Source organism: Kogia breviceps, chromosome 16 (assembly GCF_026419965.1).
Source record: "Kogia breviceps isolate mKogBre1 chromosome 16, mKogBre1 haplotype 1, whole genome shotgun sequence".
Lineage (NCBI taxonomy): Eukaryota > Metazoa > Chordata > Mammalia > Artiodactyla > Physeteridae > Kogia > Kogia breviceps.
In genome coordinates, this window is record NC_081325.1 from 59,356,152 (window position 1) to 59,428,240 (window position 72,089).

Here is a 72,089-nt window from a genome sequence, read left to right on the forward strand (position 1 = left end):
TGTTAGGAAGTTTCCATTTACATTTGATTGAGTTGTAGATTTTGTTACAGTTTCAATTAGTGAAGCCTAGAAGGGCTATCACTGATGTGCATCATCATTTTAATTTGTTTATTCTGTCTTGAATGATTGAAGGGTATTTCCTCCCACTACTTACTTACATGCACTCCACTCAAGTATTTAAGTGCTTCCAAACAATTGTTTAATATTCATGTAGTTAATGCCTTTTCTGAGAGCTTTCAATATTATTTTTTCCTTGACTCTGTTATAAGAAGTAAAAATACCAAATTTTACAATGTCTGTTCTGATTTTTATCTTCTCTCAAGTATTTCTGGCTGTTCTTTTTCCCTTTGGCACTACTGAATGTAACATAATAAAACTGGGGATTTAAGGAGTATTCATTTATCATGTGTGCTTTCCCATTTATTGTTTTATAATAGATAACATCAGTTTATGAACTCATGAATTTTTTATACAGAGATTAATATCTTTTTTGCTATGCTGAGTAGTTGAATCTGATGAATGTTGATTTTATTATTATACAACATAGGAAAATAGAGTCTGTTTATTTTTATTTAATTTATGAGATAATTTTCATTTTTATACACTGAGGCTTATCATAACTTTTGGATATATATCTTAAAGAACATCTACAGTGTGTTTAAAATTTGACCTAGTATCAGAAAAAATTTGACTTCTAAAAATATGTATTTATGGGGCAGAGTCAAGATGGCAGTGTGGAAAGATGCAAAGTTCGCATCTCCCCACAACCAGGGCATCTACTGGACTCCGGTGGGGACCCTGACACCCAAGGAGATGGGAAGAACCCCCCAAGTGAACTGGTAGGATGTGAGGGTACTGAGAGGGGAGAACAAGTGGAGGCCTGAGAGGACTGGCACCCCTGAGGGATGGCTGAGAGGGGGGAGGGGTTCCTACACCTGGAGGGACCCTCGTGGGCTCAGATCAGCAGGGAGCAGGCCCAGCGTTTCCCCTGCCCAATCGGCCAGGGAAGTTTGCCCGGCTCTCGGGCCAGGTCCTACGCCCCCAGAGGTCCCCTCCAGGCTGGGTTTGTCTTGGGGGCTTATGAGGGAGGCTGGGGATATCAGGAGAGGCAGGTGGGAGGGGACCTCTGGGACGGGAGAAGCAGGAGAGGAGTGCAGGGCATTTGTCCTGCCCACTTGAGCCCAGGAAGCCTGCTGGGCTCCCAGGTGGGGATGCCCCACCCTCTGAGACCAAGGGAGGCATGCCTGGGCCCCTTCTGTTCTGCTGAACTTAAGCTCTACTACCCACAAACCACCCCCCTTCCCCCCGCCTTTTCCAGTCTTGTGGGTCCTAAGCATAGGCCCCGTCCACTGCCCAAACCTCACCCCTGCTTAGGCCCCACCCTCCACAGCAAAGGCCTTTTCCACCTTTTTTTTTTTTTCTTCTCCTCCTCTTTTTTACTATTGTGGTTCTATTTTACATTCTGGTTGTTGTTTCCTCTATATTTTTATTTTTATTTTTTTTCTAATATAGCTGTTAGTTTCCTAGTCTAATTTTATTTTTTACTTAGTTATTGTTCTCTTTTCTTTTCTTTTCTTTTTTTTTTTCTGGCCCACATGGCTAGCAGGGACCTTGGTTCACGAGCTGGTGATTGGGCCGAAGCTCCTGCGGTGGGAACTCCTAGTCCAAACCACTGGACTTACAGAGAGCCTCAGATCCCAGTGAATATTTATCAGAGTGAGGTCTCCTGGAGGTCCTGACCTCAGCACCAAGACCCAACTCTACCCAACAGCCTACAAACTGCAGTGTTGGAAGCCTCAGGCCAAACAACCAGTAAGACAGGGACACAATCCCACTTATAAAAAAAGGAAAAAAACCGAGATAGCCAAAAAAATATGTCACAGATGAAGGAGCAAGGTAAAAACCTACACGACCAAATAAATGAAGAGGAACTAGGCAATCTACCTGAAAAACAATTTAGAGTAATGATAATAAAGATGATCCAGAATCTCAGAAATAGAATGAAGGCACAGATTGACAAAATACAAGAAATGTTTAACAAAGATCTAGAAGAACTAAAGAACGAACAAACAGAGATGAATAACACAATGACTGAAATGAAAAATACCCTAGAAGGAAGCAATAACAGAATAACTGAGGCAGAAGAAAGAATAAGTGAGCTGGAAGACAAAATGGTGGAAATAATTGCCGAGAAGCAGAATAAAGAAAAAAGGACGAAAAGAATTGAAGACAACCTCAGAGACCTCTAGGACAACATTAAACATACCAACATTCGAAGTACAGGGGTCCCAGAAGAAGAAGAGAAAAAGAAAGGGTCTGAGAAAATATTTGAAGATATTATAGGGGAAAACTTCCCTAACATGGGAAAGGAAATAGTCACCCAAGTCCAGGAAGCACAGAGTCCCATACAGGATAAACGCTAGGAGAAACACACCAAGACAAATATTAATCAAACTAACAAAAATTAAATTCAAAGAAAAAATATTAAAAGCCACATGGGAAAAACAAAAAATAACATACAAAGGAATCCCCATAAGGTTATCAGCTGATTTTTCAGCAGAAACTCTGCAGGCCAGAAGGGAGTGGCGGAATATACTTAAAGTGGTGAAAGAGAAAAACCTACAACCAAGATTACTCTTCCCAGCGAGGATCTCATTCAGACTCTCGATGGAGAAATCAAAAGCTTTTCAGACAAGCAAAAGCTAAGAGAATTCAGCACCACCAAAACAGCTTTACAACAAATGCTAAAGAAACTTCTCTAGGCAGGAAACAAAAGAGAAGAAAATGATCCCTCCCCAAACCCCCAAACAATTAAGAAAATAGTAATAGGAACATACACATTGATAATGACCTTGAATGTAAATGGATTAAATACCCCAACCAAAAGACACAGACTGGCTGAATGGATACAAAAACAAGACTCATATATATGCTGTCTACAAGAGACCCATTTCAGACCTAGGGACACATACAGACTGAAAGCGAAGGGATGGAAAAAGATATCCCATGCAAATGGAAATCAAAAGAAAGCTGGAGTAGCAATACTTGTATCAGATAAAATAAACTATAAAATAAAGACTGTTACAAGAGCTAAGGAAGGACACTACTTAATGATCAAGGGAATCAATCCAAGAAGATTTAACAATTATAAATGTTTACGTACCCAACATAGGAGCACCTCAAGACATAAGGCAAATGCTAACAACCATGAAAGGGGAAATCGGCAGTAACACAATAATAGTAGGGAACTTTAACACCCCACTTACACCAATGGACAGATCATCCAAACAGAAAATAAACAAGGAAACACAAGCTTTAAATGACACAACAGACAAGATAGATTTAATTGATATTTATAGAACATTCCACCTGAAAGTGGCAGAATACATTATCTTCTAAAGTGCACATGGAACATTCTCCAGAATAGATCACATCTTGGGCCACAAATCAAGCCTCAGAAAATTTAAGAAAACTGAAATCATATCAAGCACCTTTTCTGACCACAATGCTATGGGATTGGAAGTCAGTTACAGGAAAAAAACTGTAAAAACCACAAATACATGGAGGCAAAACAGTGTGCTACTAAATAACCAAGAGATCACTGAAGAAATCAAAGAAGAATAAAAAAATACATAGAAACAAATGACAACAAAAACACAATGTCCCAAAACCTATGGGATGCAGCAAAAGCAATTCTAAGAGGGAAGTTTATATCAATTCAATCTCACCTCAAGCAACAAGAAAAATCTCAAATGAACACTCTAACCCTACACCTAAAGCAACTAGAGACAGAAGAACAAAGAAAACCCAAAGTCAGTAGAAGGAAAGAAATCATAAAGATCAGAGCAGAAATAACTGAAATAGAAATGAAGAAAACAATAGCAAAAATCAGTAAAACTAAAAGCTGGTTCTTTGAGAACATAAACAAAACTGATAGACCCTTAGCAAGACTCATCAAGAAAAAAGGGAGAGGACCCAAATCAATAAAATTAGAAATTAAAAAGGAGAAATCACAACTGACACTGCAGAAATACAAAGGATTATAAGAGACTACCACAAACAACTAAATGGCAATAAAATGGAAACCACGAAGAAATGGGTAAATTCTTGGAAAGAATTTTCCAAGACTAAACCAGGAAGATTAGAAAATAAAAACAGACCTATCACAAGTAATGAAATTGAAACTGTAATTAAAAATCTTCCAACAAACCAAAGTCCAGGACCAGATGGCTTCACAGGAGAATTCTATCAAACAGTTAGGGAAGAGCTAACACTGATACTTCTCAAACTCTTCCAAAAAATTTCAGAGGGAGGAACACTCCCAAATTCATCCTACAAAGCCACCATCACCCTGATACCAAAACCAGAAAAAGATAACACAAAAAAAGAAAATTATAGACCAATATCATGGATGAACATAGATGCAAAAATCCTCAACAAAATACTACCAAAAAGAATCCAACAACATATTAAATGGATCATACCCCGCAATCAAGTGGGATTTATCCCAGGGATGCAAGGATTCTTCAATGTATGCAAATCAATCAATGTGCACATTATATTAAAAAATTAAGGAATAATAACCACATGATCATCTCAAAAGATGCAGAAAAAGCTTTTAACAAAATTCAACACAATTTTATGATAAAAAGTCACCAGAAAAAGGGGCATAGTGGAAACTACCTGAACATAATAAAGGTCATATATGAAAAACCCACAGCAAACATCATACTCAATGGTGAAAAACTGAAAGCATTTCCACTAACATCAGGAACAAGACAAGGATGCCCACTCTTGCCACTCTTATTCAACATAGTTTTGGAAGTTCCAGCCATGGCAATCAGAGAAGAAAAACAAATAAAAGGAATACAAATTGGAAAAGAAGAAGTAAAACTGTCACTGTTTGCAGGTAACATGATATTATACGTAGAAAATCCTAAGGATGCCACCAGAAAACTACTAGAACTAAGCAATGAATTTGGTAAGGTAAGGTAAGGTTACAGGATACAAAATTAATGCCCAGAAATCTTTGGTATTCCTACACACTAACAACGAAAAATCAGAAAGGGAAATTAAGGAAACAATCCCATTTACCACTGCAACAAAAAGAATAAAATACCTAGGTACAAACCTACCTAAGAAGGCGAAAGACTTGTACTCAGAAAACTATGAAACACTGATGAAAGAAATCAAAGATGACAAAACCAGATGGAGAAATACACCATGTTCTTGGAAGAATCAATAGAGTGAAAATGACTATACTACCCAAAGCAATCTACAGATTCAATGCAATCCCTATCAAACTACCAATGGCATTCTTCACAGAATTAGAACAAAAATTTTACAATTTGTATGGAAACACAAAAGACCCCATACAGCCAAAGCAATCTTGAGAAAGAAAAATGGAGCTGTGGGTATCAGGCTCCCTGACTTCAGACTATACTACAAAGCTATAGTAATCAAGACAGTGTGGTACTGGCACAAAAACAGAAACATAGATCAATGGTATAGGAAAAGCCAAGAGATAAACCCACACACATATGGTAACCTAATTTATGACAAAGGAGGCAAGAGCATACAATGGAGAAAAGAACTCTTCAATAAGTGCTACTGGGAAAACTGGACAGCTACATGTAAAAGAATGAAATTAGAACACTCCCTAACACCACATACAAAAATAAACTCCAAATGGATTAAAGACCTAAATGTAAGGCCAGACACCATAAAACTCTTAGAGGAAAAGATAGGAAAAACACTCTTTGACATAAAGCACAGCAAGATCTTTTCTGACTCACCTCCTAGAGTAATGGAAATAAAAACAAAAATGAACAAATGGGACCTAATGAAACTTCAAAGCTTTTGCACAGCAAAGGAAACCATAAACAAAACAAAAAGATAACCCTCAGAATGGGAGAAAATATTTTCAAACGAAGCAGCTGACAAAGGATTAATATCCAAAATATATAAACAGCTCATGCAGCTCAATATTCAAAAAACAAACAACCCAATCCAAAAATGGGCAGAAGACCTAAATAGACATTTTACCAAAGGAGACACAGAGATGGGCAAGAGGCACATGAAAAGATGCTCAACATCACTAATTATTAGAGAAATGCAAATCAAACTACAATGAAGTATCACCTCACACCGGTCAGAATGGCCATCATCAAAAAATCTAGAAACAATAAATGCTGGACAGGGTGTAGTGAAAAAGGAACCCTCCTGCACTATTGGTAGGAATGTAAATTGATACAGTTACTATGGAGAACAGTATGGAGATTCCTTAAAAACTAAAAATAAAACTACCATATGACCCAGCAATCCCACTGCTGGGCATATACCCTGAGAAAAGCATAATTCAAAAAGAGACATGCACCACGATGTTCATTGCAGCACTATTTACAATAGCAAGGACATGGAACCAACCTAAATGTCCATCGACAGATGAATGGATAAAGAAGATGTGGCACATATATACAATGGAATATTACTCAGCCATAAAAAGAAACGAAACTGAGTTATTTGTCATGAGGTGGATGGACCTAGCGTCTGTCATACAGAGAGAAGTAAGTCAGAAAGAGAAAAACAAATACTGTATGCTCACACATATATATGGAATCTAAAAAAAAAAAAAGTACTGATGAACCTAGTGGCAGGGCAGGAATAAAGAAGTAGGTGTAGAGAATGGGCTTGAGGACACGGCAGGTGGGGACTGGGAAGCTGGGGCGAAGTGAGAATAGTGTCGACATATATACACTATGGAATGTAAAATAGTTTGCTAGTGGAAAGCAGCCGCATAGCACAGGGAGATCAGCTCGGTGCTTTGCGATGACCTAGCGACGTGGGATAGGGAGGGTGGAAGGGAGGCTCAAGAGGGAGAGGATATGGGGACATGTGTATGCATACGGCTGATTCACTTTGTTGTACAATAGAAACTAACACAGTATTGTGAAGCAATTATACTCCAATAAAGATCTATTAAAAGATATATTTATGAATATATGATAGGTGTTTAGTAAAATATAAAAGGCCTTATAAAAATCAGACAGTATTAATAAACTAATTATTTTTAAATGTTTCAAAACCTGAAGTACACATTGATCAACTCTTTAACTCCTTTAACTCTGCCTGTATTATTTATTTGTATTTTAATATTTTTGATATATTTTGCAGTTGAAAACAAACCACATGCTATCAGAAGCAAAAAAAATGGGCAGACAACTAAATCTCTCATACTCAAATGCTTTTAGTCTGACATTAAAAAGTAGTTGCCAAGTTTATTATGTTAGATATTTGTAGCACTAGGATAATTAATAATGTGACTTTCCCTGCATTGATAGGGTGATAACACATTTGAGTTTTCTCAGTGTAACAGTCTTTTCTCAGAATATTGGTTGCTAGGGCTGCTGTGATATACTCTGCTTTGGCTCTGAAATAAGCTCTATAATCTAGTTTCCAAGAAGATGAATAGAATCCAACACTCCTTGTCATTTTTGATTCATCAATAGATAGATTGATCTAATATTTATTTGGCACTATTTTCCACAGTGTAGAGTCCCACTCACATCCCCAGTAAGAAGTAACCAAGCAGAGGAAGACAAATTAACTCTTTCAGGTATTAAATTTTCAAGCCAACCAACTTCCACTTCCAAAAGTAAATGCATCTTGTGAGACAACTGTAATAAATTATAGCCTGAATTATATTGTTAGGGTCAAATGTTGCAAAATTCAAAGGTATTAAAAGAATATTCGGTTGATTAAGAGAAATGGTGTCAGGTTCTAGAGAGTAGATATCCTACATATTATATCACACGTTACAATATATGAAACAAAAAAAAAAACCCATATACAAATGAATACTTTAGATGTTCACCCACATTGAAATAAGAAATTTAAAAAAAAACTTCATTATTTAGGACACCTGTTGGGGAATTACAGTTTGAAATAATATTTTAAAATATTTGGTACACAATGAGTACTATGTGTCAAGTGTGTCAAGTACTATGTGTCAAGTACTATGTGTCTAAGCATTTAAATACATTATTTAGTTTATAGTTGGAATAAATATTTACCTTATTCCTAACAATAACAACTATTTGCTTATCTTGCATCCCAATGAAAAACATAATTCCTGCCTGTGAATTGAGACATATTTACTGTTTGCATTTTCATAAGAAAACATAAGTAGAAAATAATGTAAGAAATGAATGAAGTATAAAGCTAGAAATATACTTGACAAAACATCATTAGTTTTACTAATAACTGGTTCATATTACAAATGCCTTTAAGTTTTGTAGCTTGAGGGAATAATTGCTAGTTTTGTTGTTGTCAGATACAGTAAAAACTTAGAAAAAGATATGTGTGCATAAATGTACTTATTTGTTTAATTGTGAATTAAGTTCTCTTTTTTGTTCTCTTTCACTATCTTCAGAAAAATCTTTTTTCATGATTGATGATGATTTATTTTCTGAAATTTTTAATATTTTAAATGTTATAATAGGTGTTACCTTATTCTTCTACATTATCTAATGTTAAGTTTCTATAAATTGTTTTATCTGAAAGGAAAGTATACAAGATTTTAGGAGGGAAATGGAATAGTGCATATACAAAAAAAAATAAAGAATTTAATGCATTATGTCTGAAAATTATCTGGTGAGGCTTCTCAAACAAGAGGTAAATTCATGGAGTTTTTTTTTTTAGTGAAAGTCAGTCTCTATCCAATGTGTTGGCAAAGCAGACAAGTACAATCTGATAAGAGCATGAGTAGAAAGTCTGTATAAAATGAAGTCTGTTGTGTTACCAAACAAAGATCCTCTGACATTCCAGGATGGTATACTGACTCTTCGTATACATAAATATGTATGCAAAGTGAATCTTGTTATTGCTAAAAGTCTCAACTACCCTAAATCACTTATAAGCATAAAACAATATATTTCATTTATATTTGAAAAATTTAAAGGATTATAGACATAGCTATTCTTCATAGAAATGCATTCTTTATAAAACATTGTTATTTTGAACTAAATCCAAGGATATCTGTAATAGGATGAATTCATGTATCCCTGGAATAGTAGATTACAGAGACTTCAATGTAGTCATATTCAAAATTTCACTTCACTGGAATAACAAAACATACAATTAACTTATCAAGCAAGTAAATAAAAATGCCATTTTGTATTTTTCTCTATAAACAAAGCAACTTTAATGCCCTCCCTCTATTTTTATTCAATCATGTAATGCGTATAGTACATTGAATCAGAAATTGGTACAAATTAACAAACTGTCTCTCGCAAGCCTTTTACACATAAGCAAATATATGTTTCTTTAATAAACCTTTAGACAGTGTCCTGGGCTGATTTTAGAATCCATATATGTAATAAGTAAAATACTTGTTAGTATCTATACTTCTGCATTTTCCTTCATATTAATAGGTAAGTATTGCCAGGGGATGTTGTAAAGGTCAAGTTACCCTATGCCCTGGCGTACTACCCATTTTGTAGCACCCCATAATTATCTGGTTCTCAGTTTACTGCCATCATTATGATATAAAAGGAAAGCAAACTACAGTACGAGGGAATCTGTCACTGCCAATAACAAAACAGTATGTGGTGGAACAGTTCAAATAAAGAAACTGCAATACAATTCATCCTTAGCCTTGCTTATTTTGACTTTTGTTAGTGATATACAAGATATTTACAACAGAATACATTTTACTATCAAGGTTGCAGAGATTGCATGGGTCTATATTTGCTTAAACTTTTTAATTTAAAACCCTGTTAATAATAGAGCAGACACTGCGCTTATGATATATTTATCTTTTTTTCCTATTATTGCCTGAAAAGAAAAAAAAAAAAGCTATGATGTACACTTAATGTTAGACAAAACACTGAGAGTTGTATGACTGTGTTTTTAAAAAGGAAAACTGGTTATATGGAGTTTCTCTGTGAGCCTATTCATTTACTGTCAGAAATAGGGCACTTTATAGGAAGAACTTTTCACATACAAATTTCTCATAAAAAATGTGTTACAATAAAATAAGTTCAGGTCCTCTTGAGATTAGTCTTTTCATTTACTTATTTTTTCTTATAGACAATTTGCTTTGAAAGTCAAGCATCTGAAAACACTCAAATTTAACATATCACCCTCTAGAAATCATGATAAAATGTTTTAAATGTCATGTAATGATATCTCATAGAGAAGGGATTGCTCCCTCAAGCAATATTTATTAGATGCCTTCCAAGTACTCACTGTATTTCACACGTAATGTAAAGATGAAGAGTAACCCTTAGACCTTGAGATCACCTGGCATAAAGCAGGGAAAAATACTCTTTTTCTTGTCTTGTTGAGATATAATTTGCCTACAACAAATTTAAGTAAACAATTTATTAAGTAACCACCAGATTGATCAAGTTATAGAACATTCTGATCAGTCAGAAAATTTCTTCTTATCCTTTTCCTGTCAATCCTCTTCTCGGACCCTGTAGGAAACCACTGTTCTTATTCCTTCCACCACAGCTTAGAGTTGCCTGTTCTAGAACTTGGAATAAATGGAATGTGAAAATATATGTTCTTTTTTTTTTTTGTATCTTCTTTCACTTTTTTTATTGTCATGTGGCATTTAACTATATGGATATGCTATAATCTGTTTATCTAAGACTGCTCATTTCAAATCACTACGGTGAATATTGATAGGCAGGGCTAAACAGAACATTTATAAGACAAGGAGGAGACTTGGCACAAGTAGAGGTTATGCAAGCAAGAAGATGTACCTGCCCCCATTGTTTCCCAGGGACTGAGGGAGATATATACTTTTAATTTAATTTAATTTAATTATTATTATTTTTTTTTGTGGTGCACGGGCCTCTCACTGCTGTGGCCTCTCCCGTTGCGAAGCACAGGCTCCGGACGCGCAGGCTCAGCGGCCATGGCTCACGGGCCCAGCCGCTCTGCGGCATGTGGGATCCTCCCGGACCGGGGCATGAACCCGCGTCCCCTGCATCGGCAGGCGGACTCTCAACCACTGCGCCACCAGGGAAGCCTTATACTTTTAATTTTGACTAGAGGAAGCGAATGCATAAATCTGGAGGGAAGTTTGATGCCTGAGCAAAATTTAGTCTCATGTTTAATATGACTCTTAGATTTTAAAAATGACTAATAATTTTGTGTAATATTTTTATATGTTCTTTTAAATTATCTTGACACTATTTATGCACTGGATCAAGGAAAATGCGTTTATGGCTATTCTACGCTGATAAAATGTATATACAATAACTTTTTACTCTTGTCTCTTTTGTTTACAATGACTTATAAATTAAAAATATCTCCAGACATGGGACTTCCCTGGCAGTCCAGTGGTTAAGACACCATGCTTCTACTGCAGGGGGCACGGGTTCAATCCCTGGTCAGGGAATTAAGATCCTGCATGCCATGCAGTGCGGGCAAAAAAATTTTTTTAAATAAAATATAGAAAAAAGCATCGCGGTTTGACAACTACAAAACTCTATACATACAATTGTGACCAGCTGCTGAATTTAACCTATGTACATTATGAAGCAATTGCAGACAAGTATTTCTGATTCTGTAATTCATTCTGCATAGAGACTTAAAATCCTAATTTTTGAATTTTGGCAAATGTAATGTATCTTCTGCATAGATTAATATGATGACGTGATTTTTCTTTTTTATCCTGTTACTATGGTGAATTCCATCAATTGATTTTCAATTTGAAGTAGTCTCGCATCCTTGGAAAAAATCCATTTTTGCTTGGTATATTATTCTTTTTATATGTTGATGAATTTTACTTACTAAAATTTTAAAGAAATTTTGTGTCTATATTCATGAAGGATATTTCTCTGTAGTTTTCTGTTCTTTATGGTCTTTGTCTGATTTTGGTTTCAGGGTAATACTATCTTCATAAAATGAGCAAGGAATAGTTTTCTTCTCTTTTTTTTCTGGAAGAAATAGTATATCATTTATGTAATTCTTCAGATGGTTGTTAGAATTCTTCAGTAACACTATCTGAACCTGGGAATATTTTTTAAAATTAAAAATTCAATTTCTTCATAGACATAACCAATTACAGAATGCTTACTAATTCAAGTGGTATATGTTTGCCAAGACTTGAAAATAGTTTACTCATGCTGATATTGTTTAGGGAGGAATAATTTGCCTTTTAAAATGGATTTTGTGATTTAAAGCTAGGACATCAAAAGGAAATATAATGTTTTATTTGGCATTTCCAGTTTCATCAGAATCATGTAGTGTGTGTCTCTGCATGTGCTAATGGAACGTATTAGGTCACAGACATTTTAATAAATGTGGAAAAGACTCATAATTTATTGTTAGACAACCTAAGATCTAAAATGGAAGGTAATAAATACCTATTTTTTCTGCTGTCATACAGATTATCTTGGTTGTAAATTATCTAGATTAGAGCTCTTATTTACTGTCCCATTATGTTATTTTACTACATACCAGGGATTTTTAAAAATCAGTATAATTTAACAAAAATTCTTATCTATCAGATGTGAATTTCTCTAAGAAGACTTCCTTAAGCCAAACTCTTGGCTAGAATACATTTGTGTGGTTCCACAGAATTTCTCACTTATCACAGCACTTATCAACCTATATTATAATGACCTGTTAACTGTGGGGACTGGTCTCATGATCTTGAGGGTGTGTACTGTATGACCTTCAACAACTGAGCTGTCTTATATAGTAGCTAGTAGCCACATGAGTCTACTTAAATTAAAATTAATTAAAATAAATAATTAATAAAATTAAATAACATTAAAATTTTAGTTTCTTAATCATACCAGCCACATTTCAAGTGCTCAGTATGCACATGTGACCAGGGGCTATTGGACAGTGCAGATATAGAACATTTCCACTATCTCATAAAGTTCCATTGAAAGGTGATTCTCTAGAATATAGGTTCTGTGAAAACAAGGAAAAGGAATTTTGCCTGTTTTGTATCACAATTAAAGTCCCAGATATGTGGTATGCACTTAATAAACATTTGTATATTGATATCACCAAACCTCCCCCTCCCAAAACCCCCTAAATTTAGTAAGTAAATTAATGGAGTTGACAACATACTACTGTTTTTTTCCAGGAAGACTGCCTAATATATTTTTTGCTGTTACATGTTTTAAAGGTATACTGGTGTCTTTTAAACTGTACAGGCTTTTAGAAATACCATAACATAGGTATGCACCTGTCACATATATATTTATTGATATGATAAAGGAAGGTATTATAATCCTAACAAATGTCTATATACTTTAGAATACTTATCAACTTTATTATATTAGTATAAATTAAATAAATATTTAAGTTAAAATGATGATGCAAAAGTTTAGAAGAGCTTAGAACTATATTGAGTTCTGTTATATTTGCAATTGTCCTATATTTTTAAATCATCAATTTAAGCCATTCATACTGAATATAACTTGCTAGTGTCTAATAAAAAGGCCCACGTTCATTCAGTTATGTAGTAAGACATGAAAGATTTGATGGGGAGAAGAAATCATTTCTAATTCATGCAAAGTATAAGGTTGCTGGAATATCTAGTTGCTTCTATTTGAAAAAGAGTTACATTCCTCAATGTCACAGTCCTAGAAGATATCTGAAGAATACTAATAATACACCATTTACACTGTAGTCACTATGTCTTGTGATAATATTAAAAAGAGAACATTAATATAACCTTCAGATTATTTTGTGATTCTATAGACTATGAATATATATGCATGATTCTACTGTGTTATTCATTAATTCTTTTAGCAAATATTTATTGAGCACATATTATATACTAGACACTATTCTAGGGACTGGTAATATACATGGAAAAGAAGTAGAAAAAACATAAATAAATCATGTTAAGTAGTGATATGAGTTATGGGAAAAATTCAGCAAAGTCAGAGACATAGGGAGGGCCTGTGGTAGGGAGATTTTTTTTCTTTACACGAGGTGGTGAAAGCAGGCCTCCCTCAATAAATGATATTTAAGCAATAAACTTGAAGAGAGGGAATGAACCAGGAAATATCTAGAAAATAGTTCTCCAGTAAACGGTGTAACACATTTAAAGCCCCTGTGGTAGAAACATACTTGGCATGTTTAAGGGCTGCAAGAAGTGGAATGAGCAAGGTGAAGATTGAGGCTAAAAGTAGTGAGTGGGGGTGTGGGTAGTGAGAAGGAATGAGAGAAGGAGGGGTTAAGGGGGCTTAAGCAACTGGATGAATGAAGCTCCCATTAACGAATGTGGGAAAACCTGAAGATGAAGCAGGTTTGAGATCTCTGAATAAGGAGTTCCAAATTAGATTTATTAAGGTTGAGATGTTGTCAGATGTTGCCACTGTAGCGGTTGAGATGATTATTGTACATAGATTCCAGAATACAACAGAGAATTGTGGACTGGAGATAAAAAGTTAACACTCATTATTGTAGAGTTGGAATTTAAAGTTTTTAAAATGGATGCAATCACCAGAGGAGGAAAGATAGAAAGAACAGAGATGTCCAGGGATTGGATCATGGTTCAGAAACCATTGTTTAGAGATAAACTAAAAACCTGGAGAGGACTCAAAGCTGAAAGATGTGAAAAGGCCACTCAGTAGGGATTAGTGGCTTTGTTACAGGACTGGCAGTCCCTGCGAACCTGTGGAAGCAAGCCAGAAGACAAAGTACCTTGAAATACGTCTCCCCCACCCTCCAGTCGCCTTCTATCTCATGTCATCTGTTGATCCCCGTAGGAAACCAGGAGGGCAGGAAGCTGAGTTGAAGCAGTCCCTAGAAGATAAATTTCTAGGACAGATCAAGGGGAAATAAGATAATAATAGATCAGTAGAGGGAAAGGGAGACTATCTGGCACACATGGAATGGAGAGTCAGTTGGATTTAAATAGGGTTGGTGATAATTCTAGAAAGTGTGGTGGAGGAAGAGAGGACAAGGAAATTGAAGATATACATAAGAAAGTCATAATAATAATAACGGAATATGCACTCCGGTAAGGAGGAAAGTAGGAAAAGGAGAGAGAAATAGTTAACAATAGGATCAATAGATTATAGGTCCTGGGATATTTGAAGAACTGCTGGAGTCAGGTTACTATAGAAAGTGGTCAGGAAAGAAAGGAGGTGGTGATAAGAGAGGGTGATGCTCACCCTTGTTGCAGTTATTGTTGGGGTCATTGTACGATGACGGAAGTGTGTGGCTGAGGAAGATTAAAGAACAAATAATTAGAGGAATTAGTCTGCGTATGGAGATAAAGATGAATTCATCTTGTCAAGAACCTGAAATGATCTAAAATCTTTCTCATGTTAGTGTGGAAACCAAGAGTGGTGGCATCTGATCAAGAAGTAGCTAATTATGGGGACATCTTTACTAATTAATGTGGTGTATTCCTATAATTCTTTTAACAATTAGCTCATATTAGCAAAATGAAGAAAAGAAAAACTAAGGTCAAACTGTTTAGGTGTATTTTCCAGAAGATATTGGTATTATTTTGGTCATATTTTGATTTTGCTTAGGAATATCTGTTAGATCAGAAGTATTTCTCACTACTTAGTGACTATTTTGTATATGATTCTTTTGAATAATAAACATCACGACTTACTAACTCTGCCTTTTGAGGAAATAAGCTGATGTACTTGTCTTTGAAAAGAAGGGAGAGTCAGGAATAGACTAATTTCTTATGGGTAGAAATTAAGAAACCACTAAAAGAGTGGGAGACTTGGGCAGGCAAGCTATCTGTTTCCTCAATGTTCTGAGTCTTGAAAAGACACTTTTAATTTTCTCAGAATAAGCCTAGGGAAATCCCAAGAGCAATGAAGTCATGTCACGGACCAGGAGAGCTCACCAAGATCCTGTCACCAGCCATATCCATCTTCAAGAACAGAAGCCCAGACGTTGAGAATATATACTTTGGGAACAGGGACAGGAATATGGGAACATAGACCATGTAAACTGCCATGGAAGAAAGGGAAGGTAGGATCATGGTGGGGTGGGTAGTTGCTGCCATGCCTAATTATGTTCACAAACACAAGAAATATTTTTCTAATTTTGAGTTTTTTAAAATTGTGTATTTTGACAAAAAAGATTTGGATAAATTAGTCTGCCTCAGGCAACTTGCTGCTGGTTCTCCGTTCCTGTTAGATATTATTGGAGGGAAGGAGCACATTGGGGAGGGAGGAGGGTTTGGAGCACTACTGATTGTACTTTTATTGCCTGTAGATACCAAGTTGGAGTAGATGACAGCTGCATTTATACATTTCCTCTGTGATTGCTCTCTTTCTTTCCCTTTCCTTTAATTCAACCCCAAGCAAAAATGTGTTGTCGTTTATTGACTAGGAGAGTAAGTTTAGTAACCTCAGAACAATGTCTATTCCACTCTTGCTGAAATATTTTGGGGTATTAAACACATTGACAAAAGAAGGAAACATGATTAGATTTGATCATATGTCTTTTTTTGTAAAATTAATATTTTCTTTATATCACCCAGTTTTACTTTTTGTTATAGTACTTATCATTCTCTGAGTTTGTACTCTTAAGTTATAATGTACTTGCTTCTAGTCTTTTTCTTCCCAAATAAAAATGACTGAAAGGACCTTATTTGCCTTGTTTAGCCCTGTATGCTTAGATCTTGGAATGAAACCAGGCAGAGAATGAATGAATGAATGATGAATGAGTGCTACATTTTCAAATTTTTGATCCAGAAATGCAGTCAGGCAGCATATTCACTAGGAAAAACTTCTTTCAAGAAATACTGTTCGCAGAGGTTTAGTTCTTTCCTGGCTCATGTTTTAAGGAAATAACTCTACTACAAACTCAATTCAACTAAACATAAGCCTTTGAAGTACTTCTACATGAAACCTCATCCACATATACCTGTAAAATGCAAAGATGGAAACCACAGAGTTTAAAATGGTGCTACATTATAAAAGAAATTCAATAAAATAAAATAATTTATATATATATTTTATATACATATATTCATCTACAGTTTAGATATTTTTTCTAAAAATAATTGGAGAATGTTTACATTCCTTCATCAATTATTTTGAAAGGAAAACAATTATTAATATTGAATGCTCCAACTATTTCATTCTGTTGCTGCCAGAAATAAAAGAGCAAGCTCGATTTCAATATAACAATTCACATTCTGAATGCTTTATTAGCCAAATTCTGTGATAGTTATTTATTCCAGTGTTTCCTCCAAAAGGTATATAACTCCATTAGTTTTTGGATCATACCAAAGGATTACTCAAGATGATCTTGCTTTAAATGAAGATGGGTATTATGATTCTAAATATAATGATTCAGTGATTTTTAATGCACAAAAGCAGAATAGAGTCCAATACACTTACTAATCTATGTCACAAGTGACAAGATTATCACCAAAAATTACCCAGAAAGTATAATCATAAATTATATAATGTCCATTAACATTGGTTTGAAAGGACATTCTAATAGGAGAACAGATTCACATAGTGATGAAACCAGCAGTTCCTTAAAATTTTAATATGAGGTAGATCTACTTCATTTTAAAGTAATAATTTTTTTAAATAATCAATTAAATGAGATAAAAATATTTGTGTTTTCTTTTTGGAAAAGCTACACTGTGAAAAATTTGATAGAGCAAATAATTTCCTTTGAGAAAAATGGCCTATTATGTAGAATATTAAAGATAAAATTAGATTTCATTTATCCACCCTCATTTTGAGAACTCTATTGTCAAGTGTTATAATATCTCTTGGTTTGACATTTGTTCTCAGCTTCAAAAAATAGCAAATAGTTGAAGACATTTTTTGATATCACTGGTCACTGGAAAAAGTCACTGCTTAGTCACTGAACTTAGAAAGTTCTGGAAATGTAAATAAATTGAACATAACCATCTGTATTTGCTAACATAAACTGAGGCAGAATCTCATTACAGAAAAATGTTTAATTGAATGTCATTTAATATTTTAAAATCATAAAGACAAATTGTTATATTTTCATTGGATCTATAGGAAATTATACAAGTTTATTGCAATAATAACTTATTTTATCCAGTCAAACTGGATTTTCCTTGCAAATTCTTCCTCTATTTTAACCCTCATGAAAATCTGTCCCAAATTTCAATATGTATGCACATATGTGCATACACAGTCATATAAATGTCGATATGTCTTATGTCCTGTTTCCTGCCACTATCTTCACTTTGGTCCAAATTTGTTCTTACCTGGATTACTGTTTCTTTCTGTCTTTCACAACTTCATTTACAGGCTTGTCTGATTCTCCTTACATAGAACAGAGTCAGTACCACCCAATCACCTTACTCAACTGAACTAAATCCTATTATGGCTTTCAAATGCCATTTTGAAATCTACACTTATTCCCCTGGCTCTTACGGCTCTATATAGCATTCCCTGTCTTTTGTATTTGCGTGTGGAATCTCACAAAAATTGTTTCTGGCTAAGGATTTGATTAACCTCAAAAGGAACAAGGCAATGGTTGTATCAGGTAACTTTTCATTCAGAAATGCCTGTCCTTTTAGAATGAATCAACTGCCTGTTAAAATTTTGGGTATGATATAAGCTGGAGGCAAAACCCTTGTGAGTTTGGGGTTTTAAGTCAATGGTATAATACATTTTAAATCAATGGAATAATATGATGCTCTTTCCCTATTGCCTGACTACATTGGTACAGTACCCAAACCGTGAAGGTAGGAGTGGTACTCTCAGGATTATAAACAGTGACACACTTTCCAAAATTTTTCAACTTTCCCCAAATGGCATAAGGCTATGTATTTAAAAGTATTTGCGTGAAGGGAGGAAAACAGTTTCCGCCAAGAGCCACAATAATGTCTTATCAAATTGGAAGCAGGCACTTCCAATGACCTCATCTTTATTTTATATCTTTGTTTTATAGTTTTCATCAGTAATTTGTCTTATTTTACTACACAAAGAGGCAATGAATAGTGTTGCTATTTTGGCTGGGATGAAGAACTCTAATTAGGAAAGTGTACCACGTTTGTACCATGTAAGCACGGTACATGTAAGCATGAAGGAACACACATGGAACTCAAGCTATCTGTTGAGACACATCCTACTTTTTTTTAAGTCAATTGATAAAAGTTAATGGGCTGGTTCTGACCAGTCCATCAAAGACAGAGTCTTGGGCTTCCCCGGTGGCGCAGTGGTTGAGAGTTCGCCTGTTGATGCAGGGGACATGAGTTCGTGCCCCGGTCTGGGAAGATCCCACATGCCGCGGAGCGGCTGGGCCCGTGAGCCATGGCTGCTGAGCCTTTGCGCCTGGAGCCTGTGCTCCACAACGGGAGAGGCCACAACAGTAAGAATCCCGCGTACCACAAAAAAAAAAAAAAAAAAAAAAAAAAGAGTCTTCAGGAATGAAAGCTTTGAGTTTCTGCAAGAGGAAAACAACACTGCTAAGTTGAATTTCTGGCTGAGGGTAAAAAGAAAAAGAGGAAGTATATTGCTTATTTTCTTTAAAAAAAATAAATTTAGTTAGTTAGTTTATTTATTTTTGGCTGTGTTGAGTCTGCGCTGCTGAACGCGGGCTTTCTCTAGTTTGCAGTGAGCAGAGGCTACTCTTCGTTGCGGTGCGCGGGCTTCTCATTGCGTTAGCTTCTCTTGCTGCGGAGCACGGGCTCTAGGCATGTGGGCTTCAGTAGTGGTGGCGCACAGGCTCTAGAGTGTACACTCAGTAGTCGTGGTGCTCGGGTTTAGTTCCTCCGCAGCATGTGGGATCTTCCTGGACCAGGGTTTGAACCTGGGTCCCCAGGGGGATTCTTAACCACTGCACCACCAGGGAAGTCCCATATTGTTTATTTTCTGATGTTATGATCAGTTCACAATAAGTGAGGACTCTAGTAACTACATGCACGTCTTCCTTCCTTATTGGGTATGCATACTTGTATGCATATTATTTAAACTTCCCTTTCATGTACTTCTACTTTTTATATAAAGTATGTGTAGTGGTTAATTTTATAATTTAGTCCAAGAATTACAAAATAAGATAGAATTTTGCCAGAAAGAGAGATGAGATGAATACCATCAAAGATGAATATAACTACCGCTTAGATACATTTTGTTTATATGACTGATAGTTCACTTATGTTTGATGAGAGGATTTATTTGAAAGCTTACCTGGGGGAAAAAGGAATGATTCAGAATACTGACTATCCAAAGGTGAACTGAAGATTGCTTCATCTGACTCTTTCAAACTTCTTGTAACATGCTTTACTGAGGCAAGGAAGCCAAGAATAGACACATTTTATGGATTCCCTTGATACTCAGGTTTTGTACGAGGCCTAGCTTCTGCTGAGCAGATGTGCACGTAGGACAGCAGAGAAACATATTTTGAAGTTAAGGCTGCACTTCCGCTGCCAGAAGAAACATCACAGCCTATGTTTTTTCTCATTTTGTGGAAGCCAAAGTCCCTCTATGGGACACCTAGCTTAATGAATTTTGAGAGTGCAGGATACCTTTAAGAAGGCTTGGATGAAAACAGATAAGGTTTGTTTCTAAAGCCATTGTGTGCGGTGCCATTACCCAGAGTTCTCAACTTCTTTATCATTGAAGAAAGAGCAGCAGCTACCATAGGCCAGTTGCATGGTGACAATGCAGAATTGCTGAAAGCAACTTATATTATCTTTTTTTTTTTTTTTTTTTTTTTTTTGGTGGTACGCGGGCCTCTCACTGTTGTGGCCTCTCCCATTGCGGAGCGTAGGCTCCAGACGCGCAGGCTCAGCAGCCATGGCTCACGGGCCCAGCCGCTCCGCGGCATGTGGGATCTTCCCGGACCGGGGCACGAACCCGCGTCCCCTGCATCGGCAGGCGGACTCTCAACCACTGCGCCACCAGGGAAGCCCTATATTATCTTAAAGTGTATGTAAAACTTTTCTTCAATTTATCATGTTAATAAAAAAAATTGTATCAATCGGGGTTTTTCAGAGAAACAGAACCAATAGAATAGGTAGATAAATGGATTGACAGCTAAAATATAAATTTATATATTGTATTATATATAAACATGTTAATATAATATATGTGATATATCTTAATCTTATATATGTGTGTGCATATACATATACAAAGGAATTGGTTCACATAATTGTGGCAAGTATTGGGGTTGGCAAGTATGAAATCCATAAGGCAGGCCGGGATCTCAAGAAGGATTTCTATGCTGAAGCTAGAGGCAGAATTTCTTCTTTCCTCAGAAACCTCTGTTTTTGATCTTTAGGCCTTAAATGGATTGAATGAAGCCCACCCACCCACATTACCCACAGTAATCTACATTATTTAAAGTAAACTGATTTTAGGTGTTAATCACATCTACAAAATAACTTCATAGCAACGTCTAGACTCTGATGTCAGGTTGTTGACCAAACAACCTGACACCATAGCTCCTAAAGCCATCACCCTGGGAGTTAGGACTTCAATTTAGGAATTTGGGGTGGGGGGACACACAAACATTCAGTACATAACAGTTCTCATTTCCTCTATATTATTTCGCCACCACGTAAAAACATGTACACACTTCAAGGACCTGCACTTCTATGTTTTCATAGAATTTTGTATCTCTCATTGGTGTTACTTTTTATCGAAATGGATGTTATATAGTTTTTCACTGTACTTACAATTGAATAAAGAGATGAGCTGCTTTCCAGAAGTCATCTACATATATATATAATCAATCTATGATTATCAATAGATATGAGGCATATATCTATTTAATGAAATTAAAATATTCAAGTATATTTCTCTGCTCTTATTACTATTTAGTAATATTGCTATTTATATTTCATCACAAACTTGCTCTTTAGATCCTTGACTATAAGAGTTTTATATAGATTCCCTCATGGAAGATTAAGACTGATCATATCTTAGTCAGTTCAGTTCTGTCAATGTCTTACTGAATGATTATGGAGACAAAAACTTAAAAGCATATTGAGAAATACTCTTCTCTTTTAATAAAATCAAGTAATTCTACAAGTGCACAGGTTTCCTAGGGCTGCTAAATGTATGTCCATAAATACAGACTGCCTACTTCAATCCTCCATGGTGATCCAATTGCTTTGAGTAGTCTTAATTGTAATCACTAAATAAACAATGTTTCCCATTTATTGGGGTCATGGACAGACTGATTTCTCTTATAACTAGAATACTTTTGGTGATGGATATTATGTAGTGACTAATTTTGGACCATCATTCTTTAAATTGGCCCTGATTTTCAGTGTTTCTTTAATGTAGGAACACAAAGAAGGCTAAAATTTTTCTAATAGTGTATTCCGAATAATAAAACAAGATGCCTACCTCAGCAGTCTTGCCCTATAAACGTGATCCTCTTTGAGAGTTTTCCCCACTCCTGATCATTTTAAACTTTGATTGTTTCATACAGGTCTATTTCTCACTAGGTGGCTTATTTTTCATTAGGTTTTTAAACATTTAAGGTGTGCTCAATACAGAAATGTAAATATTGTTACTTTATCTTTTTTTTTATTCTGCATAGGGAAATAAAAATAAAGTGAATCATAAAATATTTGTCACTTGGTTTTAATCATTAATACAAATTAATACCTACTTCATTTAATTAGAAGAATGCATTCTAAACTAAAACATACATGGGTTTAATTATCCGTATTTCCATAGTGAGGTAACAATATTCCTTAGGAAATTCCCTATACAGTGCTTTACAGATTTCTAAACGATGTTTAATTACTCATTTCATTCCATTTCCTGTTCCGTCTGCCCTTCTGGATTACACGGTTATATTTGGGGTATTCAGAGTCTTTGCCAAGAATTAAATCCAACCTTTCTTACTTCCTCTAATTAAACCATAGGCACAGAATTGATAAAATTTCTTCATATTTATGAATACGGGACTGAGTAGCACTTGACGTTTAGGTATCCTTTTGTGCTGTTTTTGTTCTTTGAGGTTTGAATATCAAATATCATTTTTAATTAATATTTGCTGATTATTGTAACTTAAGGAAATTGAGGTAACAGAAATATTTGTTAAAAGTAACTGAATATTTTCTTTGCAATACTTTTGGACTAAATCCACATTTGAATGTAGTTTAAATCTTCCCTTTCTCAGCTCATTCAGAAACCATGAGAGTTGTGAATATTTAGTATATAATTCAAAGTTTCTGCTGCATTTTGATACAAAAAGGGAGATTAACAAAGTCAAATTCTTTGTTTTAGGGAGAAAATGAAGGCTACTGAGAAATGCTTCTAAATGGTGCATAACTGTTTTATGAATCAGGCAGAATGAGTTGGTGTAGGGTTATAAAACAATTAATGTTATTCATTGGGCCTGGAGTAGTTAAGTAAGAGTTCAGTGCTAATAGCATTTCATCATTGGAAGTCACAGAGAACAGGAACCTATTTATCACTGAGCTCTAACTGCAAGTACAATTTATGGCTGGAAGTTTGTGTTTCTGTTATGTTGACAGAACAAATAAAATGTGTAAAGAATTAATTTTCTGGAAGTCAGGTCAACAATGAAGACATTTAAAAAGGATAGGATAAAACAAAAAACAGGGAAGAAATTGCTTCAATGCTGAGTCACACTGGTGAGCTGTATTATCAAATAAAGTTAATCAATTCAGTAGTAATTTAAACATTTCTTCTAATTTTCAATGAATAAAATATAATGTAAGTCACTGGAGATTAAAAAAGGCTTTTAATTTTATATTCATTGGTTTATAGCAAACAGCATATAAACACTGACTTCATTTATAGTATGCAGTTTGCTTGAGTAAATTACCAGAAGCATCAAAAGAAACTGAAGCACACCCAGCATTAAATGGATACAGCAGACACTACTAATTATGAGAACATTTTAATATTTAGGATACTTCATTATTCACTGGGCAGAGAATATAAGCAACCAGTCACATTACACATTTTTATGGCAGTACTGAAAACATTTAAATATTAAAATCAGAAATTAAAACAACATTTTAGAAGAAAAAAAATTGAGAGAAAAACATAATACATATTACCTCATTGCATAATGGTGCAAAGTTTATGACCTGAACTATGAAGTAATTGTGTATTCACTGCCTGCCTAGATGTGACAGGGTGAAAAGCTTGAGCTTACAGTGGTAAAAGAGATTTTTGGAGCAAGAGAAAAATGTGTTAAATGCTGCCAAATCTAGATTTCAAGTCCCTATAACTAGATTTTATGTTATACAGTAGTCTAATCTGACAAAGTGATAATAGACTTCAGCGAGAGAAGAACCAAATTATACTGGCTCTGAATAGAAAATCTCATTTGAAGACGCAACTACTCTCATGTTTAGCTAGAGTATTACACTTTAATGAGAAACAGGCACTCAGATGCCAATCAGCAAGTCTAGACACTATTTCAATATTGTGTGACCAGATGAGAACTCTAAATTCGATTCTCATGTTCTGAGAATTAATATTCAACATTCATGGTGTAACAGACCTCTGTACATTTTCCTTGTCCTGCTCTGAAGGAGAATAGGAATATTTCTGCCTCTGTTCTTTCACACTTTTACCCACAGATGCTTTGATACTGATATATTTCTAATCATGGAATTCACTTGCTTAAACTCCATCAGTGGATTCCAATTACTCTCAGGATACAGCTAAAAATCCTTAACATTATCCACAAAGTCTTCCATTGTCAGTTCCCACTTAACTTTCCAGTTTTATCTTCCATCTGTACAGTGACAGTACTGAAAATACTTAACCTTGGTAAAGCACAGGCATGGAACTCCCAGGAGAGACTCCAGCTAATGGGCCCATGCTGTGTCAGGCATTATCTCTTAAGTTTTTGGATCTTGGGTGGTTGGAGGATTTCTACGTGACACTAGGAGTACATGAGGGGCTCAGGGGTAAAGACCCTTTATTGCTCTTTCCTCAGCCACCCTCCTTCTAATCACACTAATACTTCCTCTGACATATAAAGGTGTTAAACTCCTTCCAATCATTGAGATCTTCATATCTGGTGTTTCCTCTTCCTGAAAAATCTCTTCTCCCCCCTAACATTTTCATCTGGCTAAGTATTAAACATCTTCCAGGTCTCAAAGTGTTACTTGATCTTCATCACAGACTGGATTAAGTTTTTCCGGTTATTTTCCTCAGATACTATCCTGTACTTTGCTTGCACAAAATAAACTGATCTTATTAGATATTATTTCAATAATTACTTACTTGGCATCATTCTCTGACTCTAAAGCAATGGTTTTTGTATAGTGGAGCTATAATCACCTGGGTTCATAGTCAAAAATGCCAATACTTGGAGTCCACTCTACAACTAATGTATCAGGTTCTTTTTGCTATCAATGCTATCAAGCATTGATAGTTTAGCAAGATCCTTGGTGATTCTTATGCAAGTTACAATTTAAGAACCACTCTGTTGAAGACAGCACTTAAGAACACTTTGCTCACTTAGCACAGAGCACAGAGCGTAGCATACAACTGGCACTTGAAATTTTGTTGAATGAAGAATGTACATCAAAATTAGTTCACTTACATGAGTTCAGTTTCAAGTGTCAGCTTGTGAACTTATATGATATGCAATAAGCTGGGAATTGAGTTAAAGCTTGGAAATAATAAAAATTTTATGCCACATTTCAATAATCATTGATGCTGAATCCTTTAACAGGAGAGCTTTTCCTGCTTCAAGGCAGCTGTGGGGTAGATGCCATATTAGAAGCTCTAAATTACTGTTCAGTATTAAATCTATCACTTCCCGCATGTTTTTTCTTCCTTGCTTCCTCCTTCTCCTCTTTATCTTTTTCCTTCACCTTTTATTTGTTTATCTCTATTTATATGTTACCTTTTCATACCTTATTAACTCCTCAACTTATACGTTAGACTTCTCTGGTTCCCACTGGTACCCACGCAGATGGTTTCAATCTTTTGTAGCTCTCAAACCTAAGAAAATAAGGTAAATAATGTGTGTGGAAAAAAGCATTGAAAATATAAAGTGCTATATCAATGATGATCGCTGTTTTGATACATAAATCAGAGGACTACATTTTTAGTACTAGTGATGACCTTTTTATACTTACAAGCTTATACATGTCAAATAAGACAGCATCAATTCCCAGATCAATTAAATTAGGAGTAACAAGATCTGTATTTGCATGTCATTATATTTTGAGGCTCAGTTACGTTTTGAGGTTCCTTTAAGTTACTGTACGAAGGTTTTATAAAACATTATTTTGACACATATAGTCAGAGTCCTGTGCAGGTAAACCCCAAAATAGTTTACTGTGTAAGATTACCATTCAATAAACCCATATGAAGTACCTATGTATCTCTGAGTGAAAGACTGGAGTTTTTCTACTTCTGGGAATGTTAATGTTAAGATAATGGAATCTTAGATTATGAAGAACCTTAAAGACCTTCTCGGCTAAATGAGAATTGCACAGGTAAATATGAAGAACTTAGGGAATTGGTGAGCTCAGTGATTTGTTCAACTAAGAAGAAGCAGACGGCTTCCCTGGTGGTGCAGTGATTGAGAGTCCGCCTGTTAATGCAGGGGACACGGGTTCGTGCCCCGGTCCGGGAAGATCCCACATGCCGCGGAGCGGCTGGGCCCGTGAGCCACGGCCGCTGAGCCTGCGCGTCCGGACCCTGTGCTCCACAGCGGGAGAGGCTGCAACGTGAGAGGCCTGCGTACCGCAAAAAAACCCACAAAAAAACAAAAAGAAGAAGCAGCAGAAATGAGATGAGAAGTCATAACCCCTGACTCCCAGTAAAATTTCCATTTCACCACATGTTATTTTCTGATTACTAGAGTCTGCCAAATGACAACATCTTTTCAAACAATAGGTTAGCTTGAATATAGTATATATTTCAGTTTTCAAAGCTACAAATTTAACAAACATAAACTATCTCATTTTCACAGAGAGGAAAGTTGCCAGTAAAATATGATATAAATCTTGTTACAAATTAGAGACATATGCTCTCTTGTAAAAAGTCCTTTTCCTCTTGACAAAAGTCAAGCCTTTAGGATCATTAGCACTTTCTGGAGCTTATTTGAAAACAGGTATTTGTCAATCAAATTCATAAAGATATGCCCTTAACTGCTGTGCATGTATATTGGAATACACTTTCATTTTTATTGTTGTAAGGATTTATCCTTGCCCAAAACTGATATACGCCCTTAAGGTGATGATTTTTACATGTTTTATTAAGAACCCTTACAAATAGAAAACAATTCTTCTCCTGTTCTAGAGGAGTAGTCCAAGATGGAGAAGATATATTAAATCACTGAGCCTCCAATTAGAGAACTTTACATTAGATGATAGTCAAAATGATAAGAATATTCCAGAAAAGGTCAAAATTTTGAATACACTTTCCTTCTACAATATTTTCTGTTTAAATTCTTTAGTTCAATTAAACGTTACCTATGAAACATGATTTTATTATGATATTTTGACTGATAGAAAAAGAAAATCCATCCCTACAAGCTATGAGGTTACAGTGTAAATTTTATATCACCATGCTAGGACTGACTGGAGAATAGTCTCTCCATTTTATTGCCTCACATTTTATATGTTAATTATATGCGCTATATTATTAAAAGAAGGACATGGATATTAATTTTGAATGAATGTGAGTTGTTTTAGAAATTTTTAAAATACAACATACACTTATCCAAATGCTTCAGTGTGGTGGTGATAGAAATAATCAAAAAGAATCTCTAATCACATTTATTAATATAAACTTTTAGTGCCTAGCCATATGACATCAAGGGCTGCAATGGTTTATATCTGTGTTTATTTACTTTCAGGATGTTAATGCTAGCTCCTTCACTTAATGGACACTAGATTAAGTCACCTGATTTGAACTTGACTCTGTCATAGCTGTTGTGAAATTCAGCTTGAAAACAAATCATATATTATCTCTGAGGTTAATGAAATCTTTAATTAATTCCTATCCTTGGTTTTACTCATTTCTTACAGTGTCTAATCTAGTGAGTGATAAAGTAGTTTTGAGACTCATGATGTCAAGAGAAGGGCACCCATCATTAATTAATACCTGTCATAACTTAATGTACTACTGGAGACTGCCAAGTGTGAGAAAGCTCATGTTATAAGAAATCATAAAATGGACAATTATGCCTTCATCTGGAAGTTGTTCTTGGCTTTCCAGAATACATGAACAGAGGTTTCTGAAGACGGTTCCTAAATCTTCATTACTTCTTTTTATACTAGTCAAAGAGTGAAAATTTGACTTTTGAACTTCACCATTTACTTATCAAAATTAACTTTTTCTTTAAAATGAGAGTAATACAGCACATGATTTTCAAACATTACATTTTGTTAACACTTTGAAAACAATTTAAAATTACATGTTTTTATGTTGCTTGAACTAATGTGACCATTGCCAAATTAGACTAGAATTAGATTGTTTTTACATTTGATCTCTGTATTAATGATAAACCAATAATAAGATAGCCTCTATTGATTTTCCCCTTGGAAAATTTTATAATGATTTAACAAAAATGTTTAGTATAAATACGGAGATAAATCTTTATTGTAATATATATTCTAATATTATGTAACATATAAAATATAATGTAATATAATATAATATGATATGATATATGTAGTGGGTTTGTCAACAACATATCTTATGAGTTTCACAAAAACTGCTGTACCACAGTAGGTATAAAAATACTCCAAAATAGTTTCCTATAAAAAATAAAAATTAAAAACTTTGTAGATGTCTCTTCCTGTGCAATTTTTTTTTTGCTAATTTTCACTTTTAAGTTAATCACTTTAAATCAAGATAGCAACAATGGTGATTATTGCATGGTGATGGAAAAGCTGTATTTTATAAGTGACAAAGCTTACTTTCACAAAGCCGACTGGTTCCTTACATTGCAAACAAAGCTATTTTTTAAAATGCAAATTTAACAATATCATTAAATTTATAAAACCTGTTTTACTTCTCATTATTCATAGGCCCAAAACACACACCTTCAAGTTGGTCTTTGAGATCCAGTATTTCTAGTCCTTGTAAAATATCCTACTTTTATCTCCCATTTTTCCTTTCCCATCTTGCCATGCTCAGGTCTCACTGCCTTGGTGTGGGTTCTTGAAACATTCCATGCTCTTCTCCTGCAGTAAGGACTTTCATGTATATTTTTCTCCTTCTAGAAATTCTCTGTGCAGAGCTCTGCTTCCCCAACATTGAACTTTATCTACTTAACTTCTAAAAATTCTTTATATTACAGCTAAGTCACTTTTGCAGTAAACCTTCCCTCATCTTCCAAACTAGTGCTTTATATGCTTTTAAAGCAGTAATTTATAGTTTTGTTTTTATAACAATTATCTGTATTTTGTGATTTTTAATTACTTGGATGACTATTTGTCTTCTGCCACTAGGCTGTGAACTGTCAAAGGGTAGAATGTCTCATTTTTTCTAACCTTTTTATTAGCAAAGCCTGAACATAGCAGGCACTAAATAAGTTCAGTCTAAATGAATGAATGAATGGGTAGTGGACACCTTAGAAAATACTAATTTATTTTATATTGAGATATTAAAAAGATTCTAAATAATACAGTATCTTTGGATGTCTCTAGTATCTATAAAAATGAGGCCCTCGCACACAAAATTACACCAAATTTAAACTGGTTTTGAGATCAAAATCTCATTAACTAAACTAAAATAAATTCACATCCTGCACATGTATCTGTTAGATTATATCTATGTTTGCCTAGCCCAAGCATACTGGAATAGTTACTTTCTATTCCTAGTTGTTTTTTGTTGTTGTTGACGGGGAATATTTATTTACCCAGTCATTTCTGATGACAGAGACTTGAAACTATTAGTAAATTCTTGAACATGACATTCTGACTGTCAGAATATGAATTCACTGAAATTTCCATTCCTGACTTTCTACTTTATATAGGAAGAAGATTAGTGTTGGAATAGTTTTCACTTACTCTCAACTGAAATAAATGAGTTAATAAAGCTGAGGATCTCAGAATCCCCTGAGGAGAGAATTTTCAACTGCATGTTTTTTGTTGTTTTTTTTTTGTTTTTGGTACGCGGGCCTCTCACTGTTGTGGCCTCTCCCGTTGCGGAGCGCAGGCTCCGGATGCACAGGCTCAGCGGCCATGGCTCACGGGCCCAGCTGCTCTGCGGTATGTGGGATCTTCCCGGACCGGGGCACGAACTCATGTCCCCTGCATCGGCAGGAGGATTCTCAACCACTGTGCCACCAGGGAAGCCCTCAACTGCATGTTTTTAAGCATCACTCTCCTGAGGGAATTTTGAAATGCAAAACACCCCTTCAGTGATGTGCCCTATCCAGCCTCTAAACGTCTAAGAGGATCACTGCAAAAGTGCAGCATTGCTGCTTGCTGGAGCTGCATCAGACTTCTTATGTGTTTTATGGTTGCAAAAATGTTGAAAACTATTGACTTAGCTAGGAGAGCTAGGCTATAAGAGAAAGGTAAAGCATTATGGGAAACTCAGTATTTTCAGCTAGATATTTAATAAGCAGCCTTTCTCTTCCTATTCCACTACCACTGTCATGGGTAAACCTTTAGATGACTAATAACGAGGATTTATCCCTATCTCTCAAGCTTCCATGACAACCAAAATTTCTTTATTTTCAAATTTAATTTAAAACTACTTATTTTAGTTTTCTCTGATTTTAGAGAACAATGAAAATTATATTTAGTAAAAGGGAAAATAAGGTTTTAAAACTCAAGAAAATAAGGAGTTGTCTATAGCTTTTATTTCAATCTTAGACAAACCTACACCGAGGTAAACCCTGCTCAGAATCTGTGTTTGTCTTTTCAGCTGAAGAGCTTTAAACTGGAGATGCAAGTGATAGATGGGTAAAACCATTACATATTTATAGCATGCTGATTGGAACTAATTACAGAAGCACATAAATGTGGAATTTATTTTCAATAGAGCTGGCATCAAATTTATAGTACCATTTGCATTCAGTTAACTCTACAAGGAATCTTTCTCCATTTTTAACTTTGAGACAATAAAATATTTTTTTCCTCAACCAATTGCTAAATGGCAGCCTTGAATTCCAAATTCAACTTTGATGTTCCAATGACGTGAGAAACCAAGAAAGTAAATTAATTTTTCTAACCAGGAAGACAGACAGAAAAACTAATGTTTACCTTAGAGTTTTGACATGTACACAATAAGAAGTTTCAATGTCTTTTATTTTACAGGGTGCCTAATACACATTAGACTTCTTCACAAACATGCTGGCTCTTTTTCTATTTAGTCATTCTACGTTTGCACTTTCCCATCCTCTTGAAATTATACTTCTTCTCATGATTATTTTCAGTGAAATGTGAGTAGAAGTGATTTGTCTCATTTCTAGGTGGACTATTTAAAATCCAGAGGATGTTTTCTAACATTTTTTCCTCCTGTGGCAATATTTCTAAGAGCAGCTACTTTGCGGAGGATAACAATGACACACATCAGAGACTCTTTTAAATAACTCTTTTAAATATGTGAATTGAATAAGGAATTAAGAAAGAAAAATAAAGACAAACAAAGGCAACCTTTTTTTTTTTTTAAACTTTAAGCCACTAAGTGTTTGGGCGTCTTTGTTATCACTTAATCTTGCCTGACTGATTCATACCCCTTTCAACTTTGGTCAAACCAAGATAAAACATGGCTGAAAACATAAAATTTTGCTCAAAAATCCCCCCAAACATGCTTGCATAAAACACTCATTTTTTCACCATTCCAGAAGGTGATTTTAGTTCTTGTTTTTAAATTGGATTATAGAAACCTTTGAAGGCTACTTTTAACAGAACTTGGGGCTTATGTTGCATTTTTAAGTAAAACTTGTCAATAATCATTGTATTTCTGTATATAGGTATAGTGTGTAATTAAGGAGGTCATAATATAACTTTCAAAATTCCATACATTTATGTTTTATTGTTTGATGACTTTTTGTGATCAGTGTAGCATATTTTCATCTCACACATCTCATTCATATTTCAGTCTAACACCACTAGTGTCTACATAATTCTCTTAGGTTTACTAATAAAACCTACTGAATAAATATCACATAACTTTAATTAGTTTCTATCATGAGACTACCTTGCGAATACCATTAACTGTCTCCTCCTTTCTTTTCTGATGTACGCATATAGTCTATGCACGGCCCTGGTTATTTCCAGTCATTCTCCCCCTCTGGCTTGGGGAGCTTATTACTATGTGAACAGCACAATAAATAAAATAGAAATCAGCAACCTCCACTGAGTCCTCGACAAATAAAGGAAATTTTGCCACACTGCCACATTTCTTTGTTCTTTTCCTACTTTTCTAAAATAACTTGGTCATATCTTCTCTATTCTACTTAAATCTTACTTCTTAGCCTTCCTTTCCTCTTAGTCTCACATATCATGAAGGTAACAGATACTTAGCAAGAAACTTTCTCAACTTTTAGGCTCCAAATCTATAACTCTGCTTGTTTCCATCCTTATCCCTTTCTTTCCTCCTGATTCAAAATAGCACAAGTAATTGCATTTATCAAAGGTGAATTCTTCTTCATATGCCATGCAGTCCATCTGCTGCTACCTTCTGCATCTGCCCTGCATTCTATTCACTTCTGCCTGGTCAAGATCCTCATTTATTTCCTCTCTTTTCTTCCTCGTGCATGTACATTGTCTCTAACAGTTACGTCCTTCTCGAAGCATTAAGACATGCCTTAGAACAGGGCTCCCTCAACCCTCCCCCGGGGTCCCAGGCCGCAACCTGTCCGGAACCGGGCCACGCAGCAGGGGGTGAGTGGCGGCGGGCGACTGAGCAAAGCTTCACCTGCCGCTCCCCATCACTCGCATTACCGCCTGACCCCTCCCCTACCCATTCCGTGGAAAAACTGTCTTCCACGAAACCGGTCCCTGGTGCCCCAAAGGTTAGGGACCACTGCCTTAGAAGGCTTAGAGGGCTGTAAAGACTAAATGGTACAGTATATAAAGAAAATCTGCCACTTTTTTCCTGAAGAAAATTAAGATTTCATCAGTTAATAAACAATTATCCCAAATAACTTGGAAATAAACATTTATCCCAAGTAACTTGGAAAACATCTTCTCTCTACTTGCTAAGTTAGAGAGAACTACAAAATCTCTTCATTTATGAACCACAATAAAGAATACAAATTTAAAATTAATAATTATAGAAAAGAGCCAATTCATTTGAATCCTTTCAAATGCATTTTCTTAGCACAATCATCAAATATGCAAAAATAATTAACTTCTCTCTGTGCTACCCATATACTACCATTAGTCCATCCAATCTATAACACATTCTCCCATCACTACATGGCCCATTTCTTACAAGTTAATCCATGCAAAGGAAACTTCCTCAAATCTTAAAACACACCATGCTCTTGAAAAGGGCAGAAGAACAATCATAATTCCCTAGGAACGTCAGTCAACTACAGCTCTCCTTTTCACTGGAAAAGTTTACTAAGGATCCATAGAAGAACAAAAAGGTGACTAGGTTATGTTAATTTGAAAAAATATATTCCTAGGTTCTTCAGATATACTCCATACGACAACTCCACCCCTACTCCCCATTTATAACCAGTGTTGTGACATCTCTTGCTTGGAGGCTTTAACAATTTTTTAAAAAGTATTTTATTAATATTATATTAAAACAGTCAATCTCCTGACTCCTTTTTTTTTTTTTTTTTTTTTGTGGTACACGGGCCTCTTACTGTTGTGGCCTCTCCCATTGCGGAGCACAGGCTCCGGACGCGCAGGCTCAGCGGCCATGGCTCACGGGCCCAGCTGCTCTGCGGCATGTGGGATCCTCCTAGACCGGGGCATGAACTCGTGTCCCCTGCATCGGCAGGCAGACTCTCAACCACTGCGCCACCAGGGAAGCCCAGACTCCTTTCTTATAATATCATATCTTTAAAGACTAAAAAGGTGTCACATTAGTTTGTACATACAGATAGCAGAGATTTAATAAATATTCTTAAAAACATTTCTGGCATTAAATTGTATCTTACTTCACAATAGCTAATAATTCAATAATGCTCCTGTAAGAATATTTAGCAATTTAATGTGATATTTTCTGTAAATCATATACAGAATATACTACGTATTTGATTTCAATGCACTATTCTCAGAAAATATTATTTTAAATGTTCTAAGCATGGATGGTTCCTAACATAACATGTGATATATCTCAACACATTTCTCTAGAGAGTTTTTTCTGTTTTTTTATCTATGAATGAAATAATTTCAGAAGTGTGAACAACTTAAATTCAGATATTCTCTATGACAAGCTGGCAAAAAATGTTAGTCCATTTTACAGCAATAACAACTTGGAGATAAAATCTATAAAATAGTTATTTTTGTATAATACTTATGTGTCTTTGTACATACTCTGTTGCACAATGTGAATAGCATTGGGGGGCATTCATAATAAGCAAAGCCTTGAAAGAAAGTAGGTTGACCAGAAAAGATGTGCGTTAACCATCAAATCAAGGATGGATAGAAGAGAAAACCACAAGAAGTGTGGCTACGGGCTCAGTTAATAAACAACCTGTTGTTGATCTCTCGCATCTAAAATTTTTGCGTGTGTGTCTGTTACTTTCTGCTTTTTAGTTCTGTAACTTGGCTTTACTCTCTTTTGTTCTAGATCTTTAGAAAACAAACTCCTTTCCTGACATTGACATCTTGTTGTTCTGCATAGTAAACCCTTATCGTTACAAAACCTGTTAATATACAATTTGACTTGATTGCTTCTCTGGATTCGTATTTGAGTTTGACATTGTTGACACTGAACTATATGGTGATTACTCCATCTTCAAAAAAGAGAGGACTCATTCTTGAGACTCTCACAATTTGTTTGATGGTATAAACCTGATCAGGTACCAAACTTGGTATATTGTATACCACAATTCCACTGGGTAAAGTGAACATAGAGTGTTTCGCAGAATATATAAGTATATATTGAATGCAAAATTGGAAAGAGGTATTTATAAAACTGAAAATCAGAAAGCAAAAACTTGATTTTGTAAGAAAATTGCTCTACTTTTAACTGTCTTCCAAGTAGACTGATTAAACCCATATGTGGAACTACAAGATTCTGAAAGATGGACATTTATTTACCAAATCAGTATAGCACAGTATTATATTTCAAATTTTTAAAGTTCCTTCTTGAACATTAACAGTATTTGGCGACTCATTATTTATTTTATTTTATTTTATTTTATTTTATTTTATTTTATTTTATTTTATTTTATTTATTTTTTTGCGGTATGCGGGCCTCTCACTGTTGTGGCCTCTCCCGTTGCGGAGCAGAGGCTCCGGACGCGCAGGCTCAGCGGCCATGGCTCACGGGCCCAGCCGCTCCGCGGCATGTGGGATCCTCCCGGACCGGGGCACGAACCCGTGTCCCCTGCATCGGCAGGCGGGCTCTCAACCACTGCACCACCAGGGAAGCCCCAACGACTCATTATTTTTTAAGGAAAACATATATATTGTTTTTGCAGCTACATTAGTTAGGCATGAGAAATAAAACTCCAAAAGTTCAGCAGCTTAGCCCTGTAGAGTTTATTCTTGCTCTCATTTCAGTCGAAGAGGGTGGCTGTGTCAGTGAGTGAGCTTCAGGGGTCACGACTCTTTCCATTTCTTAGTGCATCTGTAACCTCTTCATTCAGTGGCAGGTTGGCAAAGAGAAGTTAGAGAAGCATGACTCATTTCCTAAGTGTCTCGACACAGAAGTGTCACTTACCATTTCCACTCAAATTTCATCAATAAAACCTAGTCATACAGCCCCATTTGGTCTCCAGGGAGCTGGAAGGTATAAAGCTGGTGAGCTGCCTCTCATCTAAACATGTCAAGTATTATTAATCTAAGTTACATTGTTTACCATTTCCTTTTTAGGATCCTAAATGCTACTTTGCTTAAGTTGGGACATTATACCAAAGGTCTTTTATCAGCAAAAAGAAAAATGTTCAATTTTGCCTTAATACAAATTAAATTACTATTCTGGTTCCAGGTGAACAGCAATAATTATTGATATCTATATGCCTTTTGTCTGCATCTGACTCTTTTTCTTCAAAATTAAATGTGAAAATGAAAGCATTGCTCTCAAGGGTTTATTTTCCCTCTTAAAATAAATGATACGAATTACTTCTCCTTTCAAAATTATCTTTCCCCAAGTGTTGCTGAAGGCTTCTTTTTAAAATGCTTTGCATTAGCAACTGCCATCCAGATGAACAGCCCATTTCAACCTGACATTAATTTTACACTCGGTGCATAATACTCGACCTTGTCATTAGGTCAGCTATAAACTGCCACGGCTGAAACGCTATTTTTCTACTACATTGCCATCTGTCCTTCTCTTATTTGTACCCTGAGGTGTACAGGTGCCCTCTACTGTCATCTCTGTCCCTTTCTTATATTGCTCTTTTACTCATTAGCTCTCATCATGAATGTACCTTTTGTTTATAAAAGATAAAGTTGCTTCTAGCATAAATCTACTGTTTTTTCTCCCATTATGTCTTAAAACAAGCAAGCAAACAAAAAACGAACAAACTCTAGTAGCCAAAACGCTCAGAAGTTTATGATAATGAAGTCCATATATCCGGTGACTTCCGGTAAGCTGGTAAGTAGCAGCATGGGTGTTCCCTCTTTATTTTCTGTGGTCTGGCTTTCATGCCATGCTTGTTTTTATACTGTAACATGCTTTGAATGCTGTTTCACAATTATTTATTTTGAAGCCATCTTCATTTGAGCAACTAAATATTTCCTTATGGTTCATGCAAATATGCTCTTGAACAACTTTTATATTTCTCTGCCATGACGACAATTTTATCTCAAAAACTGGAGATGAGTTAACATTAAATGCACATAAACACACACACAAACACACACAAACTACGAAAATTTTGTGTAATGAAGGTTCACCATTTTTGAGTCCATAATTTTTGTAAATAATGATAGCATCCTTTTTCTATAACTCCCAAAAGCAGAAATACACCAAATTGTATGACTCTATCATTAATACCAATTTTATGTGATTATTCTTTTAAGTCCAAAAATATATATCATTCTTTCTTTCATCTCTTTGGATAGTCAATAACCATCTACTTGTCATGTTGATTAATTTTTCCTCACTTGATATTCAGCTGAACCTTCTTTGAGGACTACATTTTCTTTGGAAGGGTTAGGCCATTGAACATTGCACAAATATTTGTAATACCACTCTAAATGCATGGTGATAAAGCAAGAAGAAAAGGAGGAGAAGGAGCAGGGGGACACAGATGAGGAAGAGAAAGAAGGAGAAAAAGAAGAGGAAGAAAAGGAGAGGGACAGGAAGACAGAGACTAAATGTGCCCACTTAAGTTTAGAAAATGGTGCATAAAAGAAATGATGAGAATATTTATTGGGAATAAGAACAAAAGAGCAATCCTTGGAAATTAAAGCTACAATTTTTTTTGAATAGAGACTATGTGTGGGGCTATCCTACCTAGAAGTAGGGAATTAAGTTACTTATTTATGTATTTATTTTGTTTGAAATTAGATTATGATTTGGTTTAATTTAGTTTTCACAAATGTGAATATAATTTTGTAATTAATTTATCTAGTCATTAATAATAATGAGAGAAATTTCATGCAAATTATTTAACATTTAAGGAATGCCTTAAGAGTAAAGGTACCATACCATATCATATTATAAATTATTTCTGCTGCTATATTCCACTTCTTTTCAGTAATTCCAGCAATTCACAAAGGGGAAGTTCATTAAATGTATGTTGAATAAATAACTGAATTCATATAGCTATATAAGTAGCAGATATTTAATTATAAAATTTCTTCACACTTCTGACATAGCAAAAAATTAAGCATAATTGAAAGTATATGTAAATCATTGATAAAAATATTTTACTTATGGGGCATATTTTTTCCATAAAGCCTTTCATTGATGAAATATTTTCTAAAGGAACCCAAATGTGCTGCAAATTGAAATGAAAAACATAAATCAATAAAAGTTAGCAGTATAAGGGAAAACAGTGATGATGGGGATGCTGGAGAAAGCTACATAATTGGTCTTACAAGGTACTATTCCCGTTAACAAATAACTCACTTTGACTATCTTCTTTTTCTCTCTCAACCCTTAAAGATTTAGTATCCTGTTTCAAACATGGAGATCCTTACAGTAGTTAGTTTCTATTGAAAACAGTGCTCAAAAAAAAAAAAAAAAAAGCATAATACTTTTTTTAAACTATCAAGTCAATGTGGTACAAATTACCAGCCTGAATGTGGTATATAATTCAGAAAGAGGCAGATAACTGGAAAAAAATGGTGTTCTGGGGTCCTGAACAGAACCAAGGTGAAGGAAGTAAGACTCAAGAAATAAAGAGCTAAAGGGCAAACACAAAATTAAAATCTCTGTGGTGAGTTCACTGAAAGTGTCAATCCGAAGAGACCAAGGCCAAGGTTGGAATCACATCATGCATATGTACCAGGCTACTGAGTTTATCTTGTTGGGGTATGAAAGTAAATAGTAGCTGATCATCGATGCTATTTATTTATTTATTTATTTATTTTTATTGGAGTATAACTGATTTACAATGTTGTATCAGTTTCAGGTGTACAGCAACAAGGAACTCTACTCAATATTCTGGAATAACTTACATGGAAAAAGAATGTAAAAAAGAATGGTTATATGTATATGTATAACTGATTCACTTTGCTGATCACTGATTCTAATGTTTTAAGAAGTGATAAAGAGTAGTGAGGACTGTGGCTGCCGACAGGAGAGGAAGTACATTTCCTACCGACTGGGGACAGTCTTTAAGCAGCTACAACTGATTGCTGCCACGTGGGAATCCAGGTTCAGTGCAGTCACATTTTCAGAGTTCTCAAAAGGAATTAACAGTACTAATTTTTTATGAAATTTACAAACTTAGGTTCCACAGAATGATTGTGTGTGTATACACACACACACGCACACAAACATACAAACATTTCCACACCTCTAGCTAGGCTAGTAAGAATATTCTTCTGCTCATTTACATGCAATATGGAATCGTAAAGAGTTATATGTCACTTTTAAATACTCTTTGCAAAACTTCTGCCAATGTCACTTGGCTTCTCTTTTTGCAATTTCTTTTTCTGTTCCGTGAACCTCCACACTACCTTTAACATGATGACACTAAACAAGAGTAGTTAATTGTCAATTCAGCTTTCTGCAGTTGGAGTCATGCACAGACTGAGTACTTCGTTATCTTCAGCATTAAGTTGTATCCTCAAAGAGTCCATAGTCAAGTATAGTTTTATAAGAAGTTAAATTTACAAATTCTACACTTTCATGTCTCTTAATAACTACTTTAAGTTCTTCGCATTTTTTGAACATTTGAGAATGTAAATATATTTATCTATGTTCCTAAAAAAACAATATTCATAGGTTGATCTTAATACCTCCAACACTGTTTTCAGACTACTCATTTTTAATATTGTTTAGACAGGAACCATACTCTCCTTCCTTGAAGAGAGCCCACACAAAGCTGTTTCCTGAACTGATCCCTTTTGTCTCTCCACCCAGTCAAAGAAAATGGTAACAATATTTCAACTATATTTATAGTATTCTACTTTAAAATGCTAAGACTCTACTCTATAATTGGCACAGGATTCATTTTGTAGACCTTTACAACATAAGAAATGAAAAATCAAAGTTATGATGTTTGTGGCTGCAAGTTAAAGAAAATTAAAAAACACGTCTGGAAGGGCAATTCCAGGTATGGTTAATTCCATGGCTAAAAAAGAACATAGTCCTCAGTTCTGCCCTCCTCAGCATGTTTACTCTCTACAAGTAGTTCTAAGATTGCAGTCCCATTTCAAGGTGTCACCTGCAGAGGACAGGATCAAGAAGCAAATAAAAGAACACCCCTGTCTTTTATCTGCTTCAGGAATAAAAAAATTCCTTCATAGATTGCTTTCTTTGAACTGTTTTATACTTCTGAATTGGCACAACTTTGTCAGAAGCCTTTGCCGAAAACAATCATTCACTAAGAGAAATAAGACCACTATTTTTGGCCAAAAAAAAATGTTTCTGAAGAGAGGCAGAGAGCATCTTTGAAAGATATGGCAAATTGGAAGATTATGAACCAATTTGGAGTTTTGATAGAAAGGAAGATGTCTACAAGAGAGATATAAGGAAACAACCAAGGATGAATGCCAACAAAGTGGTGACTCTGGCTGTTTTCCCTTGTCCCTTATTTGAAAACTCTTAAGTAAAATGGTGTTTACTCTACAGTATCAAATATCAGAGGCTAAGAGTGTTCTCTGTTCTTGACCATAATGTAAGTAAAATTTTTACCTATGTTCCAATTTAAATTTACATTTTTTTCTGATGAGGTATAATTAAGAAGAAAATTAATTAAGATTTATTCTCAGATATTTTGGCTTGCTCCAAATTGCACAGGCTTAACAAAAAAAGAAAACATTACTTTTAATAAAATGAGCCAAGAATTTTTTAATCTAATTTCTCCCAAATATGCCATTTTGGAAGATTCCTGGTAGAAGCACTATTAATGTTGTAAAAGGTGTGGAACTTGTGTATAATGGCTACAGGATAGATACATTTTTTCCATGTGTCATTATAAATAGAAGGTGTGAGGATTTCTTTCAAGTATGGGTGTTAATTTTTCTTAATTAAATTTACCCATCTCTGGAAAGGATAATAATACATACTATAATTATCATTAGATTAAGTTATACATTACTTTTCTAGGATAAGGAATAGTGCCTGACACACAACTGGCACTCTCTATATAATTTTCATTTTCCAAGAGTCTCCAAAAACTAGGATCAAATTCCTTCTACTATTGTATTAATGAATTTTATTTCCATATCTTATAATTTCCACATATTAAAAGTATTTGAAGTCTAATGCTACAGAAAATGATTGTATTTTTATTGTTCAAGGTGTTCAGGTCTGATGTAGGTAATATTCATTGATTTGAAGCATAGTAGTATCTCACACCATGATAGAGTTCTTATAAATCTGAAATTTTATACTTTATTAGAACCTTTCTTTATAATACCATATTCTGAGTAAGATACTAACGGATAGGATTACAGTGGAAGATGGTGCTAATTTCCTTTCAAAAGTAAACTGCATTCTTGCTTAAAATATTTTATGGTTTTAATATAATATCACACTAATGGAAAATGGAAACTAACCAAGAATAAATGTAGTTCACAGTGGTACATTAATCTGTGTTTTATAAAATATAGCTATATATGATTTACTTTGTGAGCTGCGGAATGAGGAAATTCTCCACTTGTCAAAAGCATTATTTTATATGTTAATCTCACACTCCTAATTTATCCCCCACCTTTTCCCCTTTGGTATATATACACACTACTATACATAAAACAGATAAACAAAAAGGACCTACTGTATAGCACAGGGAACATATTCAATACTTATAATAATGTATGATGGAAAAGAATCTGAAAAAGTATATGCATATATGTATATATATATATATATACATACATATATATGTATAAATATATTTATATATATGCATATATATATATTTGTCTATACTTGACTTAATATAAATGGAATCACACAACATAAAATTTTTTATTTCATTTCATTCACCAACATTATATATGCGAATTTCACTCCATATGTACCCACTAGTAATTTAATCTTTTTCATTTCTGTATAGAATTCCAAGATAGAAAGATACATGATTTACTCATGCTACCTGTTATTGAACATTTGTGTTATTACAAGTTGGGGCTATTATGAGTAAAACTTCTATCCCTGTTTTGGTGCATTTCAGTTGGGCATATACTAAGAAATATAATTGCTGATTCCAAGCATATGAATGAGTATTGCCAACTTCTTTCAAATAGGTACTAACAAAACATTTTCTTCATAATGGTTTTATAAATTTTTATTCTCACTAGTAATATAGTAGCCGCTCTGTTACTCCACATCCCCAATAACTCATGGTATTTTCAGTTTTATTTATGAGACATTCTGAAGGGTTATGTTGTGATTGTTGTGATATTAATTTGTGTTCTATGATGAATAATGATGATGAAACATTTCCGTAAGTTTTTTTCTAACTATTATATTCTTGTGAATTACATGTTCAATTATTTTCAGCCTTTTTCTTGATTTATAAGAATGTCCCTGTTTGTGGCTGTGATAGTCCTTATCATTCCCATTACTGAACAGTTCTTTTGAAAATGAGAAGTTTTTAATTTTAATGAAGCAGTGTTTCAACATTTTGTTTTAGTTACTGCTTACTATGCACTATTTAATGAATCTATGCATAGACCAGGTTAATGAAGACATTCTTATGTTTTCCTCTAGAAGTTTAATCAGTTAAGATTTCACATTTAAGTCTACACACCAACTAAAATTAATTTGTGCTTATTTGAAAGGGAAAGTGGATTTTTTTTTTCTTCATGCATATCCAATTGATTGAAAAGAACATTTTTTCTCCAGGAAATTTGCCTTTGTCAAAACTAGTGAAGCCCCTGTCAAAAATAAAAGTGAAGCCTTTGTCAAAAATCAGTTAAAAATTAATGTGTGAGTCTCTAATTGGACTCTGTATTCTGTCTCATTGGACCATTTGTCCTTGAGCCAATATCACATTGTTTGAATTACCATATAGTTATAGAAAGTCGTGGTGAGTGGTAATATATGTCCTCCAGCTTTACTTTATTTCAAAATTACCTTGGCTCTTTTGGGTCATCTGCATTTCCATCTACACACTAGAATCATACTTTAAATTTTTTAAAAAGAAAAATTCCAGCTGGAATCTTGATTGGAGTTGCACAGAATCTTTAGTGAAATTTGAGGGAGAAATGGAATTTTATTACTACTAACCTAACAGTCCGTGAACTTGAAATAACTCCATTTATTTAGATATACTTTCTGTAAATGAAAGTATAGTTTTGAGTATAGAGACATTGTGCATTTAAAATATGTTTACCAAACACATTCCTAGGTGTTTAATGTTTTGGGTGCTGTAACAAATGGAGTTATCTATTTAAATTTTATACCCATTTTTTATTGCTAGGCTAAAGAAATGTAATTGACAAATATATATTTATTTACCTTGTATCCAGCTAAATTCAGTCATGACTTCCTATGGTTTGTTTGTAGTATTTGTGTGTTTTTTTTTGGGGGGGGGTGATTTTCTATGACATTATCATGACGTATGAAAAATCAACTTTTCTTTCAGTTTTAACAGCTATTGTTGCTTTGTCTTGCTTTATTATATTGGATAAGACTCACAGTAAAATACTGACAAGATGTGGTGATAATGAATAACCATTTTTCTCTGACTCAGGAGCAAAATATTAAATAATGATGGTTATATATTTTTATATATATAACATACCATATTAAGGAACTTTCCTATTTCTGTGACAAAATGATGGATATGTCTTGAATTTTATCAACTGTAGCTTACTCACCTAATTATATTGTTTTCTCCTTTAACGGAGAAAATACTGATTAAATTTCAAATGTTATGACAAACTTCTACTCTTCAAGCTACTCTTTTACAATATATTAATATTTTTGTATATCTCTGGATTATTTCTGCTAGTTTTGTTTAGAATTTCCAATATATTTTTGAGAGAAACTGGATTGCAAATTTTATTTTATACACAGGAAAAGTTTGAATAAGATTACTAGTATTTCTTCCTTAAATGTTTGGAAAAAATTTATTTGTGAAGCCAACTGGACTTGGAGTAATATTTGTGAAAACAATTATTTCTATTTCTCTTTTAGAATTTATTATACTGTGCTTTCTGAAGAAATTTGCCCATATTAAATACATTTTTAAAACTTAGTTGCATAAGTTATTGTAATATGCTCAAATTTTTCTATATTGTAATATGCTCAAATTTTTCAGAATCTGAAGTATTGTTTTATTTTTTATCCATAATATTGGTAGTCTGAGTTTTCCTTCTCTGTTATTTTGCCTTTCTAGGGTTATCTTTCTATCTTACTAGTCTTTTTAAAAAACCATCATGTATACTGTTGATTTTCTCTACTATATTTCTGGTTGCTAAGTTATTGAATTTTGCTTGTATTATTTTCTGTCACGATTTTTGCTTTATTATTTATTTATTTATTTGCTTCATACACTGGAAGTTTACATCACTGATTTTTTTTCTTAGAATGAATTTACTTATTATACCAGTTTTAGGTTTATAGAAAAATTGTGAAGGTAGTACAGAGAGTTCACATATACTCTGCACCCAATTTACCTCATTTTTAAATATTGTAATTAGTCTGGTGTACTTGTTACAGTTAATGAAGCAATATTGATATATTATTATTAAAGTCTGTGGTTTATTCATATCTCCTTAGCATGTGTTACAAGGTTTGTTCTTTGTGCTGTACATTCCTATGGGGTTTGATAAATGTATAATCTCATGAATCCACCACTACAATATCTTAACAGAACAGTTTCATCATCTTAAAATATCCCGTGATTCACCGGTTCTTTCTTTAATTCCCCTAAACACATGGCAACCAATGACCATTTTACTCTCTCTACAGTTTTGCTTCTTCCAGAATATCAAGTAATTGTATGAAATGTAGACTTTTCATTCTGCCTTTATTTTCATTTAGCAATAAGCATTAATAATTGACTTATCTGTGTATTTGTACAGCTTGATAGTGAACGTCATTTTATCAGTGACTATTCCATTGTATGGATTAAACTGTTGGTAAACTCACCCATTGAACACCATTTTATTGCTTCCAGTTGGTTTTCGGTAATTATGAACAAAGCTGCTAAAAATATTTGTGTGAAGGTTTTTGATTAGATTATGTGGTATTTTAAAAAAAATTTTTTTAAAGTCAGTTAGGTAAATAGCTAGAGGAAGGACTGCTAAATAATATGGTAAGATTATGTGTTTACCTTTTCTTGACTTGTAAGTTATCTTGTAAAGTGTCTGTACTATTTAAATTCCCTCCAGCAATAAATGAGTCTTACTTTTTTCTACATCCTTGCCAGCAATTGATAGTGTCAATTTTTGGATTTTAGTCAATGCAATAGTTTTTAGGATAAATTATTGGTTTTTTAACTGCATTTCTCTAAAGACAAAACATGTAAGTTTTCACATGCTTATTTTCCATCAGTATATCTTCTTCAATAAAGTGTCATTTTAGATCATTTTCCCATTTTAAATTGAATTGTGTTTCCTGTTGAGTTTTAAGGGTTCTTCTGGATACTAATCTTTTATCAAATATTTTAAAAAATATTTTCTCCCAATCTATGACTTGTATTTTTCTTCTCATAATATTCTTTCACAGAGCAAAAGATTTTAATTTCAATAAAATCCAGTCTATCAATGTTGTTCTTTCGTAGATCATGCTTTTGATGCTGTATCTAGAATACCATCACCAAATGCAAGGCCATGCAAATTTCCCTTTATGTTTTCTTCTAGAAGTTTAATGGTTTGAGTTTTATATTTAGGAAATCTATGATTCATTTTGAGTTAATTTTTGTGAACGATATAAAAACTGTTTCTAGGTTCATTTTTTTTTTCTATATGGATGCCAAATTGTTGAAAAGACTTTTTTCTCTTTTGCATTGCCTTGGCTCCGTTGTCAAATATTTGTTGGTGATATATGTGTGGGTCTGTTTTATAGCTCTGTTTTCTTTTCCAGTGATCCGTGTGCCTGGTACTTAACCAAGACCATATTGTAAGGATTAATATATAGCTTTACGCTAAGTCTTAAAACTGAGTAGTGTTAAGTCCTCCAATTTTGTTCTTCTACATTATTGTTTTGGCTATTATCAATTTTTGCTTCTAGATAACTATTTTAAAATAACTTTGTCAATGCCTCCAAAATATCTTGCTGGGATACTGAGGTTGCATCAAATCTATAGATCAAGTGGGAAAGAACTGACATTTCAACAATATTGATTCTTCCAGTACATGAATATGGGATACCTTTCCAATTATTTAGACATTCTTTGGTTTATTTCATCAGAGTTTTCCAACTTTCTAAATATATGACTTGTTAGATTTATATCTAATAATTTCTCTTTCTTGGTGCCACTGTAATACATTAATTTCTAACTTAAAATTCCTGTTACTCATTGCTGGTATACACAAAAAGAAATTGATTAAAAATTTTTTTTAATTAAAAAAATTTTTAAACTTAATTTTATTTATTTTTTTATACAACAGGTCCTTATTAGTCATCAATTTTATACATATTAGTGTATACATGTCAATCTCAACCTCCCAATTCATCACACCACCAACCTCACACCCCGCCGCTTTCCCCCCTTGGTGTCCATACGTTTGTTCTCCACATCTGTGTCTCAATTTCTGCCCTGCAAACCAGTTCATCTGTATCATTTTTCTAGGTTCCACATATATGCGTTAATATATGATATTTGTTTTTCTCTGACTTACTTCACTCTGTATGACAGTCTCTAGATCCATCCATGTCTCTACAAATGACCCAATTTCATTCCTTTTTATGGCTGAGTAATATTCCATTGTATATATGTATCATATCTTCTTTATCCATTCATCTGTGGATGGGCATATAGGTTGCTTCCATGACCTGGCTATTGTAAATAGTGCTGAAATGAACATAGGGGTGCATGTGTCTTTTTGAATTATGGCTTTCTGGGTATATGCCCAGTAGTGGGATTGCTGGATCATATGGTAATTCTATTTTTAGTTTTTTAAGGAACCTCCATACTGTTCTCCATCGTGGCTGTAGCAATTTACATTCCCACTAACAGTGCAAGAGGGTTCCCTTTTCTCCACACCCCCTCCAGCATTTTTGTTTGTAGATTTTCTGATAATGCCCATTCTAACTGGTATGAGGTGATACCTCATTGTAGTTTTGATTTGCATTTCTTTAATCCAATTTGAGTTTATTTTTGTGTATGGTGTTAGAGAGAGTTCTAATTTCATTCTTCTACATGTAGCTGTCCCGTTTTCCCAGCACCACTTATTGAAGAGACTGTCTTTTCTCCATTGTATTTCCTTGCCTCCTTTGTCATAGATTAGTTAACCATAGGTGTATGGGTTTATCTCTGGGCTTTCCATCTTGTTCCATTGATCTATGTTTCTCTTTTTGTGCCAGTACCATATTGTCTTGATTACTGTAGCTTTGTAGTATAGTCCGAAGTCAGGGAGTCTGATTCCTCCAGCTCCATTTTTTTTTCTCTCAAGACTGCTTTGGCTATTTGGGTCTTTCGTGTCTCCATACAAATTTTAAGATTTTTTGTTGTAGTTCTGTAAAAAATGCCATTGGTAGTTCGATAGGGATTGCACTGAATCTGTAGATTGTTTTGGTAGTATAGTCATTTTCACAATATTGATTCTTCCAATCCAAGAACATGGTATATCTCTCCATCTGTTGGTATCATCTTTCATTTCTTTCATCAGTGTCTTACACTTTTCTGCATAGAGGTCTTTTGTGTCCCTAGGTAGGTTTATTCCTAGGTATTTTATTCTTTTTGTTGCAAAGGTAAATGGGAGTGTTTCCTTAATTTCTCTTTCAGATATTTCATGATTAGTGTATAGGAATGCAAGAGATTTCTTTGCATTAATTTTGTATCCTGCAACTTTCCCAAATTCATTTATTAGCTCTAGTAGTTTTCTGGTGGCATCTTTAGGATACTCTATGTATAGTATCATGTCATCTGCAAACAGTGACAGCTTTACTTCTTCTTTTCCAATTTGTATTCCTTTAATTTCTTATTCTTCTCTGATTGCTGTGTCTAGGACTTCCAAAACTATGTTGAATAACAGTGGTGAGAGTGGACATCTCTGTCTTGTTCCTGATCTTAGAGGAAATGCTTTCACTTTTTCACCATTGAGAATGAGTTTGTATGTTCAGGTAGGTTCCCTCTATGCCCACTTTCTAGAGAGTTTTTATCATAAATCAGTGTTGAATTTTGTCAAAAGCTTTTTCTGCTTCTATTGAGATGATCATATGGTTTTTATTTTTCAATTTGTTAATATGGTGTATCACATAGATTGATTTGCGTATATTGAAGAATCCTTGCATCCCTGGGATAAATCCCACTTGATCATGGTGTATGAGCCTTTCAATGTGTTGTAGGATTCTGTTTGCTAGTATATTGTTGAGGATTTTTGCATCTATATTCATCAGTGATATTGGTCTGTAATTTTTTTTTTGCAGTACCTGTGTCTGGTTTTGGTATCAGGCTGATGGTGGCCTCATAGAATGAGTTTGGGAGTGTTCCTTCCTCTGCAATTTTTTGGAAGAGTTTGAGAAGGACGGGTGTTAGCTCTTCTCTAAATGTTTGATAGAATTCACCTGTGAAGCCATCTGGCCCTGGATTTTTGTTTGTTGGAAGATTTTTAATCACAGTTTCAATTTCATTACTTGTGATTGGTCTGTTCCTATTTTCTATTTCTTCCTGGTTCAGTCTTGGAAGTTTATACATTTCTAAGAATGTGTCCATTTCTTCCAGGTTGCCCATTTTATTGGCATAGAGTTGCTTGTAGTAGTCTCTTTTAATCCTTTGTATTTCTGCGGTGTCTGTTGTAACTTCTCCTGTTTCATTTCTGATTTAATTGATTTGACTCCTCTCCCTCTTTTTCTTGATGAATCTGGCTAATGGTTTATCAATTTGGTTTATCTTCTCAAAGAACCAGCTTTTTGTTTTATTGATCTTTGCTATTGTTTTCTTTGTTTCTGTTTATTTCTGCTCTAATCTTTATGATTTCTTTCCTTCTGCTAACTTTGGGTTTTGTTTGTTCTTCTTTCTCTAGTTCCTTTAGGTGTAAGGTTAGATTGTTTGAGTCATTTCCTGTTTCTTGAAGTAGGCTTGCATCGCTATAAACTTCCCTCTTAGAACTGCTTTTGCTGCATCCCATAGGTTTTGGATCATTGTATTTTCATTGTCATTTGTCTCCAGGTATTTTCTGATTTCCTCTTTGATTTCTTCAGTGATCTCTTGGCTATTTAGTAACGTATTATTTAGCCTCCATGTGTTTGTGTTTTTTACATTTTTTTTCCCTGTAATTCATTTCTAATCTCATAGCATTGTGGTCAGAAAAGCTGCTTGATATTATTTCAATTTTCTTAAATTTACTGTGGCTTGATTTGTGACCCAGGATGTGATCTATCCTGGAGAATGTTCTGTGCGCACTTGAGAAGAAAGTGTAATCTGCTGTTTTATGATGGAATGTCCTATAAATACAAATTAAATCTATCTTGTCTATTGTGTCATTTAAAGCTTGTGTTTCCTTATTTATTTTGCTTGGATGATCTGTCCATTGGTTAAGTAAGGTGGTAAACTCTCCCACTATTATTGTGTTACTGTCGATTTCCTCTTTTAGAGCTGTTAGCAGTTGCCTTATGTATTGAGGTGCTCCTATACTGGGTGCATACATAGTTATAATTGTTATATCTTCTTCTTGGATTGATCCCTTGATCATTATGTAGTGTCCTTCCTTGTGTCTTGTAACATTCTTTATTTTAAAGTCTATTTTGTCTGATATGAAAATTGCTACTCCAGCTTTCTTTTGATTTCCATTTGCATGGAATATCTTTTTCCATCCCCTCACTTTCAGTGTGTATGTGTCCCTAGGTCTAAAGTGGGTCTCTTGTAGACAGCATATATATATATATATATATATATATATATATATATATATATATATATATATATATATATATATATGGGTCTTGTTTTTGTATCCATTCAGCAAGCCTGTGTCTTTTGGTTGGAGCATTTAATCCATTCATGCTTAAGGTAATTATCAATATGTATGTTTCTATAACCATTTTCTTAATTGTTTTGTGTTTGCTTTTTTAGGTCCTTTTCTTCTCTTGTGTTTCCCACTTAGAGAAGTTCTGTTAGCATTTGTTGTAGAGATGGTTTGGTGGTGCTGAATTTTCTTAGCTTTTGCTTGTCTGTAAAGCTTTTGATTTCTCCATTGAATCTGCATGAGATCCTTGCTCAGTAGAATAATCTTGGTTGTAGGTTCTTCTCTTTCATCACTTTAAGTATATCATGTCACTCCCTTCTGGCTTGTAGAGTTTCTGCTGAGAAATCAGCTGTTAACATTATGGGAGTTCCCTTGTATACAATTTGTTGTTTTCCCCTTGCTGCTTTCAATAATTTGTCTTTGTCTTTACCTTTTGCCAATTTGATTACTATGTGTTTCGGCATGTTTCTCTTTGGGTTTATCCTGTATGGGACTCTATGCTTCCTTGACTTGGGTGGCTATTTCTTTTCCCATGTTAGGGAAGTTTTTGACTATAATCTCTTCAAATATTTTCTCGGATCCTTTTTCTCTCTCTTCTCCTTCTGGGACCCTTATCATGCGAATGTTGTTGCGTTTAATGTTGTTCCAGAGGTCTCTTAGGCTGTCTTCATTTCTTTTCATTCTTTTTTCTTTACTTTGTTCTGCAGCAGTGAATTCCACCATTCTGTCTTGCAGATCACTTATCCGTTCTTCTGCCTCAGTTAATCTGCTATTGATTCCTTCTATTGTAATTTTCATTTCAGTTATTTTATTGTCCATCTCTGTTGGTTTGTTCTCTAATTCTTCTAGGTCTTTGTTAAACATTTCTTGTATTTTCTCGATCTTTGCCTCCATTCTTTTTCCGAGGTCTTGGATCATCTTCACTATCATTATTCTGAATTCTTTTTCTAGAAGGTTGCCTACCTCCACTTCATTTAGTTGTTTTTCTGGGGTTTTATCTTGTTCCTTCATCTGGTACATAGCCCTCTGCCTTTTCATCTTGTCTATCTTTCTGTGAATGTGGTTTTTGTTCCACAGGCTGCAGGATTGTAATTCTTCTTGCTTCTGCTGTCTGCCCTCTGGTGGATGAGGCTATCTAAGAGGCTTGTGGAAGTTTCCTGATGGGAGGGACTGGTGGTGGGTAGAGGTGACTGTTGCTCTGATGGGCAGAGCTCAGTAAAACTTTAATTCACTTGACTGCTGATGGGTGGGGTGGGTTTCCTCCCTGTTGGGTGTTTGGCCTGAGGCAACCCAACACTGGGGCCTACCTGGGCTCTTTGGTGGGGCTAATGGCAGACTCTGGGAGGCCTCATGCCAAGGAGTACTTCCCAGAACTTCTGCTGCCAGTGTCCTTGTCCTCATGGTGAGACTGAGCCACCCCCCCGCCTCTACAGGAGACCTTCCAACACTAGCAGGTAGGTCTGGTTCATTCTCCCCTGGGGTCAGTGCTCCTTCCCCTGGGTCCCGATGTGCACACTATTTTGTGTGTGCCCTCCAAGAGTGGAGTCTCTGTTTTCCTGTGATTGTGCCCCTCCTACCATCTCATTGTGTCTTCCTCTTTGTCTTTGGATGTGGGGTGTCTTTTTTGGTGAGTTCCAGTGTCTTCCTGCCGATGATTGTCCAGCAGCTAGCTGTGATTCTGGTGTTCTCACAAGAGGGAGTGAGAGCACGTCCTTCTACTCTGCCATCTTGGTTCCTTCTCCCCTCAATATCAAAAAGTAATTTATTTTTATATATTAATTTTATATCATGGAACCTTGGTACACAACATTTTGTTTTGTTACAGTCTAGGTGGTTATAAAAAATTAAGATATTTTACATCAATAATCATTTCATCTGTGACCAAAGACAGTTTTCTTTTTTTCCATTCTATAGACATCTTATTTCCTATTCTTGTCCTATTGCAATATCTAGTACTTCCAGCATGATTTGAACAGGAATGGTGAAAGAGGGTGAACTTGCTTTGTTCCCAATCTTAATGCAAAACTGTCCAGTTTTTTTAACATTTATTATAATGTTGCCTATAGTATTTTGCTTTGTTGGTTTTTTTTCCATCAATTTGTGGAAGGTCCCTTTATTCATCATTTCCTGAGAGTTCTTCTCATCAATTGGTGTTGGATTTTGTCATATGATTTCTCATTATCAACCGATATGATAATATGATTATTCTTTTTTAGTCTGTTGTTATGGTGGTATACTTGGTTTTCAAATGATTCTATTCCACCAGGTTGGATATGGCTCTTATCTCTTGGAAAGCAGGTCTGTGTTGAAAAATGCTCTTGGCATATTTCCCTTCCCCTTACCAGAGTCATGAGGGATTCTTATTTTGCTCTTTGCCATGCTAAAATAATTGTCCTTGATGTAAAACATACAAAAGTATACCCCTCCTCAAGACTGTGGCCAACAGACATTTCTCACACACAAGGTGGTCCAACACTCAGACTCCAACATTCTATCAAAATTACCATTTAAAATTTCTTATCATTTTATGGTTTCAAAGGTTTCTGTTTGAGGTAAGCCAATCTTGGTTATGCCTCTATATTTATCTGTCTCTCCAGTATTCAGGTTGATGGTTTGTCCTACAACTTCAGTTCTCTGATTTGTCCAAGGTAAGTCACTGTTTTTTAGTTTGCTCATTTCTTTGTAAGAGTGCGAGTGATGACTTTCAATCCTTTTAAACGTCAGAGCTGAAACCTTCAGTGTAGATCATTGATTTATATAGCTTGTTTCCTTCTTATAAATGCATTTAAAGCTATAATTGCAGGACAAGTACTGGGAAGTAAACTCAAAGGCATCTGCCCAAATGGTACCCTGGGTTGTTGTTGTTGTTGTTGTTGCTAACCATCCTCCAGGCAAGTGGATTTTGTCACAATTGTGACAGTCAGCCTTAGGTCCTCCTAGGTGGGCAGAAGTTTCAGATCCCTTTAAGATAAAGGTTACAGAGATATGCACCTATAACAGTCATGAAAAGGTGAAATTTGCAATCACTCTGTGCAAAGTCAAGTGAACCATTAGAACTTTGGGTAGTTCATTTAAGAAGGGAATGGGTGTGTAACACTTATTAAGGTAGAACTACATCACTTGGAAAACTTTATGGCCCACTCCTCCTATGTGTATCAAGCCAACCATAGTCCATTTGGAGGCAGGAAAATATCTCAGAGATTTCTGCAGTGGCCTCTGGCTGTTATAAGACTGCTATTTGGCCCTGCTGCAGAGATTTCCCTGGGATAGACAAATTCCCTTAAGAAACAAATGATGAGACATTGACTAGTGTTCATGGTAAGGGCCTGTTCTCTCATGAGACCAATTGTAATCAAGTTGCTGATCAAGTCTGCACCTCACAAATTGCCATTGTTGCTGACTGGATCCATCACCAAATCAGACATGGAAACACATCTACTATAATAGATTGGGTGTAAATAAAGGACTGTATCATTCTAATACAGAGTCTACACCTGCATGCCACATTTATGACGCTTACCAGAAGTGGACCCGTTTGTATTGCAGTGAGAGAGGCAAAATCAAAAGAGGCAATTGCCTGAGACTGCTGCCAGGAAATTAACTAAATCAAACCTTTGGCCCCTCTCAGGGTGATGTTTGCTACTGAAATGGGACACGCTGATTTTGTGGTATTGGGAGAACAACAACCCCCATACGTGGGAGGGATGAGGGAGAAAATGATACCTTAGATATAGGTATAGATATAGATAGAGAGGGGTTATGAAGATATAGATGTGATATTTATGCTATTGCAATATGTCTTCAAAGTCTCTGCTTAAAACCTTCCTCACAAAGAGAAACACTAAGGTGGGATTCTCATAAACTGTCGCAGGCTCCTTAAGTTTAACTGACTGATAGGTCTCCCATTCTCCTCCAGGTGACTCCAACCATGATTTACTAATCACCGTTTCTCTTATCATTACCAAGAAAGCAGGGAATGTTCTTAGCTTCTACACCTCTCAGATAAAGCACCTGTATACACTTCTATATGTCTGCCCCACTCTCTTTCATCTCACATCGCTCAGTGATCCCTGACTGCCATAGGGCCTACTTGGAGAGCCCCAATAACTGTGAACAAAACTTTTATCCTGGTAGGACATGGTGGTACTGTCATCCTGTAACCCGGACTGATACAGGTTCCAATGGAGACCCCAACAGTTGTAAATATTTCAGCTGGAAAATCCAGAAACCTAGATAAAATTAATATCTCCTCTCTCACTCCCCAAAATCTAAGTTCCAGCCACTTACCCTTATTTATGACCTTAGTCCCTCATTTTACCAAGCTAGATTCAGTGCAGCTTCTATAGTATAACTGGTCTCCGTGCCTCTAGTCTTTCAAGTCTTGTTGCCTGAAGTCTATTCTCTGTTCTCAAAAACAAACAAACAAAAATGCTTCCTAAACAAATAGTCACATCGTTTTGTGCTTAATACTTATTAAGAGCTCCAAATATCATCCTCATTATCTGGCATTGATCTTTTTATCCAGAGTTACGCTTCCTACTCCCGATACCTTCTCCACGCACTCAAGTACCATGCCCTCTGCACTCACTCTTGCAGCTCCCTTATACATCATGCTCCCTCCTTGGGCTCTACATCATGCTCCCTCCTTGGGCTCTTTCTTTTTGTTCCTTCTTCTTAGACTTGTGTTCACTGCATAATCCATAATGCATCTTTAACGCTAATATTCTTGTATTCTCTATGTCTCATTTCACTTCTGATTGAAAGCCTTCTCAGGAATTTGATCTGCTGCTCACTGATGTGTTTCCACAGCACTCCAACATGACTTTAATATAGTTGCTATCACTCTATATGGCATTACTCTACTTGCTTGTCATATCTCCAAATACACAATAAGCTCCTTGCAGTCTGAAGCTACCTTTCCAAAGCACCAAACAATCAACTTCAAACTCAATGTATATAATAAATGTTTGCCGAATGAATTAACAGATGAATGTATTCCACAATACTAGTTCAGTTACTAAAAACATATATGATGCTGGGCTTCCCTGGTGGTACAGTGGTTGAGAGTCTGCCTGCCGATGGAGGGGACACGGGTTCGTGGCCCGGTCCGGGAAGATCCCACATGCCGCGGAGCGGCTGGGCCCGTGAGCCATGGCCACTGAGCCTGTGCGTCCGGAGCCTGTGCTCTGCAATGGGAGAGGCCACAACAGTGAGAGGCCTGCGTACCACAAAAAAAAAAAAAAAAAAAAAAACATATATATATGATGATATGGTCAAGTGAAGAGAAACTGAAAAGTAAAAATAGCTTAAAATAGTCATTTTGGGTGAAGATAATGTAGTTTTAATTTTATTTTGTACTCCTATTGTTTTATGCAAAAAATTACTTGTAAAATCATAGCTCTACCCTTTTAGGAGCATATGAATAATGAATACACCTTTTACACACCATTAGCAATTAGGTTTTCAGGTAAGTTTGCTGTCATGTTGAAAAGAGCACAGATATCAGATTATGGGATGCCAAGCAGATAAGAATACATGCTGGGCACATCTTCACAAAACATTAGAGATTCAGTGGGTTGTCCTGGAAACATAAGGAGCAACAGAGTGAAAAAGGAAGGAAACAATCCTAACCAACAAGGTCCTACTGTATAGCACATGGAACTCTGTTCAATATTTTTTAATAACCTAAATGGGAAAAGAACTTGAAAAAGAATAGACACATGTATATGTATAACTGAATCACTTTGCTGTACACCTGAAACTAACACAACATTGTTAATCAACTATACTCCAATATAAGATTTTAAAAAGTATGTTTAATTAAAAAGTCAAGGTATATCACACATAGATGGAGAGAGAATTCTGAAAAATTTTTTAAATGTGCTTTTAATAACATAATTTTAAGTAATGAATTAAATGTCATTAAAATACCAATACAGTAGGATTACTAGTGGGACAGTTTTTAAAAAAATAACATGGGTATAGCTCTCTACGAGCAATTGTAAAATTTACTCTGAAAATGCAAAAGGAAATAAAAAGTTTTTTTCCTGTTTGATCATTTTACTTACTTTTCTGATACATTCCTTTGTTATGCTCTATTTCTCACATTAAAACAGCATGTTTTTGTTCTCTACATCTGTGGGTCTGCTTCTTTTTTGTTATGCTCACTGGTTTGTTGTATTTTAAACTAGTAAAGTAGTAGTTACCAGTGGTGGGGGCGGGACATGGGGATATGGGAGTAAGAGGTACAAACTATTAGGTTTAAAATAAGCTACAAGGATATACTGTACAACACGGGGAATTTAGACAATATTTTACAATAACTATAAATGGAATATAACCTTTAAAATTGTGAATCACTATATTGTACACCTGTAACTTATATAATATTATATAGAAACTATATCTCAATTAAAAAAAAAAGTATGTTTTTTTTCTTTCCTCAATAATCACATGAATGTGAAGGCTTCTGTTTTTGCTACCGTGGATTTCATAAAACAAAGAACACAGTATATTTGAAGTTTTTACTAATGTTATTTTTCCTAATAACTCTTTTCTAAGAATTATGATTTTAAAATTATGCCAAGAAATATAGTCAGTGGTAAAAAAAAATTACAAACTCAGCCTTACTCTTTTGGCAATGATTCTAGACTCTGCCACTTTTGTTGTTTATAAATTATAAAATGTCTCTTTTAACTTCTAGGTTCCAACAGTATTAGATTAAAATCTTCTCTCGTTCAAGGATAATCCTAGTGAGCACAACCAAAACAGCAACTTCAAAGAGGAAGCTTCTCTCTTTCTACCATGCAGCTGTGCCTGCTGGCTCCATTGTTTACTAACTCAATCATTCTGAAAGAGCTAAATTCCTTCTGTATTTAAATTTCACCATTTTCTCTTTTATTTACTAGAGAAAGAATAGGCATCTATGCACTTCTCCATCTATTGTCTAGAATTCTCACCTTTATCTTCTGCAAAACCTTCAACTTGGTCATTTTATTAAAAGGAAATAGAAGTAAGTAAAGGATACAGACTAACATAATAGAGATGTGTATACTTTTTCCATTGATATCAACTTACCCTACCCCCCAAAAAACAATAAAAACCAATAATATAAGTGAATTTATTGTATAATTATATAATTATAAAATAACATAATTATTAATAATTCTATATTCCCCTCTATTTCCCTTAGCTGTCATTCATTTATTCATTCAGGAAACATTTATCAAATGTTTATCATATGTCTGGCACTCAGCTAGTCACTGTGATGTGCCCATGAGGATGACAAAAATGTGATGGACGTCTGGACAGAGGATATGGATAAGCAAAAACAGCACACAAAAGGGCCAATAAACTCGGTTCAGGGATCACAAAACTTTGAGAAACTTAAGACCTAGATTATGAGTAGCTGATGGATAGGCAAAATGGGGCAAGAAGAAGGAGACAAGTATTTAAACCAGAGAGAATGTCTTTGAAAGTACAAAAGTGAGGTGAAAAAAATAACCAAAGATCAATTTTGTATGGCTGGTAAAGAAACAGTGAGAAAATGGCAAATCTGACTAGCTAGGATTATGCAATGAAGAATTTACAGGCTTTGTTGAAGCATTTGGACTTTATCCTGAATTTAATGTGAAGCCAGTTGGTGGCAGGGGTGGGGGGGGCAGGTGGTGGTGGTGACAATTTATGTTTAGGAAAATTCAACCAGTCTGACTTCAGGGAAACAATCGAAGACTGTCACTTATCCAAATAAGAATTAACAGTTGCCTGCACTATATATATAAGAACAAGGAAGGCTGGAAGAAGTAGAGGAGCTGAGAATATTTAAAGATGGAGTCAATAGAATTTAGTGACTGACTGATAATGAGAGACATGTGAATGGTTATGCCTGATTTCTGAGTCTGGCAATTAGATTTATGGTGCTGCCATTCACTGGGAAAGCAATCTTAGGTAAGGAGATAAGTTTGCTAAGTAAAGTAATTCAGTCAATTTAAAACAAGAAGATAGTTTATTGGTATTTAAATTTCTCAAATTACATTAAAAATTTTGGCAATAGGGCTTTCCTGGTGGCGCAGTGGTTGAGAGTCCGCCTGCTGATGCAGGGGACATGGGTTCGTGCCCCAGTCGGGGAAGATCCCACATGCCACAGAGCGGCTGGGCCCGTGAACCACCAAAAAAAAAAAAAAAAAAAACATGCCAAAGAACACAATACACTAGACGCAAATAAGTAGCATACATTTGCTATTCAGGTTGAGCCTGTTGTTTACATGTAAATAAAAAACCTCATATTTTAAATAATCAAATTAAAACTTATTTTCACTTGAAATGAAATATATACATTATAAACAGTTTATTATTCCCTAATATGAGAATACTATACAATTATCCAAACTTTGGGATGATAGATGGGTATTGGGTATGGATGGTGAAGAAAGAGGAGCAAAGATCTCACTCTCTCTTTTGGAAGTAAATGTAATTCTTTGGATGTATAGGTCTTATGTGCTAATCATTAAGAACTTACTTACTAATAAATCCTTTCAATTGTTGCTCTTTGCATTTTTAAAACAAAACTACTGACTGACATATTTTTGAACCAGTGTGAGTAATTCTCCTTATTCTGCATAACTTTGTTCTATTGTGGCCAAAGGGATACATTTGGAAGGTGAAGAGCCTATTATGTGATGCTATCTGTAACTTTACTAATACTCTTTTTGCCTGATGTGCTGTGTAAGGATCACACCCTCAAACTTGACCTCATCAGCATCATGATCTAGATAATGGATCTAGTTAGTACCAATGTAACTCATTCATATTCTATTGCTGAACACATTGCAGTCTCAGCTCATATTTGATTAAATTTCCATTAATCATTATTAAAGATTCCTCTGTGCAGATGAAATGGCATTTAGTTCATTTAACATGTAATTGAGTTCTAATTGAGCAGCAACTGTTTCATAGAATTGTTAAGTACTTTGAATGTAAAATAACACAGCTACCAATTTTGTCAGTAAAGTTTTATGTACCACTCATTCTGTTTGCTCATTAACTTCTATTTCTAGATACTGGACCAATAGTTATTGATTTATCCTTATTAATATTCTCCTCATCACTAATCTCATTCTTCATCCAGTTATGGAGTATCAAGCAAGCTTTCAGGGAAATAAATTACACATTTGAATATCTTTTTAAGATCACATATTTTCAGTTCTTCATGGACAGATTAATATCCTTATTTACTGTAAAATAAAAGTAGACATGGGCTCTTCTGTCAGGGAAAATTCTTTCTCTTAGAAGATACTATCTCTGGCTTGTGAGCAATGTCTTCAAACAGAAGAAAAAGTATTTTATTTAACATGTTCAAAATCATAAATCAAATGTTTCCTTTTCAGTTTTTTATTACCTGTTCCCAGTTTGAAAATGGAAGTGCCCATACAAACAACGTTGGGTTTGGGGGTTTTTTTCGTATTTTTGTTTTTATATTCATATTCTGTATGTTTAAGACCCAATTTCATTTTCCTTAATTTTTATTATCAACTAATTCTCATTATTCATGGGTTCCATATTTGTGAATTCACCCACTTGTTAAGACTTATGTGTAACCTCAAAATCAACATTAGCCTCACCTTCATGGTCACCCATGGGTATGCGTCCAGTGGCGAAAAACTGAGTCACCTGGTGCACACATTCCCAGCTGAAGTCAAACAAGGCAAAGCACTGCTTTCTTATTTCAGTTCATTGCAAACAAATGTCCCTTTCACAATCTATTTAGTGTCATATTTCTTACAATTTTATGCTTTTTGTTGGTGATTTCACTGTTTAAAATGGTCCCAAGCAGAGTGCTGATATACTGCTTAGCTTCCCTAAGTGCAAAAGGCAGTGATGTGCCCTATGAAGAAAATGCACAGGTTAGATAAGCTTCATTCAGGCATGAGTTATAGGGCTGTTGTCTTTGAGTTCAATGCTAATGAATCAATATATTTAATGCATATTAAATAAGGTGTCTTTAAACAAAACACACATTGAAAAGTTTATGCATTGATTGCTTGATGAAAATGTTGTGACCAGAGGCTCACGGGATGCTAACCCTCCATTTCCCCTAGGAGCAATGTTTGTGTTTTAAAATCAGTGTTCATGATGAATTTGTAGAACATAACTAACGCAAATAGTGAAAATCAACTCTATTAATAAGGACATCCAGAAAGTCAGAGAAATGTAGAACATAGTTCAGAAGAAGATCCAATAAAATCAGCATCGATAGCAAATCTTGCTCTAGCCATAGACGGTGAAGTATTTCAGCCAGAATCTCTAGAGCCAGACTGCCTGGACTTGCATTCTGACACTACCACCAGCCAGACCTACGATCATGATCATGTAATTAAAATTCTTGTGCCCCAGTATCCTCATTTGACAAACAAGGATCATAATGATTCTTGCCATTTAAGAAGAATGGTATGGATTAAAGGAAATGCTGTTTGTAGTACACTTAAAACTGTGCCTGGTAAATAAGAAATCTTATGCAAGTATTTTTAAAGTATCCAACATTATTAAGGGGAAAATATACCTAACCAGATACAAATTCTTTTTCCCCTAAATGCATATGAGTAACAGTTTATAATTTTACAGACCATCTCAATCAAGTGAAAATATTTTTCATGCATGTGAGAGTAGCTAAGAGTACCTGGAACATAACTTTTTATTCCCTGACTTTACAGCTCTTCTTCTAGCGTGAATCACCTCACAGATAAAAGGGCTACACCCCTGGGGCTTCTCTAGCTCACATTTGGGGTATGGTAGAGCTGATGTTAAAGCTGTGATGGAGAGCAAATGATAAGCTAACGACTGACCAAAAAGAATCACCCATCAGAGAAACTCAGGATGGGGGATCGACATAGCATTTTTAATAGTCTCGTTATTTCTAAATCTCAAAAAGCTGACTTATTTAACTTAACCAAATAAGACTATATTTAAACCAGTTTCAATGCTCCCTGTGTTAATCTCACTTCCTGACTGACCACTATATAGCATAATAGCTTGTATATGCCTCTAACGTTCTCTTCTTTTCTACTTCTCAATTATTCTCAGATATGTCTTAATTCATTATAAGACGTTTCAGTTCACTACCTGCCTGTGGTTGTCAGGCTGCAGCACAGGTAGGGAGAACCTAGAAAGAACCCTGAGGTCTTGCTGAACTGTGGAGATGAGGGCACAGAGTTCAGGAAGGCAAACAAAGGTGGCTGGAATTGCTGGGCAGATTATCTGACAAGAGGAAGCTACATAGGGAAAAGAGCTCCAGGTGTGTACTGAGGCTGCCCATTGAGTCCTGCCGAGAACTGGTCTGCATCTGTGTGAGTGGAAACTCCCCAAGACAGGGGAAAGACACACCATGAGGCACCTAGTAGACCAACAATTCCTAGAGCTTCCACAGAGCTGGGAATCATTTTGTGTTTCCATCAGCTAGAGTGAAGAGACCTTGCACTATACAAGGCACTGGGAAGAATTCTCAGAAGCAACGTGCCTTAGAAGTGGGGTGAATCAGTACCAAAGAAGACAAGGTTGTTCTGGATATGCTAAGCAAAAGGATGAAAAAATGATATATCATGGCAAGACAAAGCAAAAGTCACCTGATGTAGCCGACCAAGGCATATTTCTGGAGATAAAGAGAAACACTACAAAATGTAAAAGGGGTAAATTCATTAAGAAGGCATAACAATCCTAAATGTGTATGTACCTAATAACAGAGCATCAACAAATATGAAGCAAATACTCATAGAACTAAAAAGAAAAATGGATCCCATTTATTTCAAGTAACTGAATTGCAAATTATATTATGTAAAATTTTTATTACCTCTTTTCCTCCCATCTTAAAACAGGCACTCTGAGCCCAGATATTTTGTCTGTTTTGCTCTCAATACATATTTGTGAATAAATATAAATAGAATGGTATTTTGAAGCGAAGATTCCCTTCAAATTTGCCATTTCATTTTTTTGTGCTATTATTATTCTAAATTGCTTCCACATTTTCAAGAATAATTTCAAACTTCCTAAAACTCTCTTTTTCCTAAATATCCATCTCAGAATTGTTGATTTTTTTATTGAAGTATAGTTGATATATGGTAATATTATGGAAGTTACAGGTTTATAATTTAGTGATTCACAATTTTTAAAGGTTATACTCCATCTACAGTCACTATAAGATACTGGCTATATTCCCCACGTTGTACAACATATCCTTGCAGCTTATTTTATACCTAACAGTTTGTACCTCTTAATCCCCTAACCCTATACTACCACTCCCCCCACAATGGTAACCACTAGTTTTTCTCTATATCTGTGATTCTACTTCTTTTTTGTTATATTTACTAGTTTGTTGTATTTTTAGATTCCACATATAAGTGATATCATACAGTATTTGTCTTTGTCTGACTTATTTCATTTAGCATAATACCCTCTAAGTCCATCCATGTTGCTACAAATGGCAAAATTTCATTATTTTTTATGGTTGAGTAGTATTCCACTGTGTATGTGTGTACATAAATAATGCTGCTATGAACATTAGGGTGCATGTATCTTTTTGAACTAGTGTTCAGACCTGGGCTTTTTGAGTGTCTGACACACAGAATGGCTTCCTTCTCACATGTTACAACGACAAGAAGAGAGTCAGGCTGAGGCCTCCGCTCGCCTAAATTATCAGTTCCACTTTTGCATCTGCTTTCCAGCTTCCAAAATGTATTATTTTCTCCTCTCTCCTCAATATCCGATTTTTGTAAATGTGGTTGGTTTAGATCGTCAAGACCATAAATTTAATGTGATAGTGTAAAAAGGAAGAGATAAATGTATGTGGTGAGGCAACTAACAGAATTAGGGACCTTGAAAATATGAATACATTTTCTGCACTTCAGCCTTCATTTCACATTTAAAAGGGAAATAGAGTAGTTTATTGGAAATCAAGGTCTAGGGTTTGAAGTCTGTTTCTCTTTTAAAGGAGATTTGGTACATGAAAATTAACTTTCAAAAATGTTAGGATATAAGTATTTACTTAAAAGTAAAATTCTTCACCTTGCAAGATATTTCACCTTGGAATTACAGTAACACCTCTCCTAAATACATTTAATATGTGATCCAATTTCTTTGACCGTAAAAATATACATGGCTATTCACAAATACATTATTCTGTAAAATGATGCATATTTATATTGAAAATTCTAAGGCTGGCACTAGGATGATGATTTTAGAAATTACCTTCTTTATTTTGTTAAAGAGAAAAACCAAAGGCCCAAAATGGCATCACTTGTGCTTAAGCTCACCAAGCCTAGATTTAACCTAACTGCAATTTCATCCCTCACCAGAAATGTAACTCTAGTCAGCTAGTCTGAAATTTTCTGGTCAACAACCATGAGGTAATCTGTCTCCATGCCCCGGAGGAAGAAAACGCAATCTGTATGGTAAAACCCCTGCTATTCCCTTCTCCCCATTCACCAAAAGAAGATGTGCTGGCCTAAAAATAATCCCTTCTTACGTTTTGCTAATAGCTCCCTTGCGCCACTCTTCTCCCTATAAAAATCTTTCATTTTCTGCAACCCTTCAGAGTGCCCTTCTGGTTGCTAGATGGGAGGCTGTCTAATTCATGCATTGACTAGTAAAGCCAATTAGATCTTCAGATTTCCTTAGCTGAACTTCCAGTGGCATTAGGGGATAACAAGGAATACAAGCATGGCACCCTGAGAACACTTTTGAGTTCACTGTCTTTCTTGACATTTCTGAGGGTTGTTGGTAAGTTCCTCTTGCTCTGGTGAGTTCCTTAGGCTCTGTTCTTTTTGTATTAGAGCTCCTGATCTAACTGGCTTTCCTTTATGGGGGCAGATCAGCTTGAGCTGGCAGACGATTCTGCCCAGAGCTAAGCCCCTACCTATCCTCTCAGACAGCAATGCCCTAGGTGAAAAACCCCAGCCCTTAGCTCTGTCCCTGGATTCCATGTTGGGAACTGCTGATGGTTGAGTCTGTGATTGCCCATTGGTCTGGAGTCTTTCCCCATATTCCATGGTGGGAATTGCTGGTGGCAGCTGCAGTTCTTCATTTGTGTGGAATTGGTCCACAGTCCCCATTCTTCGAGGACTGATGGTTCAACTATTTCCCCCAGTCAAAGTTCCATGGGAATTGGTGCTTAGCAGTCAGAGTTGGACTGGGTCTGATTTAAGAGCTGAACTGGGTCCTGGATCAGACTGGGTCCAATTTGAGCTGGACTGGGTCCAGTGGGAGGCTTCAGGTTGATATTAAATAAAGGCTAGCTGCTAATGAGAATTTCAGAAGTGCCCAGAAATTGATTAGTGTGGCTCTGAGAAATAAAAAGTCCTAGATAAAAGAAAGGGGGAATCTTTATATCCGAAGAGTTGAGTGTGCCACCTTCTGGCACACCTGCTTATTTTATGTTTAAGAGCTGTGGTCCTGGAAGCTACAGATATTGAGCAAAATGTAAAGTTTTACTAACAACAACCCTGAATTACAATGGCCATTATTGGGAACATTCCAAATAGAAAAAAATCATTTAGAAAGTGTACATAAAAATAAGGATTATGCAGAAACCTCCAAATTTCAAACCTACTATGAAATTTCAAAATAGCTTCATTGAAAAATTCATTACAAAAGAGTAATAAAAAATTAAAGAGATAAAATGTGCCTAAAACAGAAGACTGTAAGACTGACGTATAAATAAGACTGATATAACTTCTACTGCTCCCTTCTATCCTCCTTTATTTGGATACTACACATTTTAAAATTAGACCACCCAAGGCTACAGGCAATCCTCTTCAGAAATCTTTCACTTCTAGGTCAAAGGCCAATCTATGGGTCATAGTTTAAGAATTTCTTAAAGCCACGAAAGTTTTGTAAATGAATTACCTCCTGAGATTAGTGGATAAAAAAGGGCAGAAAATAAAATGGAGGCCACCAGGGTCTGACTGAACTCTGATCATAGCTGATATCCAAAGCCTGGTAGGAAGTTTTCAGGCCTTCTCCCCTAAACTAAACGTACCCAGAGAAAAAGAAACATTCAACAATAGGTGGACAGGTGAGTCAGTCCTTTTTGCCAATCCAAAAACAACCCCTATTATCTCAACTTGTAGTATTGTAACATTAGAAACAGAATTGTCCTGAAAATATGCCCCCCCAAAAGTCCATCTTGGAGAAATCCTGGATCCCTTTGTGAGTTAGGTTTTCTACCCCCAGCTTTTCTAGGACCTAAAAGCCATTCTTTGAAATGCAAATATTTTTCATCAGAAGGAAAGAAAAAGAGGTACTTGGAAATCGGGCTAATAAGTCTTACAAATCTTCTCTACAAATATTCGTAATTACAAGATCTCTGTGTCTATATGTCTGTCTGTATGATACGTATGTATGTTGCAGATGTGTGGTATTCTTCTACCTTCAGATGGTATTAACAAAATTAATTTGTAAAAGAGCTCTATTTAATTGGGTTGAGGGTCAAGAACTTATAAAGATTGGCTATTCTAAATCTCATCAGGAACAAAAAAATTAACCCAAATGATTCTTTCAGGTTCATGTGATCTAAAATAATCTTTAGTAAATAAAAGCTAGTTGTTGGTTGGTTTAATTAAAACAGACATGTCTTTAGAGTTATCAGCATTAAATATAATACTTTTATTCTGCCTAGTCTTACAAATTTGTCAGCAAAAAATTAACTCGGCATGAAGAAGTTTTCCTATGTAATTGTTGGGAAAAAAATGACTTAAATAGATGTAACTGTGGTAAGAGTTTACAGATAAACTTTTTTAGCAACAATTATATATTATGGTACACACAGTTAAAAATATCTTCCAAAGTATTTTTTGGTAACTTGAAAGCTTAGAGTTTTGTTAAGTCAAGTTAAATGATGGAAATCTTTTGAATAGAGTATTTTCAAATAAGAAAAAAAAAAAAAAAACGGAAACATCAATGAATATAGGTTTTTCTACTTTTGGCTTCTTATTATAGGTAAGATGTATAAGATGTTCAGTGCCGTGCTGAGCAATTTTCTATGAGAAAGCACACTTTTTAGAAATTATAAAAGTATTTATAATCTTGTCAATCTAAAGAATGTTAATGTAAGAAACAGTTCACGATTGTTTAGCTCTTAAATTTTCACTAGAAATTACAGTTTCTAAGGGTTAAGAATTCTAATGTATTTAAAGCTACTAAAAACATAAAAGGAAACATCTTTGTATGCAAGGAAAGCAGGATGTGTTTTTGTTTAAGAAAAGGTATGAGGAGTGAAGATGCATTGTGTTAAGGAAAATGAGACTAAGTTTGTCTAAATTAGAACTTTGGATTATGAAGGACACTTCAAACTAAAAGTATACAAAAGGTTGAAAAGAAAAAGAAAGGATTTTTACCTTGTGTAATCAAGCTGGCTAAAATTGAATTATTATAAGAATTATTAAAATTAAGACTTAATATCAATAAAATTAAGCTTTAATATCAATAGTGTAGTTATGTAAAACTGGAACTTAATTTTCTTTCATCTGCTAAATAGACAATTAAATATTATTTTATATTGATCTGTGATCTTATTTAGTCAAGTGTCCAAACCTTTTGTTATCTTTGACAAACTTCCCAAAATCAAATTCTAAAAATAAAGTGGTTTTTTTTTCGACTTGGAAGAAACTTTAGAATTTTTCCAGAGGACCCCTGGAACATTCTAAAAGATTTGTTAAACTAATTAGGCTTACTTGATACATTAAATTACATGGGAAGCATTGTCAAATAAGAAGTAACATTAAGCCTTCCTTATGCTGTATCTGTATAGGTGTGTGTTATATGTGTTCCAGAAATTGTGTGAAATTCCTACAAGTCTGATATGTCCTGGCATAAAATTTTGTCTGTCATCATAATTGAAGCTCAAACTAAAAGGAGTGAAACTGAGTGTGAGGGAAATGCCCTAGCTGACTTTGATACAAAGTCAGCGGCAACAGATTCTATCAAAATTGTGGCATATGTGGTGTGAAGTCTAATGAATGAAGTCAGCTTCTGCAAAAATGACCCCCTTCCTGCCAGACTTTTGCCATTCTGATATCCTTATAACATGGCAATAGTCTGCTCCTAAATCAGAGAAACGAAAATGGGTAAACAATGACTGTAAATTAACCAGTCAGGCTATAAGAAACCTAAGATGGACACTTGGTTCTTCCCAGCTCCCCGGCAATTGCCATTTATCTCTTTTTACATTCGTTCACTCCCCCAACAGTGCATTTAAGAAAAACTATTTTTGTCCCTAGGGGCCTCAGACCTCCTTCTTCTGGACCCTTGAACATCTGCAGCTGGACTTAATTCAATTGCCACTTAGTATGGGTTGTCAGTAATATATGCTTGCTGTTGCATGTATGTTTCCCGAATGGGTTGAAGCCTTCCCCTGTCCCCTGAAGCATTCTCCTTACTTCTTTTCTGATGTTCTATTCTTAGGGTGATTGCAGTAGCTTTCCCTGCTGGTCAGCGGTTGTGAACATGCAGTTAAAACTTTTGAGAGAATACAATGCACCAGGGGGATTACTGTTCTAAGTAGTATAACTTCTACTGTTTGGAGTGCATTTCATTGCCATATTCCTCAAGATGCAAACCATTCAAAGAAAAACCCCACTGAAGGAGCCACCCTAAGTCAAGTGGCTTACTAGGTGACTGTATATAACTGAGTTTCAACTTCCCCAGAAATGCCAACCAGGTAGGCCCAAGGAGAATGATAACCACCACAGACAAAGATAAGACCTGTAGAGGCACAAACCGTTGCTGTTAAGGAAGTACTGTTAGTGGATTCATTCACAAAGACTGATGCATTTACCCATTCAAGCCAGGGGTCAGTCATGTTTTTAGCACATGTAGGAAGAGAATCTCCTAGCCTGAAATAGAGTCATCCTAAATTTCAGAGCTTACCCCACTTAGTAATGGCCTGGGAGATACAGATGAGTGTCATCTTTCCAGGCTCATGCCAGAGTGAAGGAAAGAAAGGGTTTCATGTTCCTAAAGCAGGAAGCCCACTAAATTCTGTTTGCCTAGCCTTGATGGCTATTAAGGCTATCAGAGTCTGTTCTTCCATTATCTCCCTCTATCTTCTCTACTTTACTCTTTATCTCCTCTGTCCTTCCCCAGAGTCCTGAACCTTATACTCTTTGAGATCCTTCAGAGCTCGGTCATTTTTCTGGCTTATACACAGTAATTATTCTGCTTCATTTTAGAGAGCATCATCATCATTTTGGTTTCACCTTGGAGGACTGGCAGCAGTTTTTTACTAGGTCCCCCTGTGTTACTGCAACTTTCAGATTCTTTAAAGTAATCGTCTAAAAAAGCCCCACACAAACTATCCCCTTTGTAATGCTGACCACACTGACAGCAGAGCTTGCATGAATCATGCTCATGGAGTCTATTTCTTTACTCCTGCCCAAGTCAAGCAGAAACAAGAAAAGAGAGGTGGAGGCAGAATGAAAATCTTGTTCTGCCCTATGTGCTTTAGAATTTTTAACTTAGTCTTAAATTTACTTCTATCACAAATGGCCGTAAAGATGAGAGACAGGATCTTCAAAGTCAGCAGAAATTCAACACGTTTATAGGATACTTATATTACTAATTACTTTTGTATATGAAAATACATGTTATAAATATAACATATATACTTATAATTCCATCAAATAAAAACCAAGCAAATGGGCTTCTGAGAAATTAATCTCTTAAATAGAAAATATATTTTTATGAGTGACTTCTTTTATCAAGATCATAATGAAGTAGTAGGGGAGAATAATTTGCTATCCCAAAATGTGTCTCTTTGGCATGAGGATTAATTTAGACTGATTCTTTTTAAGAAACAGAAGACTTGAGAAAGTCTTTTTTTTTACCTCCCCCTTAGTTGCCTAAGAGTTTAGATAAAGGGCCTGTCCCCTGGAAAGAGCTATTAACAGAGATATCTGCAAAGAATATGGGCTAGGTTTGGTGGGGGAAACTCTACAAAGCCTAGAGATCAGAGTCCACTCTGTGTCATGTTGTCTCTGTATGGCCCAGTAAATATTTGTTTACCAAACAATTGCTTATCCAGCTCCCTGTGAATTGCCTTCTTCCCCCTTTGAAGTCCCCAAACACTACCCCCAACATCCTCTTTTGTCTTTAGCTAAAGATGGTATTTAATATGAGGGATTCAGTCATTTCGGTGAGTTACTCACTTTTCCTGGGTCTCTCCCATGAATAAATGTTGTTAAACTTTGGTTTTCTTCTGTTAATCTGTCATTATGTCAATTTAATTCTTAAGCCAACCAAAAGAACCTAGAAGGGTAGAATAATTTTTAACTTAGTCTTAAGTTAAGTTTCTTCCTCCCGGTCAAAGTCCATAATGAGGTCCATTGTTCTACTCTACACTGTACATTAAGGAAAGATGTGGGGAAGGGAGTTGGTAGAAAAACAGACCCCTGGAGATGTTAAAAGTATAGATTTGTCACACCAAGGAAGTGTAGCCATTTGCTTGCTCATATCCAACTTTCCTTGTGTTATGTTGCTGTTTTTTAATTGACTAAGTGGACCAGGGTTGAGGACGGCTATGTAGATCCAGCAATGCCTATCTTCTTTCAGGTAAAACTGAACATGTGAGTTCAAAGGTCTATATTTTGCAATAGGAGATAGGTCACTATTTTGGACTAAAGCACATTTTCTTATTTTATTTTACTTTATTATATTTGGCTGCATTGGGTCTTCATTGCGGTACGCGGGCTTCTCATTGTGGTGGCTTCTCTTGTTGAGGAGCACAGGCTGTAGGCACATAGGCTTTAGTAGTTGCAGCATGCGGGCTTGTAGCTGTGACATGCGGGCTCTAGAGCACGCAGGCTTCAGTAGTTGTGGTGCATGGACTCAGTAGTTGGGGCACGTGGGCTTCAGTAGTTGTGGCTCATGGGCTCTAAAGCGCAGGCTCAGTAGTTGTGGTGCAAGGGCTTAGTTGCTCCACAGCATGTGGGATCTTCCTGGCCCAGGGATCGAACCCGTGGCCCCTGCACTGGCAGGCGGATTCTTAACCACTGTGCTACCAGGGAAGTCCCTAAAGCACATTTTCTAATATAGTTTTACTCTCGGCTTAAAAAATTTGCTCTTTCTCTCTGTATGCTTTTCTTTGAGAATCCTTATAGGATGGAGGCATCCTATTTGGCACATAAATCCCAAACTTTAGTAATGTGTATACAATACACAGCAAAGTGTCAGGATTCATGGTAATGGTACTCAGCAAGTACAAATTCAGAATGTGTATATACAGGATCACAATAACTAGTATTGGGGTTGATGTTTTAGATAGAAAAACCGACTGAAACCCAAGTTTCTAACTTGTTTTAGTGAATTTAATTTCAGGGAAAAGTTGGACAATTAAACTGGGGAGACAAAATTCTCATGACTAAACTTTCCAGCTAAAACATAATCAAACTACAAGGATATGATATAGAGTGGAGATATATACATATTTTTAGTTAGAAAAAACATGTTTTATAATTTTATGCTAAAAAATTCCTTACAGGAAAGGAACAGGTGTAATTCTTTGTATTATCTTTATTACCTTGCACAAGAGCTGACCTGAGATGGATTTTAAATAAACCTACTCCAAATTAAGAAAAAAACACTGTGACACAAATGAATAAATGTTATTCAGTATTTATCAATATGTTATGTGCCAAACATTTTGCTAAGTGCAGGAAATGCAAATTTTAAACATCATTTCTCTTGACCAATGGTCTTCCAATTTTACTAGAGAAAAGAAAGAAGAAAGGAGGAAGAAGAGAGTGTTCAATGAAAGTGATATAGAAGTGGAAGAAAACACAAGACATAAAAAATGCACAATAAGGATGAAATAACAATGTAATGATGAGAAGGAAAAAGGAAAGAAGCCAAGTGGTGAATACTGAAGAGATGAGAGGGTGTTGAAAAGGAATGATAAATAAATGTAACAGGAAGGCACAGAGGAATAACAAAGAAAGAAAGCATTAGGGGCAAATTAGACTGAAAAGGAGGAGCAAAGGGAATAGAAATACAATGTTCCTACATCTGCTGTAATTAATTCACCGAAGTAGATGATATGTGCTTTTACTCTGATAGATTTAGTAGTAACTAACCTGAAATTAAGATATGTAATTTTGAGATTTCTTTTCAACACATTCAATTGGTGGCACTGATTGAATAAATGCCCACTAGGAAACCAGTAATGATCAGAATTTAGAAGGTAAATACTTGACAGAAACCTGCTGTAATAACAATTGCTATCTTATGTAACAAATGCAAAACTTCCACTAACTCCAATTTAAATCAAACTGACAGGTTTCACTAAGAATTTCCTATGAACACTACAAATTCTTGTAAAATTATGTGAGAAATAAAACTTCCATTATAAAATAGGAAAAATACAGATGAAATAAAACGTAGATGCTAGTTATTTTTTCCACTGGGGGTTTATAATTAGTCATAAAATATGTATATATGTGTAATAATGCAGTTTGTACCCAGAGGCATTCTCTCTCTCACACAAACATACAGCTCTTCTATCTGGATAATTTTAATCATTGTTGATACTCTTTATAACTGTCATTACCATCCTCATTTATTTTTCTCTGTGACTAATTGCTCCGCACTGTTAGAATGTAATGAGATCTGATAATAAAGACAAAAAAAAATCCACTGGCTTCTCTTCCCTGTTCTCTGCATCCCTTACCAAAATTCATCCTGAGTTTTTTAAGCTAAGAAAAAAAAAAAAAAAAGATTAGAGGCTCTGTCTCCTGACTGCAACAATCTGTATTCATCATTGTTGCACAGTAAAGAATACCAGATTGGTCCAGCCCCTGGCATTGCTTATTTGTATAGCCCAGGCCTCCAGCACTGGGTACCAACTAGCCCGAGGTATGATCTTGTCCCAGGTGGATCTAAGTACACCTGCTGTACTTTGAGAAATTCAAAAATCTAAAATTGTCCAGTGAAAATGAAACACATGCAATCTAGGTCATTACCTTTAGTAGACTCTTATTTCAGAATATGCTAAAGCTCGTGGAATGAGTTGTTCACTAATATCGAGGATTGACAAAGTCTGGAAATGTGCCTAGAAATCAAAATCTATCATAATGCCACTATAAAAATAAGAATGAGAAAATAATTGCTACTGTGTTGAGAAAAATAAATGTTTATTATCATTTGTTGAATCTTTATCTGAAATATTTTATAATTGTACAATGATCGACATGCAAATAATTCTCATCATTGTGGGGTAAAACCACAACTAAATTATATTATTACAACCTGAATAAAGACGACGGAATAAGCCAGCAAATATTCATAAATACATACTTTGAGAAAAGTGTAATTTTTTGTTTCCAAAGATTTA